This window comes from Monodon monoceros, unplaced genomic scaffold (assembly GCF_005190385.1).
Source record: "Monodon monoceros isolate NGI ecotype Baffin Bay Population unplaced genomic scaffold, NGI_Narwhal_1 Super_Scaffold_16, whole genome shotgun sequence".
NCBI lineage: Eukaryota > Metazoa > Chordata > Mammalia > Artiodactyla > Monodontidae > Monodon > Monodon monoceros.
The window spans coordinates 108,896,182-108,968,270 of record NW_021703772.1 but is presented as its reverse complement, the minus strand read 5'-3'; positions in this window follow the sequence as shown (position 1 = coordinate 108,968,270).

Below are 72,089 nucleotides of genomic sequence, written 5' to 3'. Positions count from 1 at the left end.
AAATGGATTAAATGTTCCAACCAAAAGACACAGACTGGCTGAATGGATACAAAAACCAGACCCGTATATATGCTGTCTACAAGAGACCCACTTCAGACCTAGGGACAGATACAGACTGAAAGTGAGGGGATGGAAAAAGATATTCCATGCAAATGGAAATCAAAAGAAAGCTGAAGTAGCAATTCTCATATCAGACAAAATGGACTTTAAAATAAAGACTACTACAAGAGACAAAGAAGGACACTACATAATGATCAAGGTATCGATCCAAGAAGAAGATATAACAATTGTAAATATTTACGCACCCAACATAGGAGCACCTCAATACATAAGGCAAATACTAACAGCCATAAAAGGGGAGACTGACAGTAACACAATCATAGTAGGGGACTTTAACACCCCACTTTCACCAATGGACAGATCATCCAAAATAAAAATAAATAAGGAAACACAAGCTTTAAATGACACATTAAACAAGATGGACTTAATTGATATTTATAGGACATTCCATCCAAAAACAACAGAATGCACTTTCTTCTCAAGTGCTCATAGAACATTGTCCAGTATAGACCATATCTTGGGTCACAAATCAAGCCTTGGTAAATTTTTAAAAAATTGAAATCATATAAAGTATCTTTTCCAACCACAACGCCATGAGACTACATATCAATTACAGGGAAAAAAACTGTAAAAAATACAAACACATGGAGGCTAAACAATACGCTACTAAATAACCAGGAGATAACTGAAGAAATCAAAGAGGAAATCAAAAAATACTTAGAAACAAATGACAATGAAAACATGATGACCCAAAACCTATGGGATGCAGCAAAAACGGTTCTAAGGGGGAAGTTTATAGCAACACAATCATACCTCAAGAAACAAGAAACATCTCAAATAAACAACCTAACCTTACACCTAAAGCAATTAGAGAAAGAAGAAAAACAACAAGAACAAAAAAAACCCCACCAAAGTTAGCAGAAGCGAAGAAATCATAAAGATCAGATCATGAATAAATGAAAAAGAAATGAAGGAAGTGATAGCAAAGATCAATAAAACTAAAAGCTGGTTCTTTGACAAGATAAACAAAATTGATAAACCATTAGCCAGACTCATCAAAAACAACAGGGAGAAGACTCAAATCAATAGAATTAGAAATGAAAAAGGAGAAGTAAAAACTGACACTGCAGAAATACAAAGGATCATGAGAGGTTACTACAAGCAACTATACACCAGTAAAATGGACAACCTGGAAGAAATGGACAAATTCTTAGAAAAGCACAACGTTCCGTGACTAAACCAGGAAGAAATAGAAAATATAAACAGACCAATCACAAGCACTGAAATTGAAACTGTGATTAAGAATCTTCCAACAAACTAAAGCCCAGGACCAGATGGCTTCACAGGAGAATTCTATCAAACATTTAGAGAAGAACTAACATCTATCCTTCTCAAACTCTTCCAAAATATAGCAGAGGGAGGAACAATCCCAAACTCATTCTACGAGGCCACCATCACCCTGATACTAAAACCAGACAAAGATGTCACAAAAAAACAAAACTACAGGCCAATATCACTGATGAACATAGATGAAAAAATCCTCAACAATACTAGCAAGAAGAATCCAACAGCACATTAAAATGATCATACACCATGATTAAATGGGATTTATCCCAGGAATGCAAGGATTCCTGAATATATGCAAATCAATCAATGTGATACACCATATTAACAAATTGAAGGATCAAAAACATATGATAACCTCAATAGATGCAGAAAAAGCTTTGGACAAAATTCAACACCCATTTATGATAAATACTCTCCAGAAGGTAGGCATAGAGGGAACCTACCTCAACATATTAAAGGCCATATATGAAAAACCCACAGCCAACATTGTTCTCAGTGGTGAAAAACTGAAACTATTTCCTCTAAGATCAGGAACAAGACAAGGTTGACCACTCTCACCACTATTATTTAACATAGTTTTGGAAGTTTTAGCCACAGCAATCCAGAAGAAAAAGAAATAAAAGGAATCCAAATCAGAAAAGAAGAAGTAAAGCTGTCACTTTTTGCAGATGACCTGATACTATACACAGAGAATCCTAAAGATGCTACCAGAAGCCTACTAGAGCTAATCAATGAATTTGGTAGAGTAATAGGATACAAAATTAATGCAGAGAAATCTCTTGCATTCCTGTAAAATAATGATAAAAATTCTGAAAGAGAAATTAAGGAAATACTCCCATTTACCATTGCAACAAAAAGAATAAAATACCTAGGAATAAACTTACCTAAGGAGACAAAAGACCTATATGCAGAAAACTATAAGACACTCATGAAAGAAATTAAAGATGATACAAACAGATGGAATGATATACCATGTTCTTGAATTGCAAAAATCAACATTGTGAAAATTGCTCTACTACCCAAAGCAATCTACAGATTCAACACAATCCCTATCAAACTACCACTGGCATTTTTCACAGAACTAGAACAAAAAATTTCACAATTTGTATGGAACCACAAAAGACCCTGAATAGCCAAAGCATTCTTGAGAAAGAAAAACTGAGCTGGAGGAATCAGGCTTCCAGACTTCAGACTATACTACAAAGCCACAGTAATCAAGACAATATGGTACATGCACAAAAACAGAAATATATATCAATAGAACAGGATAGAAAGCCCAGAGATAAACCCACGCACATATGGTCACCTTATTTTTGATAAAGGAGGCAAGAATAGACAATGGAGAAAAGACAGCCTCTTCAATAAGTGGTGCTCGGAAAATGAACAGCTACATGTAAAAGAATGAAACACTCACTAACACCATACACAAAAATAAACTTAAAATGGATTAAAGACCTAGATGTAAGGCCAGACACTATCAAACTCTTAGAGGAAAACACAGGAAGAACATTCTATGACATAAATCACAGCAAGATCCTTTTTGACCCACCTCCTAGAGAAATGGAAATAAAAACAAAAATTAAAAAGTGGGACCTAATGAAACTGAAAAGCTCTTGCACAGCAAAGGAAACCATAAACAAGAAGAAAAGACAACCCTCAAAATGGGAGAAAATATTTGCAAATGAAGAAACTGACAAAGGATTAACATCCAAAATTTACAAGCAGCTCATGCAACTCAATAGCAAAAACCCAAACAACCCAATCCAAAAATGCGCAGAAGACCTAAATAGACATTTCTCCAAAGAAGATATACAGACTGCCAACAAACACATGAAAGAATGCTCAACATCATTAATCATTAGAGAAATGCAAATCAAAACCTCAATGAGGTATCACCTCACACAAGTCAGAATGGCCATCATCAAAAAATCTACAAACAATAAATGCTGGAGAGGGTGTGGAGAAAGGGAACCCTCTTGCACTGTTGGTGGGAATGTAAATTGATACAACCACTATGGAGAACAGTATGGAGGTTCCTCAAAAACTAAAAATAGAACTACCATATGACCCAGCAATCCCACTACTGGGCATATACCCTGATAAAACCATAATTCAAAAAGAGACATGTACCACAATGTTTATTGCAGCACTATTTACAGTAGCCAGGACAAGGAAGCAACCTAAGTGTCTATCGACAGATGAATGGATAAAGAAGATGTGGCACATATATATACAATGGAATATTGCTCAGCCATAAAAAGAAACAAAATTGAGTTATTTACAGTGAGGTGGATGGACTTAGAGTCTGTCATACCGAGTGAAGTAAGTTAGAAAGAGAAATACAAATACCATATGCTAACACATATATATGGAATCTAAAAAAAAAAAAAAAAGGTTCTGATGGACCTAGCATCAGGACAGGAATAAAGACACAGACGTAGAGAATGGACTTGAGGACACGGGGAGGGGGAAGGGCAAGCTGGTTCAAAGTGACAGAGTAGCATTTACATATAGACTACCAAATAGTTAGTGGGAAGCAGCTGCATAGCACAGGGAGATCAGCTCGGTGCTTTGTGACCACATAGAGGGTGGGATAGGGAGGGTGGGAGGGAGACACAAGAGGGACGGGATATGGGGATATATATATACATAGAGCTGATTCACTTTGTTATACATCAGAAAGTAACACAACATTGTAAAGCAATTATACTCCAATAAAGGTGTTTTTTTTTTAAAAAAAGAGTGGGTATATATATATATATATATATATATATATATATATATATATATCTGACTCACTTTGCTGTACACCAGAAAGTAACACAACATTGTAAATTAACTGTCTGTCCTCCAATAAAAATTAAATAAACAACAAAAAATGACCATGAGACCTATCAGTAACTCACGACTACTGGTTAACTCATTTAAGAAACTAGAGTTAATTTACCAAAAAACAACCCAAAATGATGTTGATCATCTTTTCATCAATTGGTGATCATTGCCTAGGTTACGTTATTAAGTGTGAAAAAGTGATTTTCAAAATCTACCATTCCTTTTGCATGGGAGTTGGGTAAAGAACGATTCCTTTTTAATTATGAGGTTACTCTACAGCTCATACAAGAAAGGTTGTACAAATGATGGCTTCTTTCCTCGTATTTGTTTTCAAGATGATGGGTTGAAGACCATCACCATCAATGCCAAATACCAAAGGTGAGCAGTGAATGTTTTTCTAAGTGTGATTATGAACTCATAGATTTTATCTATGTGATATGATTCAATACTTTGCAATTATTATTTTTCAATGTTCTAATTGTCCTAGTTTTGATTAGGAAAAGCCCTTCAAGTTGCCTCCTGTGTCCTTTTGATGTGACCCCACATGAATCACATATGCTCCATGGAGCTCTAGGTTCTTTGAGTGGAATATGGTATTCAGAAGCCACAATCCAGGCATCAGGTATGCTCATCGCTACTTAATTGTCAATTCTTGTAAACCTGTTCAGTGGACAAAGCAAGGAAACATTTTTCAGAAAGAGAAATCATGAGTTTAAACTGGTATTTCCAATTTTTTTTTTTTTTTTTTTTTTTTTTGCGGTAGGCGGGCCCCTCACTGTTGTGGCCTCTCCCGTTGCAGAGCACAGGCTCTGGACGCGCAGGCTCAGCGGCCATGGCTCACAGGCCCAGCCGCTCCGCGGCATGTGGGATCTTCCTGGACCAGGGCACGAACCCGTGTCCCCTGCATCGGCAGGCGGACTGTCAACCACTGCACCACCAGGGAAGCCCAGGTATTTCCAATTTTAATTTAGGAATACAGGGTTTTGAGTTAACTACTTCGATTTCATATTTCTCTTATAGCTTGATTCTTAGCTACATTATCATATTTACCTATTTGCTTTTCATGCAATACACTTAATTGAATTGTTTCATGATCTGAACTGTGTCCCCCCATAAACAATACATTAAAGTCATACTCCCAATGTGGCTATATTTGGAGACAAGGACTTTAAAGAGGTAATTAATGTTAGATGAGATCATAAGGGTAGAGCATTAATCCAATCAGATTGCTGTCTTATAAGAGGGGGAAGAAACACCAGCGAGAAAAGGCCATGTGAAGTAGAATGAGCTAGGAAGCCAGTTAGGAAAAGAGTCCTCACCAGAAACCAACCCTGATGGCATCCTGATCTTGGGCTTCCAGGCTCCAGAATTGTGAGAAAATAAATTTCTGCTGTTTTAGCCACCAAGCCCATGGTATTCTGTTACAGCACCCCGAACAGACTAATACAAATGGTTTTGAAATAATAATACACTATTAACAATTAGTCTACTGAATTAGTGTTTAAAATTTCTTTGTTGTTTTATTATCCTTAAAATATATACCACTAAGGATGTAGAGTCAATATAGTGTGATTTAAAGTAAATTGAAGAAATTCTTGGGCTTCCCTGCTGGTGCAGTTGTTGAGAGTCTGCCTGCCCATGCAGGGAACACGGGTTCGTGCCCCGTTCCGGGAAGGTCCCACATGCCGCAGAGCAGCTGGGCCCGTGAGCCGTGGCCGCTGAGCCTGCGCGTCTGGAGCCTGTGCTCCGCAACGGGAGAGGCCACAACAGTGAGAGGCCTGTGTACCACAAAAAAAAAAAAAAAAGTCTCCTGTTCCTTCATGGATGCAACTCTCACCTCTCTAATAATATTGATATATTTTTTTCTCTCAACATAGTCTGTTTCTTTCAAGTTGAGTTTGTTTTGTTTTATTTTTTTTTCTTTCAGTTTGTTTATCTTGATTCTGCCTTTTACATTGCATGTTGTCTTCAGATACCTTGAGACACTGGATCAATAGTGAGGCAGAGAAAAGTGGATGGGCATTCTCTGTGTCAGAGTCTTGTTGACACTCTTCCCTATAAAGGATCTGACTTGAGCATATCCTATAGGAAACCTCATTATCAGTATCTTTAGGTTTTTATTTCTTCTGGGCTGGCCAGATTCTTCAGAGAATGCTCTTCTGCCTGAGGAGGGGAAGGCAGTTGTAGGAACACAGGGACAAATGCATGTAAACATTCTCTCATGTTCCCTGTTGTCTAGATCACACCTCTACTCTCAGCAGGACTTGCTGTCCAGCCCAGAGACCTTCTGTTTTATCCTCTCCAAATACTAAACCTCCATTTCCTTCCAGGGTCCGGGGAGCAGTTGCCCCATCGCAGAAACTCGGGGAGGAGATCTGGGGCTCCATTTGCTTCTTAAATTGATCTGCAACCATTTCTCCTGATTTTATAAATTTCCAGAGGTGCCTTGTCCTGCAAATTCTTTGATTTCTTGGGAATTCTACTATGTAAGCCAGGTTGCTTTTTGGTTTTTACTTATGCCAATGAAAAATTCCATTTTCTCAGCTGAGCTACATCACTTGCCACTCACCATCTGCTTTCCAGTTCCCCAAATTTTGTTACTTTTGTCCTTATGGGTTTATGCCTTTTTAAAGTGTTTCTTATTGAAGTGTAATATAAAAACAGAAAATTACATATATCCTAAGGGTCGATCTCAACCAATGTTCAAAAATGGAACACAATCATGTAACCAGTATCCACATCACAAAACAGAACATGACCAGGATCCCAGAAGACCCCTGTAGGCTCTCTTTCAGCCCCAATCTCCCTTCTCTCAATGGTATCCACTGTTCTGACTTCTAACAGCACAGATGAGTTTTTCCTGCTCTTTAACTTTATGTAAATGGAATTACACTGTATGTATTCTTTTGTGTCTGGCTCCTTTCACTCAGCATTTTGTTTTTGACATTAATCCATAATGTAAAATGTGAATGGTTCATTCTCACTGCTGTATTTATTGTTCATTTTTCCAATGTACCATAATTTATTTATCCACTTTTGATGGACACTTGGTAATTTCCAATTTGGGAGCTATTGTTGATACAAATATTCTTGCACATGTTTTTTGGTAAACACACATGTGCATTCCTGTTAGGTCTATGCCGAGTGGAACTGTTATGTCACAGGGTATGCATATATTCAGCTTTATCAGATACCATCATATTGTTTTCCAAGTTGTTTGTAACCATTTACACTCCAACCAGCTGTATATAAGAATCCTGGCTGTTCTATTTCATTATCAACATCTTTTTTCATTGTAAACTTTCTGGTGGGTATTTGTGTGTTTAAAAAATTATTTTACTGTTTTAATCGGGATAGAAAAGGAAGTAGACTTTAGTGTGTCTATTTATGCTGCCATATTTATTAGGAAGCTACCTAAGTCTCCCTAAAACACCAATTTGATCGTGTCTCTCACCTTTACTAAAATCTTTCAGTGGTTCTCAGGCTAAATTTCAAATTTCTTTCCTTAGTCCTCAAGGCCCACCTTGAGCTGTCCCTGGATAGATCCAGCACATCTTTTCCATCTATATGGCTATAACTATGTAGAACATCTTGTAATTAACCAACATGTAGTGCTCTCTTTTAGGCATCTATGCAATTGCACAAGCATTGTTTCTTAAATTGCTTTTTCCAGCCTCCTCTACCTAGCTATCTCCTCTGTCACCGTCAATAACCACTCCCGCAGAACACCTTCCTTGAGTGCCCACAAGGTGCCCACCTCTGTATTCCTCTACCACCCTTTGATTTCTTCTATCAGGTCCTTTATCATGGAATGATCACCTGTCTCTCTTCCCCAGTGCCTGGGGAGCTCACTGAGACGAAGACTTGTCTTATTTCATTCTGAAGCAGCAACGCCCATCACAGTGCCCAGGGCAGGACACTGAACAAACAGTCCTTTCATTCATTCATTCAGTTAATTATTCAGCAAATATTTAACAAGTAACTGTCACATACCAGACTCTGTTCTAAGCCGAGGGAATGTCATGGGAAGCAACCAGCAAAACCTCTGTTCTCAGAGGCTGACATTGTAGTGAGCAAGGCAGACAGTAAGCAAATAAACACAGAAATAGATAAACAGCATGATTAAGGGTATGCAGACAATGTCCTTCCCCAGCTCTCCACCTTCCTCTAAAGACAGTCTCCTCTGTCCGCCCTGCTCCAGTGACACGGTCTCCTCTGCCCTGCATCTCTTGGGGTCTCTGCTCTGGCTCCTCCTGGGCCTGGACTGCTCCCTTTACCCCCAAGATCTCTGTGTGGCTGGGTCCCTACCATCATTCCGATTTCAGCTTAAATGTCACCCCCTTGTAGGGACATTCCTCGACCACATAATCAGTCACTATCACACCATATTCTTTTAATTTTCTACATAAAATATACAAATATCTGGTAGCTTTATCGTTAATGTGGTTTTTTGTTTGTTTTCTATTTCCCCTAAAGCAACTCTATGAGGGAATTTTTTTTTCTGTTTTAACAGCTCAACTCCTTTTTCCAAAATAATAGTGCCTGTTGAATAGTAGGTGCTAATGTATTTGCTAAATGAGTGAATAAATGAGTTCATGGTAGGAAAATGAGAAATTGGAGAATTTTAAAAAAGGAAAAGGTAGCATTCACTTATACAATCCACAATTGCACTCCTCATGACTTACCCAACAGAAACGAAAACATGTCCACTAAAACACTTTTATGTGAATGGTCATAGCACATCTATCCATAACAGGCAAAAACTGGAAGCAGTCCAAATAGCCATCAATAAGAAAATGGTAAACAATGTGGTATATCCAACAACGAAATACCAACTAGTGAGAAAAAAGGAGGAAGCTACTGAGTAAAGCAAGCAGGGCACTAATTTGATTGCCTGCAAGGGGCACAGAATCTTAGAACGATGGGAGGGACTAAATCTTGACTGTGGTTATGAATACATGGTGTGTACATCTGTCAAAGTTATTGAACTATACTTTTAAAATGGGTACTTTTAAGTGACATAAAATATACCTCAAAAATTTAATTTAAAATTATATTGAAAGGAAAATTTGAGCATGAAAGCACTGCTCACCTCCACTCTGCCCCCCAGCCTTACCTAAGACGGTAGCCTTGATCTGTCCTTGTTGGCCTGAGAGGCCCACCCCATACCCCACACAGACCTGTGCTGCTGTCTTCCCAAGCAGCAGGAGTCTCAGGTTCACTGTTGGGCTGCTACCTCATCAGACTCCCAGGGTCCAATCTATCAGTGGATTAAGGGCCAGTACCTCAGTTAGGCACACCTGGGCCCCGCAGCTGACTCTGAGGGCCGTGCTGATACCAACAGCGACAGTCCTTTGGAGCTTTGTCTTGCAAGCAGCTGTGTGGACCAGGAAGATGATCTAAGTCCTTGCTCCTCGGAGCGTAATCCCCGGACCAGCAGCATCTGCACCACCTGGGCACTGGTCAGTAATGCAGTGTCCAGCCCTGGCCCAGAATCTGCCTCGTGTCGTGACCCTCAGGTGACTTGGATGGACACTGAAGTTCGAGAGACATTGAGCTCAACTTTCTGAGCTTCAGATCTCTCTGTAAATGGTAATAATCACGCCTGCCTTTCCAGTTTCCAGGAGGACTTTGTGAATCATGCCACGAAACCACCAGCTCAATGGCTGTCACTGACTAGCATTCGTGAACGGCCCCCACCTGCCTCCTGGCTCCATTCCCCAGTCATGCCTGGCCAGCCTCAGGCCTGGTTAGTCAAGAGATTTGCTGGCAAATCTGAACAGCCAACCCGACAGCTGGGTGGCCAACTTCACAGAGCTGGAAATGTCACTGGAACCTCCAGAGCACGCGGCCCAGCCAGGAGAGGGGGCTGGGCTCGCTGTCTGTCAACATCTCATGGCCCACTCCTCAGCCCACCCTGTGCTAATAATGGCAAACACATTTCCACGTTGATCAGATATGGCATTTCCAACTGGGTCATCATCCCCAATGTGTCACCTCTCAATGAGGATAAAAATTAGATCCTTGTCCCTGAAACTTACCATTATTCATCTGTCTGCCAACACAAAGACAGACACACCTCAGATGGGACCCAGAGATGCATCAGATAAAGAAAACATTCACACCTCCTCTTCCTCCTGTCTTCCCCAATTTTCCCTCCCCTTCTCCTGCCTCCCTTTTTACCCTTCTCCTCTCATTCCAGAGCCTCTCCTCTCTGGGGAGATGACTTTCCCTCCAGGCAGTTGCCATTAGCTCCCAGGCAGTGTCAGGATCAGCCCTGCTGCTGGCCTGGGAAGTGGCTGGTTCACAGGTGTGCCAGGGCCTCCCGGCTCCCACGGGCACCCCAAGCCTCCTCTCTGGACCTCACTGCCACTGCAGCCCAGGGGAAGCCTCGTGTGCTGACAGAGAACAGCAGTAATCCCCAGAATGCCTGCCACTGCACCCCACCACACACCCCCGTGCCACTTCCTCTGTGCCAGATAATGCTCTAGACACTCTATGCTGTCTCCACTTAATCCTCTAAACCGTTCTAGGGCGAGGAGAAAAGATCCTCCCTGTTCAGGTGAGACCCCAGGGAGGCGACTTAGTCCAAATGCACGGGTTGGCAAGAGGTGATCTGGTGTCTCACCCAGCTCTGAACCACTGCATCAGGCCTCCTACCAGGAGGTGAGGGCCAGGCTACGCCAAGCTGAGTGAGTCAGCCCTCCTCCTCTGCCCTCACTGCACACCTGCCTGTAGGAGCCTCTGTGGGGTTAGTGGGAAAGGATGGTGGATCTGAGGTCAGGGAGGGCATGGTGGGGATGCTGGTCCTGGAGAGCTGGGGCCGCGGCACGGGTGCTCGTGGCTCCAACATGTCCCTCCCTTCCCAAGGACCTTGGGGTCTGCCTGCCTGGGGTGTCAAAGCGATGATGTAGCATGACCCTGGCTCTCTGGACCTCCAAAGAGTCCTCCCCTGGCTAAGCCGCCCTGAAAGAGCACTGCTCCCTCGTGTGAGAAGGAGTAAGGGTTAACACCAGACAATGGCAGCACTTCCCAGGAAGACTGAGCCAGATGGAGCCCCGCTTAGAAATCCAGTGTCAAATGACAGTGTCGCCAGCACTCCGAGCAGTAATTGGCATTGAGAGACTTGGAACTGCAAAACCAGTGATTTTCAGCTGGTATTTAAAAAAAGTAATTGACATTAAGTGCTGTTTGGAGCTTCAAACTAGTGATTTGCAAATGACATTCAATAAGAAATCATTTACGTCTATTGACATTAAATAGGCGTGAGCTCACAGCGCGCCCGAGGGGCAGCGGAGCGGGGGCGGGGAGCAGCTGGGAGCCGCCTCGGATCGCAGAGGCTTCACCCCAAACGCCCCTTCCTGCGTAGATGCCCTGCGCGAGGAAGGGTGTATCCAGGCTCAGGCGGTGCTCCCCACCGTACAGCCCCTTCCCTCCCTGCCCGTCTCCTCCCAGCTGCATCCTGTGACTTCCCCGAAGGAGAAAATGCCCTCCCTCTCTGCTCCCAACCCGCTCTCGGCACCGCGACTCCCTCGGCCTGCGGGCTCCCACTTGTCACGTGGCGCCACCCGCCCTAGGAAGCCTCCCGCTCGTGGACCTCGCGCGCGCTCAGCCACATCACCCCGCTCTGGCTGCCTGGCGACCCTCCAGACGGTTTCCGGGAGGCCAGCGCACACTGCACTGCGATGAGCCAGCGCGTCTGCTATTCTGGTTGAGGAAGTTCTTAAAGAAAGGGAACAAGCACTCTGCAAATGGTCTGGGAACGGAAGGACATGCCCAGTGGTGGTCGGACGCAGCAGCCTATGGCCGTCCCTCCCACCCCCACCCCTGACCCTGACCCCTGCGTGCTGACGTCGTTGCCGACCTTCTGCACAGGCAGAGCAGGGGGCACCACAACTGTGATCTGCAGGCTGTGGACTACTGCCTTTCTGGTGAAGCTATTCCTGATCTATTCTGTCATGGACAAGAGTGAGTCTTATAGTTCCCAGAGCTTGATTCTCAGGACATCTGCCAGTGCTGGAGTGTACATACCTTTTGCAATGCCTACAATTACAAGGTGGATGCCTATTAATAGTTACATTACAGATGGGGACTTACATGGCTGGATGGAGTGCACCTTAAGTGAAAGAAGCACAGCAGGAATGAAGCCTGGCTCCCTCTAACCCTGCAAACCAGCACACCTAGCACCACAGCACAGCCCCTGTTAAACTTGAGACCTGGTGGACAGTCCTATGTAACTTAGTCCCCAGCCATTAGCCCCTTTCCGGGAACCTCTACCAGCCTTTCCCACCAGGAAGCCGCCTGGAGCACGTTCTGGAAAGGGGGAGCAGTAGACAGCTTGTTCTGACAGCACTACTGAGAAGAGCAAGGGGACAGTGCTGAGTTGGATTTTGTCCCCAGAATCAGGCAGTGTCCAAATAAAGCATGACCCTTTTCCAAGAAAAAGAAACGTGTCGCCAGGGAATGCTCATCTTCTTGGGAACTTGATTTTTCCAAATACTGCTCTTTTGGAATCTGTTGAATTACAGAAAAGGAAAATCAAAATCCCCTTGGCCCAGGGCAAAAGGGGAAAAGAAGCCTAGGTGGAGTAAGTTAAAACCTTCATCTCCTTTCCTTTCTTCCTAGGGGCACACATCAATTGGGCCCAGGGCAATGAGTGGCCCAGCACTGGCTCAGGTCCTGCCTGCAAGCTAGAGACCTGGAAATCAGCAGGAGGCTCTGGCAGTGACCAAGAAAGAGATGAAGGGCCTGGACCACAGTGAGGCCAAGTGGTGCAGAGCAGGGCTTGCATCAGGTGCATCTTCCTCAAGAAAAATATGACTTAAGGTCAGGAACAGCAGATTATTAAAAACCTCTTCCAAAAGTACAAAGTAATTCAACTGGAATAGTAATAAAGTAAGAGGCACAAGTGTTGGGGTGAAAAGAAGCAAAATGATCACTGCTGGCAAATGGGTTGCTTTTGTACATGGAAGATTAAAAAGAATTGACAGAAAACCACAGAAACAGTAAAAGACTTGAACTAAGTGGCTGGTTAAAAGATAAATATACAAAATTGCTTTTAAACCAAGTCTTCTTTTAAACGAAGAGTAAAGTTAGAAACAGAGGTAGAAAGTATGACAAACAGAAGCCATTCACAGCAGCAACCCAACCCGTAACATGTCTTAGAGACACCTTAAAAATAATGTGTCCGCCTGTCTGAAGAATGCCATAACACTCTGCTAAGGGCAGAGATGGTTTGAATAGGTGGCCAAACCCACCTTGTTCCAGGACTGGAAAACTGAATATTATAAACATCAATTTTCCTTAAATCAACAAGTTCAATAAAAACCAAATTAAAACCTCTATGGGTTTTTTTTTAATAGATTTTCTGGAGATAGACAAAGTAATTTACCTGGATAATCAACATTAAAGCAAATACTGAAGAAAATTTCAGCTAGAATAAAGACTTGCCTCGTCAGATATTAAAATGTTTTATAAAATTGTAATGATACAATTTTTATTATTTGGGAGAAAAATTGTATTATTGTTGGAGAAGAATAATACAATATGTATTATTAAGTTGGAGAAGAATTTTATAAACATATCACTATAACAAAATAAAGAGAACAAAAATATAGGGGAGTTTATTATATTATGACTGTATCATTTCATAATAGGAACTAAAGATAGACCATTTTAATACATGATGTTAGGGGCACCAAATAATCATTTTTTTAAAACATAAAGTTGGACCCTTCCCTCAGTTACTTGTTATACCAACACTTATTACAGATTTAAAATGAAAATAAAAATGGAGGGAGGCATGGTGAGGGAAGAGAGAGGGGGAAAAAAAGACACTAGAAATACTAAAACTATACGGGTTTCAGTTTAAAATGTTGGAGTTGGGAAGGTCATCTTTAAAATAACATCTAGGGGCTTCCCTGGTGGTGCAGTGGTTAAGAATCCACCTGCCAATGCAGGGGACACGGGTTCAAGCCCTGGTCTGGGAAGATCCCACATGCCGCAGAGCAGCTAAGCTGTGTGCCACAACTACTGAGTGTGCGCTCTAGAGCCAACGAGCCACAACTACTGAGCCCGTGTGCCACAACTACTGAAGCCCGTGCACCTAGAGCCCGTGCTCTGCATCAAGAGAAGCCACCACGATGATAAGCTTGCGCACCGCAATGAAAAGTAGCCTCTGCTGGCCGCAACTAGAGAAAGCCCGCATGCAAAAACGAAGACCCAATGCAGCCAAAAATAAAAATAAATAAAATAAATTTATTAAGTAATAATAAAATAAAATAACACCTAGGTATCACCTTGCACAAGACAAAGTCCCAGAAGATACTTGACAGAGAATGGACTCAACTCCAGCCCAGGAGCCCTTGCTTCCATGGGTGGGTCTCTGGAATGCCTCAATTTCAAATCAACAGGTTGTCTAGAGGCCTGGGCAATTTGGTAGGCCTCGAATGCTATTCTAGCGAGTCTTGCCTTTAGTTTGAGAGCCAGGGCCAGAGATCTGAGACTTTACAAGGGCATGGGCAGTCCAGATTCAGGTTACTCTGATGGCCATGGTCTGGGCTGGACCTTGGGCTGGGCCCTGCCACATACATCTCTAGGGACTCGTGTGTGTGTATGTGTGTGTGTGTGTGTGTGTGTGTGTGTGTGTGTGTATACAAGGATGAGAGTAGGTATAAAGAATAGATACATGTATATGTATAACCAAATCACTTTGTTGTACAACTGAAACTAACACAACACTGTTAATCAACTATGCTCCTATATAAAATAAAAAGTTTAAAAAAATGGAGAGGGATTGATTGATTGATTCCTCCAGGTTAGAGCTGGGGCAGAGAATGGCAGGTCCTGAAAATACTCAAACCTATGGATGTTACAGAGCCTCTGAGGCTAGTATCATATGATGCCCTAAAGCCCTCAACAAAAACTCCCTGTACTTTGCATGGCAGGAAAGCAGAGAACCACCATATTCAGGGGCCTCCTTAAGTGTGGCCAAAGGGCATATCACTGATAATCACATAGGTGGAGTAGTGGGGAGTTTTCCTGACTGCACTATATAACCTGGGTGTATGAAGCCCCAAGAAAGACTGAGGTTGAATTTCCTGCCTTCTTGGCAGGGACTGAGTAGATCTGGATTTGAGTTAAAGCAAATAAAGAATTGTGACATCTCTTATCTCATCTTCCCCACTGCAAGTTTTCTCCAGTCCTCGTATTGGTTCCAATATTTCTACCCTCCTCAGTACCTTTCATATGGACATACTCTTCCAGATGTGATTTGACACAAGTAGGACTATCGTATTTCTTGTTAATAATAATAACTAGTGTATTGAATGTTTATACTTAACCCAGTGCCAAGTGTCTTACATGGATTTTCTCACTTAATTCTTGCAAGAGCCCTGTGGGGAAGATATCATCATCATCATTATTATTTATTATTATTATTACCCTGATTTTACAGATCTAGACACTAGGCTTTTACTAGTGCCACCTAAGATTCTATTCACTTTTTTGTTTTGTTTCATTTTGTTGTATAAGTTGGTTCAAACGATGCTTGTGATCAATAAAATTCTTTATCTTTTTCCCCATGAAAAAAGAAAAAAGAATTGTAACATCTCGCATCCTAGAGGCTGGGAGTAAGATCCTTAGCTGCTATAGATGTATCACAATCTATTTCACCACTTTACCATTGATATGTTTAGTCTGTCTCATTTTTCTCCATCAGGAATAATTATTTTACAATTTTATTCATAAAGCTTTTCATTTCCGATTAATTCTTTAATCTAAGTTCCTAGAAGTATAATTACTAAATCAAAGGCATAAAGTTCTGAGGTCATAAGTGTGGGGCCCTGAAAACTATAGAATTAATGTGCTTCTAAGAGGAGACAGAAGAGAGCTCATCCCTTCCCCCACCCCACCCAACAAGGTCTCATCAAAAGGCATATGAGGACATAGTGATAAGTTGGCCAACTTTAAAACTTACTACAGAGCTAATCAGACTGTGGTATTGGCCTAAGAATAGACATATAAATCAGTGGAAAAGGATTGAGAGTCCAGAAATAAACACTTACATTTACAGTCAATTGATTTTGACAATGATGCCAGGACAATTCAATGGGGAACAAATAATCTTTTCAACAAATGATGCTGGGTCCACTGCATACCCATGTGCAAAAGAATGAAGTTGGACCTCCTTCTCACAGCGTACACAAAAACTAACTCAAATGGGTCATGGACTGAAAGATAAAAGCTAAAACTGTAAAACTCTTAGAAGAAAACATAGGAGTAAACCTTTGTGACCTTAAGTTAAGCAAAGCATTCTTAGATGACACCAAAAGCACAAGTAACAAAAGAAGAAAAGTAGATAAATTGGACTTCATCAAAATTTTAAACTTTTGTGCTTTAAAAGATATCATCAAGAAAGTGAAAAGACAATTCCTCCACAAAATAAGAGGAAAATTTTGCAAATAACGTATCTGATGAGGGGCCTGTATCTAAAATATATAGAGAACTCTTACTATTCAATAATAGAAGATAAATGACCAAATTAAAATATGAAAAAGGACCACATTTTAATATATAATATATAAAAGGACAATTCTCCAAAGATGTGCAAATGATCAACAGCACACAAAAACATGCTCCAAATCATCAACTATCAAGGAAATGCAAATCAAAACTAAAATGAGTGAATAAACTAGTTTATTCACACCAGGATGGCTATAATGATAATTTTTAAAAAAGAAAAAATAACAACTGTTGAAAAGGATATGGAGAAATTGGAGTGCTCATATATCACTGGTAAGAATGTAAAATGTTTCAGCCACCATGGAAAACAGTGTGGTGGTTCCTAAAAATGTAGAACATAGAAGTTGCACTCCTGTGTATATACCCAAATCTAAATAGGTCCATGCAAAAATTTATACACCAGCGTTCACAGCAGCATTACTCATAATTGGCAAAATGTGGAAACAACCCAAATGCCCATACTGATGAATGGATAAATAAAATGTGGTATATCCATACAGTGGAATATTATTTGATAATAAAAAAGGAGTGAAATACTGATACATGCTACAACATGAACCTTGAAGTGACAGAAACCAGTGAAAGAAGTGAAAGAAAACTTTAAGTGAAAGAACCTTGAAGTGAAATAAACCAGGCATAGGAACAACTTATTATATGATTCCATTTATATGAAATGTCCTAAAAAGATAAGTCTATAGAGACAAAAAGTAGGTTATTGGTTGCCTGGGACAGGGGGTGGAAGGAAATGGAGAATAACTCCTAATGGGTATGGAATTTCTCTTGGAGCTGATAAAAATGTCCTAATATCTTTTTGATGATAGCTACACAACTGTGTGAATGTGCCAAAATTATTGAATTGTACATTTAAGTGAACAAATTGTGTGGTGTGTGAATTATATATCAATAAGGCTATCTTTTTTTTAATGAGATAGGCATGCAGAGGCCAGCTAGTCAATTCTTGACCCATCCACAGGTAGGATAATTTTTTTAACTATCGTGCAATATCTCTCTGTTTACGTTACGTCAATGAATTAATTTATCTTGATATGTTTGTAATTATTCAGATATAACGTATATAAAGGCAACAGTTAAGCTGTAAAAGCAAGGACTCTACAGTCTATATAATTTAAAACAAAACAAACAACAACAATAAAACTTACTGCCCTCATTGTATTTCACCAGCACTGAGTAATTTTTTTGTTGTGGTTTTCTAAAGATTTGTCATCTTAATATGTAAAAAATAAATACTTCTTTTTAAAAATTTTTATGTTATTTGTTAGTAGTGAGCTAGAACATTTTCCCCAATTGTCTATTAATAGGTTATTTGAATGTCTTTTTTCCAATTTGAAATGCTACCATCATAGATGTTTTTTAGTTTCTTTGTAGCTACACTTATCTTTTTTTTTTCTTTTTTTTGCGGTACGCGGGCCTCTCACTTCCATGGCCTCTCCCGTCGCGGAGCACAGGCTCCGGACGCGCAGGCTCAGCGGCCATGGCTTACGGGTGCAGCCGCTCTGCGGCATGTGAGATCTTCCCGGACCGGGGCACGAACCCGTGTCCCCTGCATCAGCAGGAGGACTCTCAACCACTGCGCCACCAGGGAAACCTCACTTATCACATTTTTAATTTTGCTTCTTGCTTTTAAAATCTTAATAGTTTATCATAAAGACTATTTTTTATGTAACTTCAAATACACTTAATTTCAATAGCTACATGATAGCATTTTAGTGGCTATAAAGGGGTTTACCTAGTGATCTCCTTGATGCTGAATATTTAGACTATTTCTTTGTTGCCTTTTCATACACTCACTCACATACATGCACACACAACAGCAATACCAATAAAACCCTTGGTGTGAAATCATGTCCAAATTTAATTTATTTATGTGGAAAGATGATCAGAAATAGAAATGCTGTTGCTAAAATGTGAGCCATCTCTTGCTGCCTGACACAACTTTACAAAGTCTTTCCAAAAGACTTGTATTAATTTACATTCCATTTCTCTAAAATTTTGAGTGTTTTTGTGTATTATCTGCTAAAAGGAAAAACCTATGTCTATTCTTAATGCTCAAGAAAATCAGCTACTTTAGGAACCCTTCTGTAAAAGATGCTGCACCACCCTGCTCAGCATAACCACTGGATGAGTTTGTGTTCTCACACCATGTCCTTGGTTGGTGCAGAATCCACACATGTGCTGCTCACACTGCATTGCACTGACCCCAAGTTTAACAGCATGGTGTCCGGAACTGCCAGTCCCAGGACACGATGTGCCTTCTTGTGGGGTGCTGGTTCTGGACCCCTGTTCCCACAGGGGATATTCTAAACAGGAGCATATTTTCCCAGTGGTACCTTGGGGCGGGGTGCAGAACACATCCTGGTATTGCCAGCTCCCGGACCTGCATGTACAAACTGAAAGTTAGAGACAAGGGATCTTCTTCCAGATTATTCTTAAATCTTCACTTGGTGTTTCCTGCCATGTCCCCCACAGTGAACTCCACGTATCAAAGAACAGGAAGAGAAAGAAAAATTCAACCACACATTTCACTGCAGGGCACCCTTACAGGGGGCCCTGGAGACTGGGTCAAAGTAATGTCAATCAAAGGGAAACAGCCTTTTCCCCAGAGACAGTGTCCTGGGAGAGAGCTGTTCGCCCAATTTTCTGCAAATTAGAGTGATGTTGCCTACAAATGTGCTGGAGAGCATCTTCAGATGAAAGAGCAGCATGGCTGAGTACCACACACAGCTTAATTGAAAGAGTATTTCTGGAGGAGAGCACCATATGCTTTACATTTGCGTCCAGACTATAAATATCCCAGTAACAACTTGAGTCCATAAATACTATATTCAGAACGCTTGGCTGGAAACATCTTTCAGTACTCGCAGTCATCTGTTTACCAGCGTGATTGTTCATTGTCTCCTCCTTGTGGAGAATTATCCCCACCCTCAGGGTCATGCTGGGAAATGAGCGAGTGCCCACGGATCCAGGAATGGCCAGGCAGCCTATCCTCAGTGCCATGTGCTCTGAGCCCCTTCCGCCTGGCTCTGAGGCCACCTCAAGACTGAAAGTGACAGATGGCACTACTTTAGCTAAAGCTTGGGAAAGGAGACACTGAATCTTTAACAAAATTTTACAGAGACTGCAATAAAAGGAGAGTTCTGTGCATTTGCAAAGCTAACCTTTATTCAGAGTGTTCCATGTGACAAGAACAGTAGTGAGAACTTTTTATTCCTCACCCTCACCACAAATCTCTGCTGCTGGTATTATCTGTATTCCACCAATGGGAAAGCCAAGGCTTGACAAGATTAAGAGGCTCACCCTGTGATTAGTGATTAGCCAGCATTCTAACCTGGAGTTTACCAACACCAAACCCCACTGCAACAAGGGCAAGACAGACAATCCCAAAGCACTGCCATCTATGTGCCAAGGGATTAGAAACACCCACCATTTGCTTTCTGAATGCTGAGCAGTCACATTTACAGTGATTTAACATGCACACTCTTATTTTCTCCCTAGCATTCTCCTAAAAGATATTTAGAGAAGGTGTTAGTGTCTCCAGTTGCCAGACAAGAAAAGTGATGCTCAGAGAGGGTAAGTGACTTGCCCAAAGTCACACAGCTCATAGAGAGCAGATCTAGGAGCAGAATTTCGATTTGCCAGTTTCTATTTCAGTGTCTTTTCCACACACGTAGGATGTGCATGTAACTAGGAGTCAAGAATTGAGGCATGGTCAGCCAGAAGCACCTCTGAAAGCACCCAGGCCCTATCCAGGTCTGGGCTGCTTGGGAGGGAGGCAGATGCGGCACCAAGTTCCATCAGGAGCAGGCAGGCCTGGGAGAAGCCCTGCAGAGCAAACTCAAGAAGAACTTTGTAGATCCCTGGGGAGGGGTCCAAGGGGAAGAAAAAAGGAGGCTCAAGGAATTATTTGTCTAGTTAACCCTGTAGTATTTTCCTCTCTCCACAGACTGTAAGCCCCAGGAGGGCAGCACCCAGCATGCCTTCCTGACAGCCCCCAGGCACCGAGTCCCACAGAACTGCACAGGGTAGGGGGTCAGGCACCAGGATGAAGCAGAGGCAGCGACACAGGGCAGCAGCATCCCCCAGGGATGCCGAAGGTCCACACACTCTGGGTCACAAAAAGTCTGCATTGTTTTTGCAAAAGTAAACAGCATGGCCAACAGAACCTATCTGCACCACCATTCCAAACTCTACTCGACAGTGACCAAGAGGGGCAGCCCTGGCTCCCTGGGCCTGACATGCTTGTGGCAAGTGACAAGAAACAAGAAACTAGTACATCTATTTCACATGGGCTTAGTGCCACGGTGTTAGAAAGTGACTGGTGGGGCACTCGTGTTAGTTGTGTTGACGATGCTCTCTCTGCAGGGGGCATTTACAGACAGTGGGATCAGCCTGCTGTGTTAGAAGCACAAGGAAGCCCCACGAGGCCAGAGGAGAGTGAGGGGGGCCCAGAAAGAAGGAGAGTCTGGACTGGCACCTTGGTGACCTTATCCCCACAGGGCAGAGCTAGAATATTATCCTGAATGTGATGGGATGTGTGGCAGGTCTGTGTATTTGGGGGGTCAGGGGGAGGGAGGTCGCATGACCTGAATTTTGCTTCCCTATGATCATGCTGTCCTGTCCTGGGACACAGACCCAAGTGAGGCCCAGGGGGATGGAACAGTTGATAGCCCTCACCCATGACTGAGCATCTTAGGACCAGGCCCACTGTCCTCCACAGTCTCTTCCTGCCCTGCCTGACTGCTCTCTAATACTCTTAGCAGAGAGTTACTCTGATAGAGCACCTCCTTCTTCTCATGCCCCAACCCAACCACACCTCAGAGTCCAAAATGTTCCAGGTTCAGTTAAAAGGGCAAACCTGGGAAGCCAACATCAAGAGGCATGCAAGATGCTACTCGACAGCAGCCAAAATCAAGGGGAAATGGATGGACGTCGATTTGGGTGATGGAGCAAAGCGTGAAAGCACAATCCCGGCCATGTGGAGTTTGTTCTTATGCGTCCCTCACCCGAATTCTGGAACCAGTGCCGGCACCAGCGGCTGGGAGCACAATATGTGTTAGCTCAGTGGGTCACTGGAACTTTGGCTCAGGGAAGGTTCGCACAAAATGAGGCTGAGAAAACAGAGGGGTCCTTAGGAGATTTTAGGAGATAGAAATGTTGGGGTGGTTGATAACATGTGCCATCGAGAACGAAAGTCCGCCATGGGCCTGGCAACCCTGCAATCTTGCCAAGAGTGCCAGGCTGCATGATGGATCATCTCCAGACGCTGAGCAATTTCTGAGGCACCTAAGCACGCCAAGGTGACCATGGCATGACCACCTACCATGCAACTACTCTTTGTTTGCTGCTTGCTCAGAAAGCCATGGGTCTTTGGCCTGGGTTGCTCGGCTGCAACACAAACCCACGACATGCGTGACGTGGATCTGGGCCCACTGCACCCTCCATGTGCTTGGGGGCAAAGAACACAATGTAACTATGCTTACACTGTGGCTACCGCTGTTACTGTAATACAATCTTTCATCTCTGGTCCAAGAGTCTGGTTTTTCTGTTAGTGTCCATGGAACTGACCTGTTAGCTTGTGGGGTAGAACCTCAGACCTTCACAGAGAGCAACCCTGCCAGTGACACTGTAACTGCATCTTTTGAAAGAGCCCGGAGGACAGTCCTATCACCAAGGTGAATTGGAGGGGGAAGAGTTAGAATCCTTGGAAAGCACTTTCATGGCTCTTCTCTGCAGGACAAGGGCAGGTGAGAGGAGGGGCCAGGGGGTGGGTCCCTAATTTAAATGGAGGTGCCAAATGCAAGCATGGCAGAGCCATGTGGGAGCATGGATCTGTCAGAAGCAAGGAAGGCATGAGACTGTGACAAGCAACAGAATTTGTGGAGACATCCGGAAGTTCTGTCTCTGGCTAATTAATCTCAGGGATTCAAGGATCAAAACAGATCAATTGGCCAATAAGTTTGTACTTATATAAAACAAACAAACAGGGCTTCCCTGGTGGCACAGTGGTTAAGATTCCGCCTGCCAGTGCAGGGGACACGGGTTCGAGCCCTGGTCTGGGAAGATCCCACATGCTGCAGAGCAACTAAGCCTGTGCGCCACAACTACTGAGCCTGCGCTCAAGAGCCCGTGAGCCACAACTACTGAGCCGTGCACCACAACTGAAGCCCGCACGCCTACAGCCTGTGCTTCGCAACAAGAGAAGCCACTGCAATGAGAACCCCGCGCACCGCAACGAAGAGTAGCCCCCACTCACTGCAAGTAGAGAAAGCCCGCATGCAGCAATGAAGACCCAACGCAACCAAAAATAAATAAATATAATAAACTTATTTAAAAAACAAACAAACGAGAACAGATAATGCCCTCCAGGTCCAGTTAAAAGGAATCTCAGCTGAGCCCTGAACCAGAGAGTCATGGCTCCTAACTCAAATCCCAGACCTGGATCCACTGTTCACCCACCCCCAGACCTGAGTCTGCTCACCCACCCGAGATCTGAGTCTGTCACCTACTCCAGACCTGAGTCTGCTCACCCACATGCCACAATCAGTTTGCTGCTTCATCCCTGTCCCAGAACTGAGTTTTCTAAGTGGACATTTAGAAAACAGTGTAGTGATCACCAGGAACCAAGGTCAGTATGAACTCTTCTCTTATTCCTCTTTATGGCATCATCACGCTGGTGCATGTTCATTCATTCACTCTGTCTCTATGTGCTGGACGCTATTCCAGTTCCTGGAAATACAGAGGTGAACAAACCAATCCTCTGCCCTATGGGACTTGTAATTCTAGTGGGAAATTAAACATTTTGAATCATTTGCCATGGACTTTGTCCTGGTATTTCAGAATTTTGGCTAAAGCTTCCAGCTGAGAGCAGTGGGTGGTACGTATTCCTATATCCCATGGATAAGCATTAGATAATCCTGATTCTGGTCCCTTCAACCCATCACTCACCTCTAACCCGTGAGAGAGTCCATGTGGGCAGACTTCTTTGAAGATTATATAAAGAGAGGATTTTGTGGCCTCCTCCTACCTCAAGCCAGGTCAAATGAGAGCCTCCACCACCACCAAAGAATTGTTTTTAGAGTCTGGGATTGTCAGATACAGGAACACTGCAGCCTGGATGAGGGCTGAGTTCAAATCTTGTGTGTCCCGTACTGTCTTAGGAGAAGAGCACCCAGTAGTCCTTGGGAGATTACGGCAGTGTCCCCTGGATTGTGGGAGAGGGCATGGCTGGAACTACCTAAAGGCAGGAGGGAAGGGCTGGGCACTTCTGCTGGGATCAAATGGGATAAGAATTCAGGAGTTTTCCTGGTGGGGACATCCTTGGTGAGGTTGGTGGAGCTCTGAGTGGTCTGGGTTCCACTTATGTTGACCACCCCCCCAAGAGGGTTGCAGCCTAAGGTGAGAAGACTCCTGGATGAGCATTCTGCTTTAGGGGATGGGAAGTGCAGACAGCCCCGACAGCCCAGAAGTTTCCAAAGAACCCATTCATGAGCCCCATGAAGAACCAAGGATGCTTCCTGTGACCAAGGGTTTTGACAAGAAAGAACTACACAGAGAGCCAGCCAGGTCAAAAAGCCCTTCATTTCTTTCCTTCTGATCCCTCTCAGCTGCCCCCTAACCCTAAAGGAGCTAGAATGGGGTGGGGGAAAGGAGGAGGTAGAGCCAAAGAATTAGACAGATGGCACATCAACTGTGCACTGCTGAACCCCACCCGTCAGGTCAGCCTGGAGGAATGGGGGAGTGAGGCTTTAACTTTGTTGTATGATCACAGTTTCAACCTAAACTGGACCAAACGTCTTCCTTCTTAAAAGTCATCAGAAGGTTATAGAATGTGAGATGCCAATGAGTGATAAGGAAGGGAGAAGTGATGCATTTTGAGGGCCAGTAGGAGTGAATGAAACTCTTTCTTAGTTGCCATCTAGCAAATGTAGTCCATTGAGTAAACCAGTGTTGCAGAAAATATAAAGTCATGTGATATGAAATGATTGAGATGACATAATGCCAGGTAGTGTCTAGTGCTATGAACCAATCAAAAGCAGGATAAGGGGGAGTGGAGCATGGTGGGGAAGAGGCGGAGGCAGCACAAGGCAGAGGCTCTCTGCAGACCTGAATGAGGGAGTAGCCATCAGGAGGACCTAGGGAAGAGTTCTCCATGCTAAGCATCTCTTGAATCCACACCCTCTCCACCCACCCCCAGCACCACTCTCATTTAAGTCACCTTCATCACCAACCTGGACGACAGCCATCTCCTGACCGGCCTCCCTGGTTCCCGCCTTGCAATCCATCCCCTACCCTAATGTGAGCCTTCAGAAACACAGCCTGCACATGCACACCTCTAGTTAAACCCTTCAGAACCCTCCATTCAACCTTAGAATAAAATCTCTAAAGCACTAGGGAGATGTAAGTGGTCCTCACGTATTCCGGTCTGGACTGACCTCCCCTGACCTCCTTCTTATTTCTTCTCCTCACTACATGCCCTGGTCTGGCCAAATATCTTTCAGCTTCTTGAAAGGCCCAAGCTCTCTCTTATTTTCAAGTCTTTGCATATCCTTCATCTATGGATAGGACATTTTTTCCACCCTCTTCACAAAGTTGACTCCTTCTCACCCTCCAGAACTTATCTGAAGACATCAATACATCAAAGAAGTCTTCCTGGGCCACCGGGCAAAGGTATTTGTTCCTAAGGCATTGTGCAAAGCTTTCTCATTCTTCACTGCAATTGTGTCTCTAGTACCTGAGGCCCCAGCATCATTGGTTCCGCTAGGCTAGGAGCAGTGTCTGTATGGTCATCTGTTCATCTCCTGGTGGCCAACATATAGCAGCACTTAGAGAATATTTGTTGAACAAATGACTGAGTGAATAGAAGGATGTAAACCATAAGAAGGAGGAACTCAGCCAGGTGAAAGCACCAGGTGAGAAGACCCATGGGCTGAGGAGAGAGTCTTTACCTGGTGGTCAGGAAGAAAGCTGCCCCTCTTCTTGTGGGTAACACAGTCAGTGGAATGGGGGTCAGGGCCTCTGCATTGTCACATGACCTCTTTGAGCTCTGCATCACCACAAAGTGGAGGGTGAATATTGGCCCCCACCTATCCTCAGAAAGGCCCAGAGCAGAGCCTTAGTGATAGAGACAGGCACCCTCGGAGCTCTGCCTGGGCCAAGATGAGGGGCGGTGGGAGGGCCTGGACTTCAAGGTGGAGGCGCACAGACTGAGACTTGGATTGGGCCTCTTTCACAATTCTTGAGATTCCTTGAACATTAGTTTTGATGATTAAAGGGCCTAGATACCTTTAGTCATGTAATGAATGCATAAGAAATTAAAGCCAGACAGTCAAGTGTCAAAAGTAAACTCATAACCTGGCATAAAGTTGAGCAGACCCTGTCCTTGGTCTCGTAATGCTGGCTCCCTGGCTCCCAGCTGTGACTCCTAACTTGGGCCTCAGTTTTGCCAAGGAAAAGACACCAAGTTCTACAAGACCCCAAGAAGTTCAAGAAGGACGAGGGACTTTTGGTTTCTGCTCCAACATGTAGAGCTTGGAAATCATCACTCTTGTCCTTACAGCAAACGAAAGCTAGACAATTTAAAAATCAACAACTTTTCTAAGAACCATCACAGAGCCAAGGTTGCAGGGCTAACAGTCACCCCAAAATGTAGAAGGACTGGTGCATCCAGAGACACAGAGCTGAGGTCAGCTTAACCAAATGGAGCAAAAGCTGCTGGAGGGGCTTCCCTGGTGGCGCAGTGGCTGAGAGTCCGCCTGCCGATGCAGGGGACATGGGTTCGTGTCCCGGTCCGGGAGGATCCCGCATGCCGCGGAGCGGCTGGGCCCTTGAGCCATGGCCACTGAGCCTGCGCGTCCGGAGCCTGTGCTCCGCAACGGGAGAGGCCACAACAGTGAGAGGCCCGCGTACCGCCAAAAAAAAAAAAAAAAAAAAAAGCTGCTGGAGTCATAAAGTGGTAGGAACACTAAAAGGGTAATTTTGATGAATTACTGGAGGCTGAGTGTGAACTAGCATGAGAAGGAGAAATTCCTGGGGCCACAGTCTTAAGGATGACCCTACTCATTTGTGGCCTTTATATCTGGGGACCCCACCAGGTTCTCATGGTGAAGATCCTAGAAAGATTCACCTCCTAACTCTGGCAGGGGGAAGGGAAGAGTAACTATCATGAAATATGCCCAAATCCTTCTTCATTACAAAGGTCTACTATCTAAGAGACCACATTAGATAAGACCAGAGCCTTAGCTGGGAGAAGGGAATTCCTACCACTCAACCCTCTCCAGCCTTCTTGTATCATCTAAGGGGGTTGGGGAACACAGCCTGCAGGACTAAGGATTTCAAGAATATAAACTGTAAATGTTGCATCCAATGAAAGGAGTAGGGTGCAGGGGAGAAAAAGCTAAAGTGTGTACCAAAGCAATACTCTAATTCCTTCAAAGGCACAGGCTCACTTGAGAATAGATGACCTGAATAACCCTATATCTATTATGATTTGAATCAACTATTTAAAACCTTCAAAAAAAAAAAGCAGCAAGTCCAGATGTTTTCACTGGTTAATTCTGCCAACATTTAGGCAGTAATAATAATTCCAGGTATAGAAGCAATGGAAACACTTCCTTGGTCATCCATGAGGCCAGCACTACCCTAATAACAAAATCAGATGACTACAAGAAAAGAAAACTACAAACTACATCTCTCATTTATTTGAAAATAAACTTAAATATCCTCCACAAAATATTAGCAAATCAATGCAATCATGTATAAAGTTTGTATGCCATAACCAAGTGAGATTTATTTCAGCTTTGCAAGGCTGGTTGAACATTCAAAAGTCAATTAACGTAATCTAGCACATCACTGTCTAAAGAAGAAAAATAATATGATCATATCAAATGACACAGCAATAGACAAAAGCCAACACTCATGAATGATATAAAAAAATAACTATAAGAAAACTAGAAATAGAAGGAACTTCCTTAACATGATAAAGAACATCCACAAAAACAGAACTACAGCCAACATCATAGGTAATGGTGAGGAACTAGATGCTTTCTTAAGATTAAGAACAGGGACTTCCCTGGTGGTCCAGTGGTTAAGAATCCACTTTCCAATGCAGGGGACGCAGGTTCGATCCCTGGTCAGGGAACTAAGATCCCACATGCGGCAGGGCAACTAAGTCTGCACACTCTGGAGCCCGTGCGCCGCAAATGGAGAGCCCGCACTCTGCAACAAAGATCCTGCATGCTGCCACTAAGACCTGATGCAGCCAAATACATAAATAAATAAATATTTTTAAAAATCTCACCAATCCTATTCAACTTCACACTAAAAATCCTAGCTAGTGCAATAAGACTAAGGAAGAGAAGGAGGAGGAGGAGAAAGAGAAGGAAAGAAAAGAAAGAAGGGAGGGAAGGAAGGAGGGAGGAAGGAGAGGCATACAGATTGAAAAGGAAGAGGTAAAAACATCTTTATTCACAAATGACATCACTATCAACATAGAAATCCCCAAAGAATCTACAAAAATATTACTGGAACTAGTAAGTCAGTATAGCGAGGTCACAAAATATAAGGTCAATATACAAAAAATCCATTGTTTTCCTATGAACCAGCAATGAACAAATGAAATTTGAAAAAAAAGTTTAAATACCATTTAAAACAGCACCAAGAAATAAAATACTTAGATATAAATATGCACAGACTCTGTATAGGGAAAACTATAAACACTGATGAAAGAAGTATAAAAAGATATAAATAAATGGATATTCCATGTTTAATGATTGGAAGGCTCAATGCTGATAAGATGTCAGTTCTTCCCAACTTTATATATAGATTCCATATAATACCAGTAACTATTTGTAGATATCTACAAACTAATTCTAAAACTTATATAGAAAACCAAAAGACCTGGAATATACAACACAATACTGAAGAAGATCAAATTGGAGGACTCACACTACCTGATGTCAAGATACACAATAAAGCTAAGGTAATCAAGACGGTGCAGTATTGGTAAAAGAAATACATAGATCAATGGAACAGAATAAAGAGCCCAAAAAAGACCCACACAAATATAGTCAACTTATTTTTAACAAAGGCACAAAGGCAATGCCATAGACAGAAGATAGTCTTTTAAAAAGTATTGCTAAAAAATTAGATGTCCATATACAAAAAAATGAACCTAGACAAAGACCTTACACTTACACAAAGAGAAATTAAAAATGGATCACAGACATAATTGTAAATGAAAACATATAAAACTTCTAGAAAAAAATACAAGAGAGAGTCAACATGACATTGGGCTTAGTGAGAAGTTTTTGATATAACATCTTACATGATCCATGAAAGAAAAAAAATGATAAGCTGGACTTCATTAAAATTAAAAACTTTGCTTTGTGAAAACACTTAAGAGAATGAAAACACAAGCCAAAGACTGGGAGAAAATTTTGCAAGGCACATATAATAAAGGACTTGTATCACAATGTACATGAACTCTTAAAACTTAACAATAAGAAAGCAAACAACCCAATTAATAGACAAAATATCTGAGCAGACATCTCATAAAAAGGTGTACAGATGATAAGTATGTAAAAAGGTGCTCAAAGTCATTTATCATAAGGGAAATGCACATCAAAACAACAATGAGGTATCACTGCATACCTGCTAGAATGGCCAAAATCAAAAAACCAAGAATACCAATTGCTGGTGAAGATGTAGAGCAATAGGAACTCTCATTTCATTGCTGCTGGGGATGCAAAATGGCCCAGCTACTTTGGAAGACAGTTTGTCACTTTCTTACAAAACTAAACATAATCTTACCATAGGATCCAGCAATCTCATTCCTAGATATTTACCCAACTGATTTGAAAACTTATGTCCACACAAAAACCTGCATGTGGATATTTATAAGAGCTTTTCACAATCTCCAAAAACTCGAAGAAACCAAAATGTCCTTCAATAAATGAATGGGTGAAAAAGAGTGGGTACATCATTACTGAGCACTGAAAAAGAATAAACTGTCAAGTCACATAAAGACATGAGTGACTTTATTCCTATCTTGCCCCTAGGTTCTTCATGACCATTTTTTTTTTTTAAGATTCCATATATATGTGTTAGCATATGGGAATAAAGACACAGACCTACTAGAGAAGGGACTTGAGGACACAGGGAGGGGGAAGGGTAAGCCGGGACGAAGTGAGAGAGTGGCATGGACATATATACACTACCAAATGTAAAACCGATAGCTAGTGGGAAGAGCCACATAGCACAGGGAGATCAGCTCGGTGCTTTGTGACCACCTAGAGGGGTGGGATAGGGAGGGTGGGAGGGAGGGAGATGTAAGAGGGAAGAGATATGGGGACATATGTATATGTATAACTGATTCACTTTGTTATAAAGCAGAAACTAACACACCATTGTAAAGCAATTATACTCCAATAAAGATGTTAAAAAAAATGAGTGAATCTTAAATGCATATTGCTAAGTAAAAACAGCCAATCTGAAAATGGCACATTCTGTATGTTTACATTTATATAACATTCTGGAAAAGGCAAAACTATATAGACAAGGCTATAAACAGATAAGTGTTTGCTAGGAGTTCAGCAGGGGTAAGGAACAAGAGATTTTTGGAGTGGTGAAACTATTCTGTATAATGTGATGGTGAATACATGACACTATGCATTCGTCAAAACCCATGGAATTTTTCAATATGAAAAGTAAACTTTAATGATTGCAAGTTAAAAAAAAATTACTTAGGAAGTCAGGGCACATGACAGAATGCATTATGTGATGAAAGAATCCAATTGTATGAAACTACCTCATGAAAGTGGTTTCCTCCTGCTGAAGGTAAAAAAGGTGTTGACCTAAGTAACTTTGGAAATGAGTACAGTCGCTCACAGTAAGATCAAAGGCAAAAGCAACTGTTCAGAAGCATTGTACTCTAGCTAATGAAATTGTTTCATTGAAATTAAATAAGTGGATGGTGAACGGTTGGAGCCAGGTTTCTCACTTTTGGAGTCAGAGATTATGGAGGAGCGAGGGGAGAGGACTACAATGATTCATATGATAATGTGTTTAAGTTGGAGACATTAATAATATGAACTCATAACTATCTTAACATATAGCTAGATACGTATAGAAAACATATAGATAAGTATATATATAAGAGTTAGCATACACACAGGTATTTTCTTGCTCTGTCAGCTGAGAAGCCCTAAATATAATAACAGCTCAGGAGCAATGAGCACACCTAGCACCAGATCTTGGTTTCTAATACCATTCTCCAAGAAAAGGAACCAGAGCTCCTTGAAGAAGTGAATAATCCTAGACCTAGGGAAGAAAATTTACAATATGAACCTAGAGAACCATATAGTGCCAGAAAGTAATACGGTGCTAAGACACACAATACACAAGCACACACAAACAATGATGGGGTCTATCACAGGAGCCAACTGAAAGAGCTCCTAATGGTCAAAGCTGGAACAATTTGAGCAAAAAACATTTAAAAAGAAGTATTGGATTATAACCCAAAGTGTCAAATAAATATCCATGAGTCCATACTCATATAAATAAATGCTTAAATAAATAAATGGGGGAGAATAGACAAATTTCCTTGCAGAATTCCAAATGATCCATGGGGATACTCCACCCTCAAGGACATGGGGCATAACCCCACTCTGTAAATGTGGGCTGTGCATAGTGACTTCCTTGCGAAAATACAGGAAAAAGGAGGGGAGAGAAAAGAGTGACTTTACCCTGGAGAAACCTGACAAACATGATCTCAGCCAGGTGATCGAGGTCAACATCCACAGTGATACATTATGTTGACAGTATCTATTCTTTTTTTTTTTTTTTTTTGCGGTACGCGGTCCTCTTACTGTTGTGGCCTCTCCCGTTGCGGAGCACAGGCTCCGGACACGCAGGCTCAGCGGCCATGGCTCACGGGCCCAGCCGCTCCGCGGGCATGTGGGATCTTCCCGGACCGGGGCACGAACCCGTGTCCCCTGCATCAGCAGGCGGACTCTCAACCACTGCGCCACCAGGGAAGCCCGACAGTATCTATTCTTGATATGATGTGATGAGAATGCGATCTTCCTCTCTCTCTGTGATCTTCCTCCCAGAAACCCGCAACTCCAATCTAATCATGAGAAAAGGCTCAGACAAGTACCAACTGAGGGACTTTCTACAAAATATCTGACTGTTGTGCCTCAACAGTGCCGAAGTCATCAAAGCCAGGGCAAGTCTGAGAAACTGTCATAGCCAAGATGAGCCTAAAGAGACATAATGACTAAACGGAGCTTGAGATCCTGGATGGGATCCTGGAACAGAAAAAGGACTTTAGGTAAAAACCAAAAAGATTAAAATGTGGGCTTCATTTAATATTAATATATTGATATTGGTGAAAAAGATACCACACTAAAGTAAGATCTTAGTAGTAGGCGAAACTGGGTGTGGTGCATATGGGAACTCCATGTGCTACCTTTGTGACTTATCTGTAAATCTAAAACTATTATAAAAGTAATTTATTGAGAGAAAAAAGGACCAAAATCCCCACCCCTGCAAGAAAAAAGCAAAGTCTCCCCTTCCCTCTCAGTTATTTTCCAGTATTAAACAAAGTTTCCCAGTATTAGCACATCAGCAGGATAGAACTGCTAACACATATAAGTTCAGGGGTGCTTATCTAGGAAATAAGATTTCCCGGAGCCAAGAACCTGGTGTTCAGACTCTCCCCATCACCCAGCCCTGCTCCTTCCCACCATAAAAGGCTTACCTTTCCTTTGACTTAAAGCTGAGTCTGCTATTACAATGCTCCTAACACAAAGGCCTCGAGCCACCAGCAAAGATCATGGAAGTCAGAGTGAGGCAAGAAGACTCTTGGCCTGAGTCCCTCTTATCCCATAGGATGGTTGTGCAGTCTTTGAGAAGCTGCCTCACTTCTTTGAGGATCAGTTTGCTCATCTGAGAAACAATGAAAAAGAGACAAACTGCAGGGTAGTTGTGATGATGAAATGAAAGAACAAGCATAAAAGTAACCCATATATCATAGATACTGAATATTGTCATTATCAGCCAGAAACTCATCATAACTCATGCCAAGGGGCCAGGACACACACGGAGGGGGCCACACAGGGCAGCTGTAAGATAGAGGTTATCATGAGTGGTCTGCGTGCTCCATGGCCAATGTCCTAGTGAAGAGGGATCCTCCCCCTGTGCTGTCCTCTATCCTTGTGGGGTCCAGTGGGTGGGAATTGGCTATGGGACAATGTAAGAGGGAGAAATGGGGCTTCCCTGGTGGTGCAGTTGTGGCATTGTGGAGGCTGGCAAGTCCAAACTCTGCTGGGGTAGGCAGGCAGGCTGGAGACCAGCTGAAGGGTCGATGTTGCAGTTTGAGTCTGAAGGCGGTGCACCGAAAGAACACCTTCTTACTCAAGGAAGGTCTGTCTTTTTGCCGTTAAGGGCTTCAACTGATTGGATGAGGCCCACCCACACTACGTACAGAGAGCCATCTGTTTCACTCAAAGTCCACCAATTTAAATGTTAATATCATCTAAAAAACACCCTCACAGCCACATCTAGACATGTTAAACCAAACATCTGGCTATATGGCACAGCCAAGCTGACACAAAGTTAACCACGACACAGCTGTTGGGTCAGCTCCCTGCTGAGCATTCAGAAGGAAAAAGGATGAGCCTCTAGGTCTATAGACGTGTCCTCTTCTGGGGGGTTTATTTTATTTTCTCAGAATGCATAAAAATAAGTTAAAAATAAGAGTTGTGAAATAAGAGTTTCCATTATTATTAGAGATGTCACCACTGGACTCCCAAGAAAGTCACTAGGGATGGGATGGGGTGGGTACCAAGCCCCTGGGGATCGTGTCACAGGCTGTGAAGAGTCTGGGTCTCCAGATGCCTGCCCAGAGCAAGCACCCTGCCTGCTGTAGTAGACAGATCTGGGCAGAAGTAAGGGTCCTCGGGATTTCCCGTCTCAGACTTCAGGGCATATCTGTTTAATAATATGAAAATGTTCCCGCAGGCAGTAAGAAAGTGCCAGATGCCTGGAAGGAGAAAGGTGCAGAAAAGTGAACTAAAAGGTGGTCCTGGAGATTCCCGGTAAAACGGGGATTGAAGCTGAAATTCACTCTCCACGACTGTACACCCATCACTTCCTCCAAACACATAAGAAATGATGAACAAAAATGAACACACATAGACAAGCTTAAACATGGGTCAGAAATGGGCTTGGAGCCCAGCAGCAATGCTGAACCTGAGTGAAGATGACCTGCGCACAGGAACACAAGGCCGCCTCTTAGAGAGCAGTGTTCTAATACCCTTGCAGGGAAAGGGGCCACACACCTGCATGGAGCAGGGCCTGAGTTCCTGGGATGCATCTGGCCACAGGAAAAGGGGAACTGGAGCTGTGGGGCTCCAGGGCACGTGTACATTCCAAGAGGTAAATGATGCCTTACCCGATAACCTGTGTGCCCCTCTCTTGGGGGTCGGGGGGAGGGAAGGAGGTAGGACGTGACAGAGGATTCATTCTAAGAATCAGAGGACACATTCTATAGTCTTCAACCTTCTAAAGAGGGTAAAACAAGTTCCTGGCAGCAGAAGAAACCTGGAGGGGCAAACGCCTGGAAGGGTCAGAGGGAACAGATATTCCAAGGCAGGGATATGCAAGGCGGGAATATGCAAACAGAATCCACTCTCTGAGGAGGCAGCCTGGGCAGGGCATGGATCCGAGGTGTGAGATGAGGACGCTACCAACACCCTTGGTGGAGCCTAAATTCCTTCTGCTGGAGACAAATAGGGCTTTCTCATTGCTATTAAGAGAATATTGTTCATTGTTACATCCTCAGAGCCTAGGATGGTGCCTGTCTGGAATATAGTAGGCATTCAATATTTGTGAAATGGAAGGAAAGAAATAAAGAAGAAAATAAGGAAGGAAGGAAGGGAGGAAGGAAGGAACTGATGAATGAAGGGAGAGAGAGAGAAAGAAAGAAAGAAACAATGGAGAAGGGAGGGAAGGAAGGAAGGAAGGAGGGAGGGAGGAGGGAGGGAGGCGGAAGATTCAACTTCCAGTGGACCTTGAGCCTCACTCTACACTTATTATAATACATTAGCTAAATGACACACCCACAGGAGCCATGACAGTTCTGATGCCCACCATAAAAGGCCAAAAAGTGGGTGGTGGTCCAGCTCCTGAAAATCTCCACCCCTTCTCCAAAATAGTTGGAATACTCCTCCCACTCATTAGCCTATGAAATTACCCAGCCCATAAAAACTAACCACCCCATATTTCAGGGCCTCTCGCCTTCTGAGGTGGCCCACCGTCTATCTGTGGAATGTGTTTCTCCCAAGGTCACTCTCGCCATTTGAGATGGCCCACATTCTCTCTATGGAACGTGTATCTCTCTAAATAAATCCACTTCTTACATATCGCTTTGTCTCTCACTGAATTCTTTCTAAGATGAGACATCAAGAACCTGAGCTTCATTAAGTCCTGAGACCAAGTGTGAGGTCTCAATTAAAAGACAATGGAGAGGGGGAAGGGTAAGCTGTGACAAAGCGAGAGAGAGGCATGGACATCTATACACTACCAAACGTAAGGTAGATAGCTACTGGGAAGCAGCCGCATAGCACAGGGAGATCAGCTCGGTGCTTTGTGACCACCTAGAGGGGTGGGATAGGGAGGGAGGGAGACGCAAGAGGGAAGAGATATGGGAACATATGTATATGTATAACTGATTCGCTTTGTTATAAAGCAGAAACTGACACACCATTGTAAAGCAATTATACTCCAATAAAGATGTTAAAAAAAAAAAAAAAAAAAAAGACAGTGGGTGTAAGTCCCAAACTGAGTTGTGCAGTTTCAGCCCGAGTCCTGTATTGGGTTTAAACGCATTCATTCTCTCCATTAAGCACCATGACAGCCCTTAGCCAGTGGGACTGAGGGGCCTGCCTCTGTCTGTCACAGTCAGGATTTGCCACTTGTGTCATCCAATTCCCATGGGTCCAAGATGTGCCTGCTCAGCCTGGGCTGGTCTGAGGTCCTTTTGCAGAAACCCTCAGCCTCTGCTGATGCACTTGCCCAAGCTTCCCTCTGCACACTGTTCTCTCCGTGAAAGGACTGCACCTCCCACACCTGCTGCATCGCAGCAGCTTCCTGCTGCCCCAGCAAGGCAGCGGCCCAGGGAGGACGGCTCATTGCCTCTCTTTTTGCAAAGAAGAAGCATCAAGAAATTTTCTGGGCTGAGAAACACTCTCTGCAAAGGATGGAAAAAGAGGTTCCTTGACACTTGGTATATAATCACAGTCATATTAACAGTCCCCATGATTTGAGCACCTATAAACTGTGCACTGACGCCATTCACTCTCCCATTGGTCCTCACAGCATCCCTGCAAGACCGGGATTCAAAGCTCCACTATACAGATGAGCAGAGTGAGATTCGGAGGGGTTAAGTGCATGTCCAAGGTCACACAGCTAAAAAGCAGGGGAGACAAGCTCTGACTCATTTCCATCCTGCCCAGGCCACTTTCCACAGCTCCATACCACATCCCATAACCGCCACCCAGCATCTTCACCAGCTGCCTCTGGTGCCCAGGGCTGACAGCTCATCCCAGCAGGGTCCTAACATCACAGACCCTGGACACAAGTGGGTCAGGTTTAATGTGTCCATGAAAGAGCCTAGCAGTGAAGGCATTAATTTTCAGCAATGCCCAGGCAAGGAGACCACAGAAGGGGGTGACAGATTCCCTTGATACCTGATGTCCCCAGGAAGCCCCCTGCCCTGTTATGGCCGGGCTCTAACCTAGTGGCTAGACTCGAGAGTCCCCAGGGCAGTGGCAGCAGCTTTAGGACCAGAACTATCGGGGCCACTAGACCCCATCATGCCCACTCAGTCGCACCCAGCCCGCTTGAAGGAGCAGATCTGCCTGGGGGCCAGATAGAGATGACTGCTGCAGGGAGGGAGGTGGAGAGGGAAGCTTCTGCTCACACAGAACAGCATCAGGCAGCTATATTCAGTGTCAAGGAAGCTGAGTCCATGTCTGTGGGCAGTGGTTACAACATTCTATTGCCGTTTAATACTAATTCTAACCACTTGCTTTTTTTCTTTTCTTTTTCCTCCCCTGTATGTAGACATTTGTTTTTATACAGTCACTAAACTTTTCTAATTATAGCAAATGGGAAACAAACCACATCCCACAGCTGGAGATGCATTTTGTTCATAATTAATTAGAACTAATTGATTAGATACCTTTCCTAATGTGCAGTTTTATGGTCAGACTGAAATATAACCCCAATCCACCCTAGCACGACTCCCTCGGTCCAGAGGAGATACTGCTCACAGCGAACCATGAACAAGGGCATCGGGCACCCTCACCAGAGCAGCCAGGCCTGAGGTGGTGACCCTCGCCTCTCCTGGCCTGACCCCTCCTGCCTGCCCCGTGCACTAGGGAAGGGACCCGGGGCTGCAGTGCCCACTTCTACTCCTTCATTCTACTCCTTCTACCTCCTGTCTGCCCCTGGCATTGGCATTCTGCAGCAAACAACATCCCCTCTGCGGGGTCAGGGTCTGATCGAGAAGATGACAAAGTCAGCAAATAAGCATAAAAGTCTACTGAGTGAGGTGGGACTCCAGCCAAACCATGAACCTCCAAGGGCGATCCCCTCCAGCACTGCCCAGATTTTTCCAGCCTCTCCAGTGGCTGATTTTGCTGTCCTCTCTTCATAGGTAGCACAGAGCTGGACAGGCATCTAACCATTCCCCTTAAGTTGGTTTTGCAAGAGCAAAAACCACCCCCGCGGGCTTCCCTGGTGGCGCAGTGGTTGAGAGTCCGCCTGCCGATGCAGGGGACACAGGTTAGTGCCCCGGTCCGGGAAGATCCCACATGCCGCGGAGCGGCTGGGCCCGTGAGCCATGGCTGCTGAGCCTGCACGTCTGGAGCCTGTGTTCTGCAATGGGAGAGGCCGCAACAGTGAGAGGCCCGCGTACTGCAAAAAAACAAACAAACAAACAAACAAACAAAAAAACCACTCCCGCCAGAGGTGGGTTTGGCCTTTGAAGATGAAGCCAGAGGAAGTCCTCTGACCTGTCTGCTGCACATGGTCTGGTCCGTACAGCTTTGGCTTCCAAACTCCGGCTAGGTTGGTTTGGTTTGTTATTCACCAAACAAAACGGCGTTCTTTCACATCATATTTGGCTTATGCTCTTTTTTCAACTTCTTCATCTTAGAAATGAGGAAATGGAGGCAGAGACAGGATTCGGCCCTTGCTGCTGACCCCAGAACCAGCTGTGTCACGTCCCGGACCCGTGGGTGCTGACTCCAGTCCATTGCTCACTCCAATCCTGGCTGGGCTGCCTTTCCCAATGGGCCCCTTGTAGGCAGCTGGAGACCATCCTGGAGAAGTCAGACCCCACCCTTCCCTTCTTCCACAGTGCCCATAAAGTCTCAAGGCCAGCAAAGGTTTCCCTCTTCTCACTTTTTTTTTTTTAATTCTTTTCCTTTTTTTTTTTTTTTTCTAAACCCCACATTTGTTTATTTATTTATTCTTTTGGCTGTGTTGGGTCTTCGTTTCTGTGCGAGGGCTTTCTCTAGTTGTGGCAAGCGGGGGCCACTCTTCATCGCGGTGTGTGGGCCTCTCACTATCGCAGCCTCTCTTGTTGAGGAGCACAGGCTCCAGACGCACAGGCTCAGTAGTTGTGGCTCACGGGTCTAGTTGCTCTGCGGCATGTGGGATCTTCCCAGACCAGGGCTCGAACCCGTGTCCCCTGAATTAGCAGGCAGATTCTCAACCACTGCGCCACCAGGGAAGCCCCCACTTCTCGCTTTAAATGTCAGGCCAGGAACTTCCTTGGTGACCCCTGGTCAGGGAACTAGCTCCTGCATTACACCACTAAGAGTCCACATACTGCAACTAAGACCCGGCACAATCTAATTAATTAATTAGTATTTAATAAATAAATAAATGTCGGGCCAATCTCGTACTCACATACAGTAGAGATGATTGCAGACCCAAAATAAATGAGTATTTGTATCAGTTTCAGTTAAGAGAAAATGTAATTCAAACTGGTGGAAACAAAGGATTCATAGTCTCTTGTAGTGGAAAGGTCTATGGGAGGAAGGGGTTTCCGCAGTTAAAGCAGGGCCCCTCATCTTTACTTCTCTGCTCTCTCCCCCTCCCCCCCGACCCCTCCCTGGGCCGGCTGTGACCTCGGGCTGGCTTCCTTCCTGGTCCTAAGAGGGCCACCGGCATGCAGGGCCTCAGTATAGCCCCTCCTGCAGCCACCAAACTCAAGTCCTGATGCTGACAGCGACTGCACAGGCCACTGGGCAAGGGAACACCGTGTGAGGCTAGACCCTGGCCTGGGAGAGCAGGATACGGGGCCCCCCAGGTGGAGAGGGGCAGAGTTATAGGAAGACAGCCACCAGGTCCACCACACCACTACCTTTGCTGATTTTCTGTGATTTTTAAAAAGTTTATTTATTTTTCTGATTATACTGAAAAATATAAAACAAAAGTCAACCAAGCTCACATCAAGAGGTTACTGCCATAAATACCTGTGTATTTTCTTCCTTTCTTTTCAGGTTGAAATTCGATCCCCAGAATTCTTTCTTTCTCCCACAGTAGTCCTAATTTTTAGTAGGAGGTGTCCGCCTTCTCACGGGGTCCATGGGTAGGTGGGGCTCCCTAAGGCTAGAGGTAGAACCAAAGGCCCAGCCCGGCGGGAGGAGGACCACTTCTCCCGAGTGGTCATGTGACTTGGCCCATCCAATCAGAGAGAGCCTCCGAGGGGCCTTTTCTCTTAGAACGCAGGCTTATGGATTTGCCCTCTTTGCTTGCTACCTTTGAACCCTCGGAACTGCTCTCAACCAGAGAAATCCTGCCTTGGATCAGAATCAAAACACGAGAAGTGACACTGAGGGTTGTAAACATAGAAGCAGATCCTGATCACTCCGTAGGGGCCCTGCACTGGGCCGGTGCTGAGCACAGCCCAGTCTCCTTGCTAATTGGACTGGGTTTTCCACCAGGTGTATGAATTCTAACAGATTCCTTTTCAACACGTAGATATTGGATCATATATTATTAATGTAAGTCTGTCCTCATCCCTAATTATTTCGTTAGGCTATATTCCCAGGCATGAAACCATTAAGTCAAGCACTGTATTTTCAAGGCTTTTGGATACATATTGCCAAACTGCCCTCCAGAAATGTTAGACCAGTTCTTTGCTCTCACAGTGCAGGAGCGCTTTTCTAACCACTTAGTCAATAGATAACTATGGTGTTTTGAAAGCCTTTTTAATTTGAAAAGTAAGCTAATTTTGCATTCAAATATATGCATTGTGGGCACATAACCGCAGAGCTCATTCCCACCAAGGTTTCCCATAGGGCACCAGAAAGAATGTGGACCTGGAGCCACGCCCATCTGGCGCCCGCCTCTGCCAGCTGTGGACTTACCTGGAGTGGAAAGGTGCTGTTTGGAGATGCCCAGTAGCAGCTAAACCCCATTTCTGAGGCCGGTTGAGTGGCCGAGTGCCCTCCAGATGCAGAATTGGAGATCTGGAGATCACTGCCTCCGCCAATCAGCACCCTAAGCGCTCCCTTGGGATTTGAGCTGGCGATCACAGGCCAGTTCTCGTGGAGGATGACTCAGCTTCTGGAGAGAGCAGGACGCTGCGTAGGACCCAGTGCCCATGTGGGCACGCTGCGGCATCCAGGTTCAGGGACAGCAGCAGCAGCAGCGGATCTGCTGCTCCACGGTGTGCCCTACTGTGGTCCTGGTGCCCGGCCTCCCTCATCCCAGCCCCTCTGCTAAACCCGGTTCTCTGGTCCTCCTGATGATTCTGTGAGTTCCCCATATCTTTGAAATAAATCCCTTTCCTGCCTAAAACAGCCAGCCTGTTTCTTTTGCCTGCAATCAAGAGCCCTGGCTAGGATAGTTACAAAATCTCTCTGAATGTGGGTTTCTGCATCTTGAAGCAGGCACACCACAACCCGTTTGAAGACAAGCCAGATGGCAGGCACTGGTATACAGACAGAGCCTTGGGAAGGGAGGAGGGAGGGAGGGAGGGAAGAAGGGCTGTGACCAGGGTGGTGAGGGTCCCCTCCCTCCAGCTTCTACATCAGTTTCACTCCCTCATGGAAGCCTTCCCGGCTCCAAATGATCCAAACCCCAGTTTTTTCCGTTCTTAACAAATTCAAAATTTGAATTTAATTACAGATTTCTCAACTATCCGAAAGTAGAGTGTTCCTATGAAACCTTTCATAAGCTGGAATGGCATAAAGCGAAGAAGCAATTACCTTAGGACACATCTTGCTAACAAAATAAATCGAGATAAACACAGATGCTCACACAGCTCAAGGCTGTGGCGGCTTGATGCTGAGAGGCTGAGTGCGGTTCCACAGAAGGAGTTTGGTGGAGTCACTCTTGCCTCTCTTCAGGGTGCAAGCTGCCTCTGTGACAGCTGCTTGCAAAGCCAGCGCTGTTTTTCACTTTTGCCTTTTTTTTTTTTGTAAAAGCAAACATCCCCTTGGGATTTCTTTTGGGTAGCAAAATCAGGTACTAATATGGATCTTTCACAAAAGTGAAGTGGTATAAATCGACCTTTTGGAAAGCGGGGATACCTGTATTTACTTGTCAAAATATTTGCTCTGTGTCTGGTCCCACCAGAGTGACATGTCGGGGACTGCAGAAATCAGTTTCATCCGTTCACTCTCGTGTTGCAGTACCTGGCGTGGTGCTCAGTGACAGTGTGTGAATAAATCCTGTGCTGCAGATTCCTTCGAAAAGAGTTTGTTGTCACTTTGAGTCTCCCCGTCACCACCTGCCATTTGTTACCTGAAAGGTAGATTTTGTTATGTTTCCCCCAGATCTGTTACCTTGAATTTCATCATATGAGATGCCCCTTCTCTGAGCAATCTTGTTCTCCCATCGTCCCTGCCACTCCCGTAATTACCATGGTTAAATGATAGATCATGTCCCAATGCTTTAGCAAAATAGCTTATGTTCGCTCTTTTCACTGCTTGCGGGTGACTCACTGCCACTGCATAGTGTCTGAAACGTGCCAGAGCTCCAGTGCACACTCGCAGAGTCTTGGGAGTGCATCCGTTGCTGCATAACGAACCACCCGAAAACTTGGCTGATTAAAACAATAATGACATTTCATTTGCCCACAGGGTCTCTGTACCACCTAGCATCAGCCGGGGGCTCAGAGGCCGAGCTAGAACCCCTGAAGTCCTGCTGTGTCCCATGTGTGGTAGTCAGAGCAGCCCGAATGGGGCTGAGGCCGGAGCACGTGGCTGCTTAACTTCCTCGCAGTGTGGTGACCGGGTCCTTGCTGAGCTCCCCAAGGCAAAGGCTGTGTCCTGTATCACCTCGTAGGACCCAGCCAAGGAAATCCAATAGCATCACTGTAGCCACAGGCCCTCCAGATCCAAGGGGAAGGGACTCTGTGTCATTGTAGGGAGCACATATGGGGACAGGGCAAATACATCAAGGATCCATAGGATACACATACCACCAGCCACATAGGTTGTCACCCTAGGATGGGAAGGACTGGGAGAAAGCAGTGGGTGCACAGGTGGAACTGGACGGACATGATTCTGTTATATAGATTGCACTTGGCCACTTGACCTTAGATGTACTTTTCAGTTGTATTACATAAAAGTCTTAAGATCTGTGTTGGTTGTCCATTGCTGCGTGGTGAATTATTCCAAAACTTAGTGAATTGAAACAGCACAGTTATGATCTCATGGCTCCTGTGGGTGGGGAATCTGGGCACAGCTCAGCTGGGTGCCTCAGGGTCTGTCACAGGCTGCAGTCAAGGGCCGCAGTCATCTCAAGGCTGGGCTGGGCAGGCTGCTTCCCACTCACCTGGCTTGGTCCTCACTGGCTATAGAGCCCAGGGCCTTGCTCTCTTGCTGGCTGCTGGACAGAGGCCACCCTCAGCTCCTTCCCACATGGACCTCAGCAACAGGGCAACTTGCTTCATAAAGTATAAAGGCTTAGAAGGCACTAGAGAGAGAATACCATCCCAGTCAGAGATATAACATGCCATCTCTTCTCCATATTCTAGGGGTTGGAATTGAGTCACTGGATCCAGTCCACCCACCAGGGGGAAGTGACTACTGGGAATCTTGTCAGACACTGCCCACAGGGTTCCAGAAGCTTTTCCCTCCTCCGGCCAGGGATCCTCAGCCCCTGCTTCTCTTGATGATGAAATAGATGTGAATAAATGGTAGGAACACTTCAAACGCTCTTTGGATTGAATTTTGATGGTGACCAAGAGTCAGGATGAATGAAACAGTGTGACATTTTACACAATTTAGTTTGTGGAGCTCCTCAAAAAACTGATAAATCTCATTACCCTTATTTCAGTTGTATTTTAACCCTAATCTCTTCCTATTCAATATTTTTAAATTTACCAAGCATGGGACTTCCCTGGTGGCGCAGTGGTTAAGGATCCGCCTGCCAATGCAGGAGACACGGGTTCGCGCCCTGGTCCGGGAAGATCCCACATGCAGCAGAGCAACTAAGCCCACGTACCCCAACTACTGAGCCCGCCCTCTAGAGCCCATGAGCCACAACTACTGAGCCCATGTGCCACAACTACTGAAGCCCGCGCACCTAGAGCCCAAGATCCACAACAAGAGACGCCACCGCAATGAGAAGCAGTGCACTGCAACGAAGAGTAGCCCCCACTCGCCGCAACTAGAGAAAGCCCACACGCAGCAATGAAGACCCAACGCAGTCAAAAATAAATAAATAAATGTATTAAAAAAATAAAAATAATAAATTTACCAAGCATATTAGGACATACACAGGATAGAAATGGGACTACTGAACCTGTTCATGACTGTAAGTCTTTTTTTAAAACTTGAGGAATCTCTATTTACATGATTATATTAGATGTATTTCTTAGAAACCATTACACCTTTCTATGAAATTATTTCTACTCCTTACACATGCATTACCCCTCCCCTCCCTTGTTTGGTGATTCTTTACTATGTTATCTTCTTCTACAAGTGTGATAGTTTCACATTTTACATTCACTTCTCAGATCCATTTAGAACTAATTTTGGCATAAAGTTCCTTTTTTTTTTTTTTTTGCCTATAATACTCAATTTCTCCAGCAGGTGACAAAGCGAGAGAGAGGCATAGACATATATATATACACTACCAAACGTAAGGTAGATAGCTGGTGGGAAGCAGCCGCATAGCACAGGGAGATCAGCTCGGTGCTTTGTGACCACTTGGAGGGGTGGGATGGGGAGGGTGGGAGGGAGGGAGACACAAGAGGGAGGAGATATGGGAACATATGTATATGTATAACTGATTCACTTTGTTAAAAAGCAGAAACTAACACACCACTGTAAAGCAATTATACCCCAATAAAGATGTTAAAAAAAAAATTTCTCCAGCAGTATTTATTGAAAAGATTATCCTCATTTCATTGAGTATTTTGTGTGCCTATGTGGAAATCAATTTGCTATACTTGTGTGGAGCTATTTCTGGGTTATATTGATCTGTGTGTTTATCCCTGCACCAATAACATGTTGTCTTAATTACTGTAGTATAAAAATCTTAAAATCAGATTGACTGACTCCTCCTACTTTCTTCTTCTTTCTTAGTTATCTTACCTAGTTTAGTTCCTTTCCTTTCGATATAAATAAATTTAAGAATAATTTTGTCTATATTTACAAAAAAATCTCCCTGACATTTTGATATGAATTGTGTTAAATCTATGTCATTTTGCATTGAATTGACATCTTAACCATGTTGAATTTTTCTAGTCCATGAAAGTAGTATGTCTCTCCATTTACTTACATCTTCTTTGATTTCTTTCTTCATTGTTTTATAGTTTTCAGTATACAAATCCTGTACAAGTTTTGTTATACCTCAGTATTTCATTTTCTTAAGCAATTATAAAAGATGGGAGAGGCAGTTTTTTCTGTGCTGTTTTTTCTCCCTGCAACCTTCCTGCACTCACTTATTAGTTCTAGGAGTTTTTTGGTAAATTCCTGACGGGTTTTTCTACATAGAGCACCATGTCATCTGCACATAGTAACAATTTTATTTCTTCCTTTCTTATCTGTAGCCTTTTATTTCCTTTTCTTGCTATTTTGCAATGACAAAGAAGTCCAGCATTATGTCAAATAAGAAGAATGAGAGTGAATATCCTTGCCAAAGATCCCAATCTTAGGAGGAAAACATTGTCTTTCACTATTAAGTAAGAAGTTAGATGTAGATTTTTTGTAGATGTTCTTTATCAAGTTTAGGATGTCTCACTTTATTTCTGGTTTTCTAACAGTTTTTATCATTAGTGTGTGCTGAATTTTGTCAAATATCTTTCATGTATTAATTGATATGATCCTGTGATTTTTTGTCTTTAGTCTGTTAATATGATGGATCATATTTTCAAATATTGAACTAGGCTTGCATCCTTGGAAAATACTTCGCTTTGTTACGATGCATAATTCCTTTTACATATAGCTGAATTTTACTTGCTAATGTTTTGTTGACATTTTTGCCTCCTAAACGTGCATCTCCCAAATCAGCCTCTCCCTGTTGACCACAAGCCACACCACAGCCATCTCTCCCAGGATTGCCCTACCCACACCTGCAATCCATTCTCTACACTGCAGCCAGAGTAATCCGCAAGACTGAACACCTGCCCTTGCTCATCCCCTGCTCAGGGCAGGTCGGTGGCTCCTGGGGCCCTCAGAGAATGTCCAGCCTCTTGATGTGGCAAAGCAGCCTCCCATGGGCAGCACAGAGAGTGCATAAAGCCTTCACTAGGGAACCAGCTACCCAGATACAAGTCTGTGTGAACTGGTGAAACCATGTAACTCAGATTAGGACTTGAGCCCAAGGTCTTTTAACTGAGATCACACGCCTGGTGTCAGGACTTAATGAAGCTCAGGTTCTTGATGTCTTGTCACAGAAAGAATTCAGTGAGAGACAAAGTGATAGGTAAGAAGTGGGTTTATTTAGAGAGAAACACACTCCACAGAGTGTGGGCCATCTCAGAAGGCGAGAGGCCTTGGGAGAAACACGCTCCACAGACGGAATATGGACCATCTCTGAAGGTGAGAGACCCCGAAATATGGTGTTTTCAATGGGCTGGGCGATTTCATAGGCTATTGAGTGGAGGATTATTCCAACTGTTTTGTGGAAAGGGTGGGGATTTCCAGGAATTCGGCCACTGCCCACTTTTTGGCCTTTTATGATTAGCTCTGAACTGTCATGGTGCTGGTGGGTGTGTTGTTTAGCTAATGTATTACAATAAGCATATAATGAGGCTCAAGGTCCACTGGAAGTCGAACCTTCTACCACCTTGGATCTAGTTAGCTCTAACCAGTTTTTGTCATGTCCTGTGGCTATGTCATTCTTTTAAAGGTTGTGCCCTGCCCCCTTCCGTCCTGTTTCACTGGGACAAGTTCTTTGGCCCCATTGTCCCTCAGACCCCTCAACTGTAAACTGGGCATACCAGCAGTACCCATCTCATGGGTTTTTATGGGGATTGAGTGAGATGATAGAGATACAGATAAGTACAGATTGCCCAGCACCGGGCACATAGCACTCATCGTTTTCAGCTATGAATAAGTGACTGCCGAGCGGCCCCATCGCCCCTCTAGGACACAGTCCGCCCTCCGGCCATGCTGGTCTCCTCCAATTTCTTGAGGGTCCTGGGCACCTCCAGCCTTTGTGTGGTTGCCCTTCTGCACCTCTCCCCCCACCTTTGTACCAGCCAACAGCACTCCTCCTGCACTGATGCCCAGAGCCTCCTGTGCCCCTTGGGCTCCCATGACTCTTTCCCCCAGATCCACCAGAGAACGGTCATGTCTAGTCTCACGTCTATTCAAGCGTCTGCGTCCCTGCCGGATGGAGAGTTCCTTGAAGGCAGGGCTTGTGTCTGATCCATCTTGGCCCCAGCCCTTAGCACAGGGGGGAGCTGGCACTTGGGGAGCAGCTGCTGAATGAGTGAATGGAAGAATGAATGAATGAATGAATAGATGAATGAATGCATGTCCTATTCTTCAAGAGAGCCCTCCTTTTTCTTCAGCAAAGATGGCTCACCCTTCCAGGGAAATTTGCCCTGCTTCTGTGGAATTCCCCCAGCCCCCAGGACACAGGGACCTCTCTCCTTCATTCGAGCCAATTTGGGGATTTTCTGTCTGGCAGCCAAAAGCATCTTAAATACCGGCACTGGCAGCATCTCGCTGCTCAGAGGTGGGGAAGGATTGCATGTCCCATGCTTGTGTTTCCTCTGCAACAACTTGTGCCTATTCAGTAAAGACGTATGGGGGACATCTTCTGGCCAGAGCCTGGGCTCATGTGGGGAGAGAGAGCCTGGCAACTGTGGTCCTGCCCTCAAGAGGCTACATCCTGCCAGAGAGATGAGAGAGGGAGCATCAGGCAAAGGACAGAGACTTCCAGGTATGGGGAAAGCTGAGGGAAGGAAGGGGAGGTAACTTCTAGCCAGAGTGACCTGGGGAGGTTCTACGGAAGAAGTGGCATTTTAGCCAACTCTGAAGGGTGAAGAGGGTTTGAATGAGTGGACTTGAAGGGCAAGGCAGTTCTGGACCGGCTGTGGGGTACCAGCATGAGCTACAGCTGGAGTGTAGAGCTTCACAGCCTGCTAGGGAGGCAGAGCAATGTAGCTGCTCATTGCTACATTGAAACCGAGCAGGACCCTGTGGGGCTTCTGGGCACGGAAGCCTTTCTGTCCCCAATTTCTTACAGGAAACAGACTCCAGCCTCCATGACCTTCCCTGGGTTCCCAGGGGCAGATTGTAATGGTTGCTAAAGTTGCTAATAGGAAAGGAGGGGATGCAGGGATGGGAGAGGTGCAGCCAGGAAACAATAGTGAAGCCTTGGGGCAGGGTCCTGGTTCCACCTCAAGGGATACACAGAACAACGTCTTTAAGCTCTTTAAGAAGTCAGCCTTCTTCATACTAGAGAAAGACCACCTGAAGCTACATTAAAAGAACCAGAGGGCTTCCCTGGTGGCGCGGTGGTTGAGAGTCCGCCTGCCGATGCGGGGGACGCGGGTTCATGCCCCGGTCCGGGAAGATCCCACATGCCGCAGAGCGGCTGGGCGCATGAGCCATGGCCACTGAGCCTGCGTGTCCGGAGCCTGTGCTCCGCAACGGGAGGGGCCACAACAGTGAGAGGCCCACGTACCGCAAAAAAATAAAAATAATAAAAAATAAAAGAACCAGAGAAACTCGACAAGAAGATTACCTGAGATAAGAATAGGGGAATGCAGGCCCTGCACACACCCTAATCTTATCAGCAACCTCACCCTTGAATCCTTGCTACAAATCTCCTCATCAAATCCTCCAGGGTTGGGACACACAGTTTTCAGGGCACTAGCCTGCTGTGGCCCCCTTTGCCTGGCAAAGCAATAAAGCTATTCTTTTCTACTTCACGCAGAACTCTGTCCCGAGATTCAATTCAGCACTGTTGCACAGAGTCAGTTTCAGCATCAGTCCCAGCACTTCCCCTTCCTGCTGTGCAGTGTTGAGCAAGTCACCTAACCTCTCTGAGTCCCAGAGAGATCCTTTCTCTCAAATACGAACAACTTTAATAAAAATATCTTTCTTATTGTATTTTGGGAAGAACACCATGATATTTTGAATGTACAAGTATTTAGTGCAGCTTCTGAAAGGCTTCCCAGAAGAGATGCCTAAGTAAGATTTTGAAGAATGAATAGGAGTTTTTCAGATGGACAAAGGATAGGAAGACATCTCAGAACATAGGGGAAAGCAAGAACAAAGCACAGAGGCATGAAGCAGCCCTGGGTGGATGCTCGCTCACCGGAACATGGAGTTACACCATCAGGAGGAAGCTCACCAAGATGTACTTCCATCACACAGAGACCCAGGGCTGTGTGGGCTAGAAAGAGTTTTGTTGAAGACGATGGTGGTGGTGCTGATGACAGCAGAAGGGAGGAGGAAAGCTCAAGAAGCAGAAAGAGCAGGAGAAGCAATGGAAAGAGAAGCAGAGGAAAAGGAAATACCAGTTCCTCTGCCAGGCCTACTCCCACCTCAGAAACTTTACACATGCTGTTCCCTCTGCCAGGTGTGCTGTTCCCCCAGATAACCACGTGAATTCCTCCCACAGCTCCCCAGGCCTCTATTCAGTGCCTTCTGACCAGAGTCTTTCTTGCCCAGCAGATGCAGAATAGCATCATCCCCATGTCTGTAGCTTCCCTCTCTGGTTTTGTTTGTTTGTTTGTTTTCCTACAGCACCCATCCCCACCTGACATATTTCACATTTATTCACGTATTTGTTTGTGTCAATCTCACTCCGCCAGAATATAAGCTCCATGGGGTCAGCATCTGTACTGTTTTATTCACAGCCCCATCCCCAGGGCCTTAATCAGTGTCTGCCACAAAGAACGTTCTTAATAAGTTGCTCCATAAATGCAAGAAGATAGAGGAGACAGGATGGGGGAGGAGAGAGAGGAAAAGGAGAAGGAGGAAGAACACACCATCACTGTCACCCAGCAGCCGAGCCGTGAAGATGTGGTAGCCATCCACACCAGACATGAGCGATGCAAAAACAAACTGCACGTGGGTTAATGCAGGAGCTAAACCTCTGGGGGTGGCTCTCAATTCCAGATGAACACTAGAATCTCCAGGAGTGTCTATAAAAACACCAGTGTCTGGACCCCACCCTGACCAGCTACGCCTGCAGCTAGTGGGGAGGTGGGGAGGGGCAGGGGGGGAATACATCCATTTTGCCAAGCTCCCCGGGGATCTTGGTGGGCAGCCAAGATTCAAAACCTGGACCCAGGAAGGGAAAGGACAGCGGAGAGAGAAAAGGGCAGGAGGTCAGTTGGGCTGGGTCTTCTGTTAGCAGGGCTGCCCCAGGGAATAGGAGGTGCACTCTTGCCTCCCTGCCCTCCAGCCGCTCTTTCCCTTCCCCACAGGATGGAGGCCTCCACTGTCCAGACGCTTTTCCATTAGGGAGGAAAGAAGTTTGTCCAGGGACTGGTGAAATTATTAGGGAACAGTTGACCGAAATCACCCGCCTTGATAACCGCTTGCCTGAGCTGTCGCACAACTGGAGGTCCCAATAAGGAACATGATGCTGCTGCCGAAAACTAAGCAAGAGAATCCGGGAGAGGCCAAAAGAGGGAGGAGGCAACCAACCTCCCAGAGTCCTTCTCACTAGAATCCATCTTGGCTGAGAGATGTGCACACCACCAGGAATGACCCTGAGTTAGACTATGGGTCAAGGAAGATGACTGGCCAGAGACAACCCTCACCATAAAACCTGAAACTGTGAGCCACGTGGCAGAGCAGTTCTCCTGGGTTCCCTTACCCTGCTGCTCTCCGCCCGGGGCCCCTTCCCAATAAGGTCGCTTGCTTTGTCAGCACGTGTGTCTCCCCGGACAATTCATTCCCGAGTCTTAGACAAGAGCCCACTCTCAGGCCCTGGAAGGGGTCCCCCTTCCTGCAACAAAACTGGGTGCCCTCGCCCTTCTATCAGCACCCCAGGACCACCATCTGTGTCGTGGTTAATTTTATGTGTCAACTTGATTGGGCTGAGGGGTGCCCAGATGCCAGTAAAACATTACCTCCGTTTGTATCTGGGAAGGTTTAGCATTTGAATTGGTGAAATTCTTAAAGCAGATGGCCCTCCCGGGTGTGAGTGGGCATCACCCAATCCAGCCTGAATGGAACAAAAAGGTGGGAGGGAGGGGGAATTTGCCTCCACTTTCTCCTGCCCTGAGGACAGCCGCGCTCCAGCCTCTCAGGCTTTTGGAGTCAGATTACAGCTTATGCCATCAGCCTCCTCCAAATTCTCAGCCTGGGACTCAGACTGAATTACTTCCAGCCTCCAGAAACACATGTACTAATTCGTATAGTAAATCTCCTCTCTATGTCTAAATCAAAATAGATCTAGACAGACTATTGCTTCTGCTTCTCCAGAGAACCCTGAGGAAAGTCAGAGACCCGGGAAGAAGAAGGAAGCACCACCCCTTGGGAGTATTCACCTGAGGCCCTCAGGCAAGGCGGGCTGGGGTTAAGCTTGTAGGTGAAACAGGGCCACCGTTGCCTGTGGGGCTCCTGGGCACAGGAGCCATTCTGTCCACACTCTAGGACCTTCCCTGAGTCCCAAAGGGCAGGTTCCAACAGTTGCTATTCAGGGAAGGGAGGGGATACAGAGACAAGGCAGGAGCAGCTAAGAAACAATAGTGCAGCCTTGAGGCAGGGTCCTGGATCCCCCTCAAGGGTTACACATGCAATATCTTTTGAGCTCTTTATAGACCTAAAACCCAACAAATAGAAGATGTCTTCATTCTTCATACCAGAGAAAGACCACCTGAGGCCAGATTAAAGGAACCAGAGAAGCCCATCAAGAGGTTACCTGAGACCAGATTAAAGGAGGGCAGGCCCTGCACACACCCTAGTCTTGTCAGCAAACCCGTCCTTGAACTATTGCTATAAAACTGTTAGGGGAAACACTGAAACCACCCACCATGGCCAAGCAAGATAGTAGTCACTTGCATGAGTTATCTTAACAACAGGAGGTCCCAGTAAGGAAGGCAGAACTAACAAGCTACTACCAACTGGAAGAATTCGGGAAAGGTCAAAAGGAGAGAGGAGGAGCTTCAAGATGGCGGAAGAGTAAGACACGGAGATCACCTTCCTCCCCACAGATACATCAGAAATACATCTACACGTGGAACAACTCCTACAGAACACCTACTGAACGCTGGCAGAAGACCTCAGACCTCCCAAAAGGCAAGAAACTCCCCACGTACGTGGGTAGGGCAAAGAAAAAAGAATAAACAGAGACAAAAGGATAGGGATGGGACCTGCACCAGGGGGAGGGAGCTGTGAAGGAGGAAAGTTTTCCACACACTAGGAAGCCCCTTCTCGGGCGGAGACTGCGGGTGGCGGAGGGGAGAAGCTTCGGGGCCGCGGAGGAGAGCGCAGCAACAGGGGTGCGGAAGGCAAAGCGGAGAGATTCCCGCACAGAGGATCGGTGCCGACCGGCACTCACCAGCCCGAGAGGCTTGTCTGCTCCCGCGCCGGGGTGGGCGGGGCTGCGAGCTGAGGCTTGGGCTTCGGTCGGAGCGCAGGGAGAGGACTGGGATGGGCGGCGTGAACACAGCCTGCAGGGGGTTAGTGTGCCACGGCTAGCCGGGAGGGAGTCTGGGAAAAAGTCTGGACCTGCCGAAGAGACAAGAGACTATTTCTTCCCTCTTTGTTTCCTGGTGCGCGAGGAGAGGGGATTAAGAGCGCTGCTTGAAGGAGCTCCAGAGACGGGCGCGAACCTCGGCTAACAGCGTGGACCCCAGAGACGGGAATGAGGCTCTAAGGCTGCTGCTGCCGCCACCAAGAAGCCTGTGTGCAAGCACAGGTCACTCTCCACACCCCGCTTCCGGGGAGCCTGTGCAGCCCGCCACTGCCAGGGTCCCGGGATCCAGGGACACTTGCCTAGGAGAACGCACGGGGCACCTCAGGCTGGTGCAACGTCATGCCGGCCTCTGCCGCCGCACGCTCGCCCCTCATCCGTGCCCCTCCCTCCCCCCAGCCTGAGGGAGCCAGAGCCCCCGAATCAACGGCTCCTTTAACCCCGTCCTGTCTGAGCGAAGAACAGACGCCCTCCAGCGACCTACAAGCAGAGGCGGGGCCAAATCCAAAGCTGAGCCCTGGGAGCCGTGAGAACAAAGAAGAGAAAGGGAAATCTCTCCCAGCAGCCTCAGAAGCAGCGGATTAAATCCCCACAGTCAACTTGATGTACCCTGCAACTGTGGAATACTTGAATAGACAACGAATCATTCCAAAGTGAGGAGGTGGACTTTGGGAGCAAAGATATATATATATTTTCCCCTTTTTCTCTTTTTGTGAGTGTGTATGTGTATGCTTCTGTGTGTGATTTTGTCTGTATAGCTTTGCTTTTACCATTGGTCTTAGGGTTCTGTCTGTCCATTTTTGTTTTGTTCTTTGTATAGTTTTTAGCACTTGTTATCATTGGTGGGTTTCTTTTTGGTTTGGTTGCTCTCTTTCTTTCTTTCTTTATTACTTTAAAAAAATTTTTTAATAATTATTTTTTTATTTTAATAACTTTTTATTTATTTACTTTATTTTATCTTCTTCTTTCTTTCTTTTCTCCCTTTTATTCCGAGCCATGTGGATGACAGGCTCTTGGTGCTGCAGCCAGGAATCAGTGCTGTGCCTCTGAGGTGGGAGAGCCAAGTTCAGGACATTGGTCCAAAAGAGACCTCCCAGCTCCGTGTAATATCAAATGGTGAAAATCTCCCAGAGATCTTCATCTCACCACCAAGGCCCAGCTCCACTCAATGACCAGCAAGCTACAGTGCTGGACACACTATGCCAAGCAACTAGCAAGACAGGAACACAACCCCACCCATTAGCAGAGAGGCTGCCTAAAATCATAATAAGGCCACAGACACCCCAAAACACACCACCAGACGTGGACCTACCCACCGGAAAGAAAAGATCCAGCCTGATCCACCAGAACACAGGCACTAGTCCCCTCCACCAGGAAGCATACACAACCCACTGAACCAACCTTAGCCACTGGGGGCAGACACCAAAAACAACGAAACTATGAACCTGCAGCCTGTGAAAAAGAGACCCCAATCACAGTAAGTTAAGCAAAATGAGAAGACAGAGAAACACACAGCAGATGAAGGAGCAAGGTAAAAACCCACCAGACCTAACAAATGAAGAGGAAATAGGCAGTCTACCTGAAAAAGAATTCAGAATAATGATAGTAAGGGTGATCCAAAATCTTGGAAATAGAATGGAGAAAATACAAGAAACATTTAACAAAGACCTAGAAGAACTAAAGAGCAAACAAACAGTGATGAACAACACAATAAATGAAATTTAAAATTCTCTAGAAAATTTCCCTAGAAATTAAAAATTCTCTCTCATCAATAGCAGAATAACAGAGGCAGAAGAATGGATAAGTGACCTGTAAGAGAAAATAGTGGAAGTAACTACTGCAGAGTAGAATAAAGAAAAAAGAATGAAAAGAATTGAGGACAGTCTCAGAGATCTCTGAGACAACATTAAACACACCAACATTCGAATTGTAGGAGTCCCGTAAGAAGAAGAGAAAACGAAATGGATTGAGAAAATATTTGAAGAGATTATAGTTGAAAACTTCCCTAATACAGGAGAGGAAATAGTTAATCAAGTCCAGGAAGCACAGAGAGTTCCATACAGGATAAATCAGAGGAGAAACACACCAAGACACATATTCATCAAACTGTCAAAAATTGAATGCAAAGAAAAAAGAGTAAAAGCAGAAAGGGAAAAAGAGCAAATAACATACAAGGGAATCCCCATAAGGTTAACAGCTGATCTTTCAGCAGAAACTCTGCATGCCAGAAGGGAGTGACAGGACACATTAAAAGTGATGACGGGGGAAAAACCTACAACCAAGATTACTCTACCCAGCAAGAATCTCATTCAGATTTGACAGAGAAATTAAAACCTTTACAGACAAGCAACAGTTAAGAGAATTCAGCACCACCAAACCAGCTTTAAAACAAATGCTAAAGGAACTTCTCTAGGCAGGAAACACAAAAGAAGGAAAAGACCTACAATACCAAACCCAAAACAATTAAGAAAATGGTAATAGGTACATACATATCAATAATTACCTTAAATGTAAATGGATTAAATGCTCCAACCAAAAGACAAAGACTGGCTGAAGGGATGCAAAAACAAGACCCTTATATATGTTGTCTACAAGAGACCCACTTCAGACCTAGGGACACATACAGACTGAAAGTGAGGGGATGGAAAAAGGTATTCCTTGCAAATGGAAATCAGAAGAAAGTTGGAGTAGCAATTCTCATATCAGACAAAATAGACTTTAAAATAAGACTATTACAAGAGACAAAAAAGGACACTACATAATGATCAAAAGGTCAATCCAAGAAGAAGATATAACAATTGTAAGTATTTATGCACCCAACATAGGAGCACCTCAATACATAAGGCAAATACTAACAGCCATAAAAGGGGAAATTGACAGTAACACAATCATAGTAGGGGACTTTAACACCCCACTTCCACCAATGGACACATCATCCAAAATGAAATAAATAAGGAAACACAAGCTTTAAATGATATATTAAACAAGATGGACTTAATTGATATTTATAGGACATTCCATCCAAAAACAACAGAATACACATTTTTCTCAAGTGTTCATGGAACATTCACCAGGATAGATCATATCTTGGGTCACAAATCTAGCCTTGGTAAATTTAAGAAAATTGAAATCTTATCAAGTATCTTTTCCAACCACAACACTATGAGACTAGATATGAAATACAGGAAAAAATCTGTAAAAAATACAAACACATGGAGGCTAAACAATACACTACTTAATAACCAAGAGATCACTGAAGACATCAAAGAGGAAATCAAATAGTACCTAGAAACAAGTGACAATGAAAACACGATGACCCAAAACCTATGGGATGCAGCAAAAGCAGTTCTAAGAGGGAAGTTTATAGCAATACAATCCTACCTTAAGAAACAAGAAACATCTCACATAAACAACCTAACCTTACACCTAAAGCAATTAGAGAAAGAAGAAGAAAAAAAAAACCCAAAGTTAGCAGAAGGAAAGAAACGATAAAGATCAGATCAGAAATAAAAGAAAAAGAAATGAAGGAAATGGTAACAAAGATCCATAAAACTAAAAGCTGGTTCTTTGAGAAGATAAATAAAATTGATAAACCATTAGGCAGACTCATCAAGAAAAAAAGGGAGAAGACTAAAATCAGTAGAATTAGAAATGTAAAAGGAGAACTAACAACTGACACTGCAGAAATACAAAGGATCGTGAGAGATTACTACAAGCAACTATATGCCAATAAAATGGAAAACCTGGAAGAAATGGACAAATTCTTAGAAATGCACAACCTGCCAAGACTGAATCAGGAAGAAATAGAAAATAAGAACAGACCAATCAAAAGCACTGAAATTGAAACTGTGATTAAAAATCTTCCAACAAACAAAAGCCCAGGACCAGATGGCTTCACAAGCAAATTCTATCAAATATTTAAAGAAGAGCTAACACCTATCCTTCTCACACTATTCCAAAATATAGCAGAGGGAGGAACACTCCCAAACTCATCCTACAAGGCCACCATCACCCTGATACCAAAACCAGACAAAGATGTCTCAAAGAAAGGAAACTACAGGCCAATAACACGGGTGAACATAGATGCAAAAATCCCCAACAAAATACTAGCAAACAGAATCCAACAGAACATTAAAAGGATCATACACCATGATCAAGTGGGGTTTATCCCAGGAATGCAAGGATTCTTCAATATACGCAAATCAATCAATGTGATACACCATATTAACAAACTGAAGTAGAAAAACCATATGATCATCTCAGTAGATGCAGAGAAAGCTTTTGTCAAAAGTCAACACCCATTTATGATAAAAAACCCTCCAGAAAGTAGGTATAGAGGGAACTTACCTCAACATACTACAGGCCATATATGACAAACCAACAGCCAACATCATCCTCAATGGTGAAAAACTGAAAGCATTTCCACTAAGATCAGGAACAAGACAATGTTGCCCATTCTCACCACCATTATTCAACATAGCTTTAGCCACAGCAGTCAGAGAAGAAAAAGAAATAAAAGGAATCCGAATCAGAAAAGAAGAAGAAAAACAGTCACTGTTTTCAGATGACATGATAATATACATAGAGAATCCTAAAGATGCTACCAGAAAACTACTAGAGCTAATCAATGAATTTGGTAAAGTAGCAGGATACAAAATTGATGCACAGAAATCTCTTGCATTCCTATACACTCATGATGAAGAATCTGAAAGTGAAATCAAGAAAACACTCCGATTTACCATTGCAACAAAAAGAATAAAATATCTAGGAATAAACCTACCTAAGGAGACAAAAGACCTGTATGCAGAAAATTATAAGACACTGATGAAAGAAATTAAAGATGATACAAATAGATGGAGAGATATACCATGTTCTTGGATTGGAAGAATCAGCATTGTGAAAATGACTGTACTACCCAAAGCAATCTACAGATTCAATGCACTCCCTATCAAATTACCAATGACGCTTTTCACAGAAGTAGAACAAAAAATTTAACAATTTGTATGGAAACACTAATGACCCCGATTAGCCAAAGCAATCTTGAGAAAGAAAAATGGAGCTGGAGGAATCAGCCTCCCTGATTTCATGTTATACTACAAAGCTACAGTAATCAATACAGTATGGTACTGGCACAAAAACATAAAGATAGATCAATGGAACAGGATAGAAAGGCCAGAGATAAACCCACGCACATATGGACACCTTACCTTTGATAAAGGTGGCAAGAATGTACAGTGGAGAAAGGACAGCCTCTTCAATAAGTGGTGCTGGGAAAACTGCACAGGTACATGTCAAAGTATGAGATTAGATCACTCCCTAACAGCATACACAAAAATAAGCTCAAAATGGATTAAAGACCTAAATGTAAGGGCAGACACTATCAAACTCTTAGAGGAAAACATAGGCAGAACACTCTATGACATAAATCACAGCAAGATCCTTTCTGACCCACCTCCTAGAGTAATGGAAATAAAAACGAAGATAAACAAATGGGACCTAATGAAACTTCAAAGCTTTAGCACAGCAAAGGAAACCATAAACAAGACCAAAAGACAACCCTCAGAATGGGAGAAAATATTTGCAAATGAAGCAACTGACAAAGGATTAATCTCCAAAATTTACAAGCAGCTCATGCAGCTCAATAACAAAAAAACAAACAACCCAATCCAGAAATGGCCAGAAGACCTAAATAGACATTTCTCCAAAGAAGATATACAGACTGCCAACAAACACATGAAAGAATGCTCAACATCATTAATCATTAGAGAAATGCAAATCAAAACTACAATGAGACATCATCTCACACCGGTCAGAATGGCCCTCATCAAAAAATCTAGAAACAATAAATGCTGGAGAGGGTGTGGAGAAAAGGGAACACTCTTGCACTGCTGGTGGGAATGTGAATTGGTTCAGCCACTATGGAGAACAGTATGGAGGTTCCTTAAAAAACTGCAAATAGAACTACCATATGACCCAGCAATCCCACTACTGGGCATATACCCTGAGAAACCAAAATTCAAAAAGAGTCATGTACCAAAATGTTCATTGCAGCTCTATTTACAATAGCCTGGAGATGGAAACAACCTAAGTGCCCATCATCGGATGAATGGATAAAGAAGATGTGGCACATATATACAATGGAATATTACTCAGCCATAAAAAGAAACGAAATTGAGCTATTTGTAATAAGGTGGATAGACCTAGAGTCTGTCATACAGAGTGAAGTAAGTCAGAAAGATAAAGACAAATACCGTATGCTAACACATATATATGGAATTTAAGAAGAAAAAAAAATGTCATGAAGAACCTTAAGGGTATGACAGGAATAAAGACACAGACCTACTGGAGAATGGACTTGAGGATATGGGGAGGGGGAAGGGTGAGCTGTGACAGGGCGAGAGAGTCATGGACATATACATACTAACAAACGTAAGGTAGATAGCTAGTGGGAAGCAGCCGCATGGCACAGGGATGTCGGCCGGGTGCTTTGTGACTGCCTGGAGGGGTGGGATAGGGAGGGTGGGAGGGAGGGAGACGCAAGAGGGAAGAGATATGGGAACATATGTATATGTATAACTGATTCACTTTGTTATAAAGCAGAAACTAACACACCATTGTAAAGCAATTATACCCCAATAATGATGTTTAAAAATAAATAAATAAAAATCATTTATGGTTTAAAAAAAACAAAAAAACAAAAATAAACAAATGAAACTTAAAAGCTTTTGCACAGCAAGGGAACCATAAACAAGATGAAAAGACAGCCCTCAGAATGGGAGAAAATATTTGCAACTGAAGCAACTGACAAAGGATTAATGTCCAAAATTTATGGGCAGCTCATGCAGCTCAATATCAAAAAACCAAACAAACCAATCCAAAAATGGGCAGAAGACCTAAATAGACATTTCTTCAAAGAAGATATACAGATTGCCAACAAGCACATGAAAGAATCCTCAACATCATTAATCATTAGAGAAATGCAAATCAAAAGTACAATGAGACATCATCTCACACTGGTCAGAATGGCCCTCATCAAAAAATCTAGAAACAGGGCTTCGCTGGTGGCGCAGTCGTTGAGAGTCCGCCTGCCGATGCAGGGGACATGGGTTCGTGCCTCGGTCCGGGAAGATCCCACATGCTGCGGAGCAGCTGGGCACGTGAGCCATGGCCGCTGAGCCTGCGCGTCCGGAGCCTGTGCTCCGCAAAGGGAGAGGCCGCGACAGTGAGAGGCCAGCGTACCAAAAAATAATAAAATCTAGAAACAATAAATGCTGGAGAGGGTGTGGAGAAAAGGTAACCCTCTTGCACTGTTAGTGGGAATGTAAATTGATACAGCCACTATGGAGAACAGTAAGGAGGTTTCTTAAAAAACTAAAAATAGAACTACCATACAGCCCAGCAATCCCATTACTGGGCATATACCCTGAGAAAACCATAATTCAAAAAGAGTCATGTACCCCAATGTTCATTGCAGCTCTGTTTACAATAGCCAGGACATGGAAGCAACTTAAGTGTCCATTGACAGATGAATGGATAAAGAAGATGTGGCACATATATACAATGGAATATTACTCAGCCATAAAAAGAAATGAAATTGAGTTATTTGTAGTGAGGTAGATGGACCTAGAGTCTGTCATACAGAGTGAAGTAAGTCAGAAGGAGAAACACAGATACCGTATGCTAACACATATATATTGAATCTAATAAATAAAAAGAAAAATTTGTCTTGAAGAACATAGGGGCAAGATGGGAATAAAGATGCAGACCTACTAGAGAATGCACTTGAGGACACGGGGAGGGGGAAGGGTAAGCTGGGACAAAGTGAGAGAGTGGCATGGACATATATACACTACCCAATGTAAAATAGATAGCTAGTGGGAAGCAGCCGCATAGCACAGGGAGATCAGCTCGGCGCTTTGTGACCACCTGGAGAGGTGGGATAGGGAGGGTGGGAGGGAGGGAGACGCAAGAGGGAAGAGATATGGGAACATATGTATATGTATAACTGATTCACTTTGTTATAAAGCAGAAACTAACACACCATTGTAAAGCAATTATACTCCAATAATGATGTTAAAAAAAAAAAAAAAAAAAAGGAGAGCGGAGTCGCCAATCCGTATGTCCTACCAACCTCCCAGAATCGTCCTCTCTGGAATCCATAGTGGCTGAGTGATGTGTGCACCACCAGGAAGGATCCTGAGTCAGACCAAATATGGACCAAGAAATATGATCAGCCAGAGAACCCGGAAACTAACCCCATTACTTTAAATCCCGAGACTGTGAAGCATGTGACAGAGCAGTTCTCCTGGAGTCCCTTACACTGCTGCTGTCCACCAGGGCACCCCTTCCCAATAAAGTCTCTTGCTTTGTCAGCATGTGCGTCTCCTCGGACAATTCATTTCCAAGTATTAAACAGGAGCCCGCTCTCAGGCCCTGGAAGGGGTCTGCCTTCCTGCAACAAAACTCCTCACCAAGTCCTCCCAGGTTGGGACGCACAGGTTTTGAGCAGCAGCAGCCTGCTGTGTCCCGCTTTGCCTGGCACAGCAATGAAGCTGTCCTTTTCTACTTCATCCAAAACTCTGTCTCTGAGACTCAATTCAGCACTGGTGCACGGAGGCCTAGTTTTCAGTATTATAGGCACATCTGCTGGCGTTCAGAGCAGAAGCGGCGCCTCTCCCTCAGCCTGCCGGCACCTTCCCAGCTTCCTCCCCTGAGAAAAGGAGAAGCAGGGGCTGTTTCTCTTGGCCTTTTCAGTCTCATTAAAGTAGAGCCACTCACCCAAAGGAATGAGCCTGGCTCTGTCTGGGTGGGGCACAGAGAGAGGCTCAGGAAATGGTTGGAGAAAAAGAACAGTGTGGGCCCCAGCCGTCAAGGAGGGCTTCCCGAGGGGGGGGGCATCCACTGTGATAAGAAGGGACAGAGAGGGTACTTCCGGGGTGACTCCCTGCCTGTACTGCATCCTTGAATTAAGCCTGGCTTGTGTCCTCATGCAAGCTGTCCCTTTATTTCCCTCGCATGGGTGAGTGAGGAAAGAGGAGGGGCCTCCTCTGTGGGTGAGCAGCCCCCTTTCCTCACTGCCCACCTTCAGTGTGCACCCCTGTCTAGCTCTGACCTTGCTGCTTCCCTGGCCCCGCCCCTGTGAAGTGCAGGCAGGTTCCAGCTGGTGGAGGGCTCACCCAGGCCAGACTCAACTTCGCCAGAGATGAATGGCCCACCTGCCAACAGCCATGATCCGCTTTTTGCCTGACATAATTCGGTCGGGTTTGTTTGATGTGTTTTTTTTTTAAGTAGATGAAAAGGCTTCTTATCTTTTTGAGTAAAAAAGCTTTAACTTGAACCCCTCAGGTACATGAGTGGCCCAGAATTCCTGTGCAGCAAAGAGAAAGAAGATGAGAAGTCTCGGGACTGCCCTGCTCATTGGAATCATGTGACAGTGCCGAGACCTCCCCTTCAGGTGGGCCCAGCCTGGAGACAGATTCTGAGGACAGGCTCTGAGGCCCCTCTCTTAAAGCCCACCTAGAGCTCTAACTGTGAGGTCCCCTGTTTATTCTCAGTTTATATCCACCAGGTCAGACACTTCCTTCTAGAACAAAAACATTTCTAGTTAGAGGTAGTGATGTCCTCAACTGAAAATAACATCCCAGCCTATGGGGTTGGTGCAGTCTCAACAGCCAGTAAGAAGTAGGCAAAAGTCCTAGGGTAGGCAGCCTTCCTCAATTAAACAACAACAACAACACTATAACCTTCCTTTAAAAAAGCCATTTGCCCTTCTTCCTCCCCTCTCTTCCTTCCTGGAACTCAGAGGCAAGGCCTAGAGGAGAAGCAGCCATCTTGTGATCATGAGACAACATGCATGAGGTCAGAAGCGACATGCAGAGGACAAACGGCAAAAGGAAAGGAGGAAAGGGAGAGCCTGCCTCCCTAGTTGCATGGCTAAGCTCTCAACCTAGCCGAGGACTCCCTGCTGTCGCACCTCTTGCTGCCTGAGACAAGTAACCCCTTCCCTAGTACTCCCACTCTCCTCACTTCCCTGAGACTTGCAGTCCTGTGTGCGACCACCGGCATGCTTCTCTTGACTTCCTGCTACACTGGTGATCCTTAAGGCTCCTTTCCTCCCTGGGGCTCTTCCCTTCTAGCACCTTCACTGCTCTGCATCCTCCCCCAGCCACTCCTCGCCCTGATTTACCCTTTAAATCATTGCTCCTTCAAAAGTGTCATGTTCTTTCCTGCCTCAGGGCCTTTGAACAAGCTGTTCTCTCTGCCTGGACTTTCTCCTTCCCCTTCCTCAGTAGCTCTGACTCGTTCTTCGGATTTTAGAGAAGCTTCAAGAGGCCCTTGATTAGGTCAGACCCCGTCACATAACCCCATGACGAGCGCATCTTTCCTCTGGGGCCTCGCCATGCTCACAGCTGTCTGCTCAGTGCTGCTTCCCAAGGGATCAGAGGCTCCTTGGAAGTGGGGACCAGGCCTCTGTGTCCTGTGCTATGTCCCAGCAACCAGCACAGCTCCCGGCACATAGCAGGTGCTCAATAAACCACTGCTGAATGAATCAACAACAGTGCCCTCATACACTGTGATGAAAACACGTCACACTATGAGATCCCCTAACACACAGGGACCCTCACCTGCAGGGGAGGCTCAGCCTGGAGGGAAGGTGGGCACGGAAAGGCAACGGGATGGGAGGGTGGGAAAAACCTGTCCGGCCAAGAGAAGGGCACAGCACGCCCAAAGGCCTTGTGAGGAGGGCGGTTTTGTTGACAATAGCAGGTGAGTAGAAGGCCATCTGGAAGAAGGGGTCAGGCCAGGCCACACAGGCCTTGTGGGACCTGGCCAGCTAGCTAGTCATTCTGGAGATAGTGGAAAGCAGCTTACAGCATGTTATGCTGATACAGTGACCTCAGCAGGTTTGCGTTCTGAAAGCCCCCCTCTGCCCGCAGTGTGGGAATGTTGGAGAATGGAGACACAGGGACCCCCAGACTGTCCCCTACAGTACCCAAGGGCGAGCACCCAAGCCTGAGGCGGGCCATGGGAGACACTCACCTCTGCTCTGTTCCAAGATTTTTATGTGTGTCAGGGCATTTAACCCCCAGTAAACCTGGGGTGGGGAAACTGAGGTACGGGCAGTTTAGAACCCGTCCAGGTCACAGAGCTGGTTAGTGGTTGGGTCTGGCTTGAACTGTGCCTCGGGGTGGCCGTGCCACGGGGTGGTGGTCTCTATGGCGGGGCAACGGTGGGAAAGAGAAGATTGCAGAGGAAACGGATTAGATGGGATTGAGAGAGGGGAGGGTCTTAAAAGAAAATCTGAATCAAACACGTAACAATGGTCAGATTTGCTAAAACTGGATGTCACAGCCACTCATGTTTTCCATGCTTGAAACAGTGTGTATGTGTGTGTGTGTGTGTGTGTGTGCGTGTGTGTACAGACACATGACATTGTTGCTCCCCGAAGGTCATCAGGGATCTTGGAAACAGCTGTTTCCGTGTCTCGCTGGGACCAGACACCAGAAGAGAGCAGACTGAGGAATGTGTGAGACTTGAGAACACGGAGACAGAAAGTCTAGACTATTCTTTGGAGAAATTCTACTTTAAAGGAGAGGAGAGACAAAGGTTCAGTAGCTAGTGATTGTATAGAGTGGAGATTTTCTTTTAATTTTAAAGAATTATACATTACAGACTTGAGTCTCCTATGAACCTCTCCCCAACCTCATTCCTCTTCCACGTCCCCAAAGGTAATCGCTGTCAGGAACATACTGTCTGTCATTGTCACGCACGGTTTTTATATTTTTACTACAAACTTATTTATCCAAAAACATTTTAAAGGATCATTTTCTTGGGCTTTCATATTTATAGAAATGGTATCATACTGTCTAGATCTTTCTGGAACATGATCCTTTTTTCCTCATCATGATTATAAGAATTATCAAGGCTGGTAAGGGTGGAACTATTTTAACTTCTCCATGGCATCCTACTGTACACACTCCCCTCATTTATCTGTCTACTGATTGCTGATGTGCAGGGTTCCCCTTGAGCAAGAATGACGCAGAGAATAGTCCTGGACTGCCTGCAGGCTGCTATGTCTCCAGGGCAGAGACCTCTGGGTGGGATGCCTGGGCCACGAGTGGCATCACAAGAGAGCAGGACTTACACTCCACCAGCGGTGGGAAGTCCCTCCACCTCCATCTCCTTCCGCACTTGGCATTGCTAGACTGCCCGTGAGCTAGATTTGAGACTGCTGAGCCACCAACTGGAAAGCTCTGTTGAGAGAGAGATTAAATACGAAGGAGTGGGAAATGTGTATTGGGTGGGAGGTGGGGAGAGACAGGCTGGAGAAGGGGCTTCAGGGGAGACACAGATCCCTGGAGAATAGTCTACAAGTCAATGTAAAGATCCATTTGGAACATTCCTCTTTCTATTTGGCACCATGATGCCATCTTAGACTTGCCAACTGTGCATGGCAGCCTTCCTGACCCCTCCCAGCTGAACCTCTCCTGTTCCTCCCGTGCTGCACCCACACCCCTGTCGAGGCACTGACCACATTGCATAATTGCTGGGTGTCTGCTAGCCTGTTGCCCCAAGAAGGAGCCCGAGCTTCTTGAAGCAGGGACTGTATTAGTCATCTCCTCAATCCCCAGAACTTTGCCAGGGCCTGGCACATAGTTGGTGCTCAATAAATAATTTGCGAATTGCTTTAAAGTGCACTATTGTAGCTTCTACCTGCTCATGCTCCCTAAATGAACATGTAGTTTTAGACACATGTACAATTTAAGGGGAAGGAGCCACATGAGAGCCAGGAAGAAGGGACCCAGCAGAGTGGCACTGAATATCAGCGCAAGACTTCTTTTCCCCTAACCTCCCCTGTCCAACTCTCTCTGGGCCTCAGCTACCTCCGAATCCCCCTTCTTCCCTCTCGCCTCTCCTAGTTGTAAAATAAATTAATACTCTTTAGCCTTTTCTATAAGAAACCAATCTCAGTTCTCTCTCCCTCTTTAGAAAATTCCTACATTAATTTATACTGCTTCCAATTGTGTTCTATCTTGCTGAGAACCAACGAATGGCCCTGATATCAGAAAAAGGAAAAAGAGAAACCCAAGGTAGGCAGACATAAAACAAGTTGAAAAGTCTAAGCTCTAAGGGTAGATATAGGGGAAGAAGTAACATTCACAGCAAGTTCAAAAACGTCAAAACTGAAGTCGGGGTCTGATGACAGGAAACCAGTGAATGAAATGAGGAAAGCAGAATTCTCCAGTTCTTATTTTACCTTTGTCTTGTCATTCCAGGAAAATGGTCTCAGGAGTAAAGGGTGGAAGGAAAGGCAAACCAAGTCAGGAGACATAGGACAGCTGAGACTGGCCAAATCTTTTTTAATGGATAACTCGAGAAGAAGGCCTGGAGGAGTTTTCCCGTGACTGCCTCCAGGCTCTACACTTTACCCTGTCCTAGTAGCCCCTGAATCATCGATGACTTGTGTGAAGTCACATGAAAACTGCTTTCAAGAAATGTGTAAGGTATGAGGTGGGACATGGACTGGGGCTGGAGTCTGAGTAGATAAGCAGGCAGGGAGGATGTGTTACAGGACTAGAACTTGGGCCTTGGAGGATGGATGAACTTGAAAGGACTGAAAGTCAGCTGGACTGGCCCAGGGCTCCATGAAAACAACTGGAGGAAGTCTTAGTGGCAAGTCCCCTTGGCAAATTCCCTGCACCACTGTGGAAGTTGTTGACCCGAAGAGAAAACCAGAAGAGGATATAGTAGGAGTTGCTCGGGAGATGCTGACACTGGTGGCAAAACCCCAGGGAGACTTGCTGAGGGATATGACGTGAGTAACTTGTCGGTAGTGTGAACTAAAGATGCTGGCCTTGTCATGAGCATGGCCTGCCAGCCAAGAGCTGGGGTTAGGTCAGGCTTCCACAGACACTGAAGTCTTGAGATGGGCAGTACAGGGAGTGATTGAAGGAACCCAAGCTGCTTTTCCAGGTCCTCTAATCTGACCTTTGCTAGAGGGTCAACAGAGGTCGTCAGACCCACAGACATACAGAAGGGAGGAGAGCATATGGTAGAGGACAAAATCAAGTTGCAAAATGACTGATGTGCTGGAGAAATGGGCTAAACCCAGTAAGCAGAGCAGATCATAAGGATAAATATCAGGGGTCTTTGGGGCTAAAATCCAACTATCTGAGTAAAAGATGGGGAAGATGCTGTTTAACAATAGCACGTTTGACACTTTGGGCTTTTATTCATGTAGTCAGCAAAAATATTGACTCTGCAAAGGTTAACCCAAACCTGGGCTATACTCTGGAAGGTTAGTATCTGGCACAACTAGGTCTTTGTAGACTCAGTACAGGTCAGACCACACCTGAGGCTCAGTTCGTGGAGTCCCACCTGTAGAGGGGTTTGAGCAGTGAGACCTGGTGGCATATGATGTGGGCCAGGACAACCTATCACAGGAAGAAAAGTCCAAAAACTGGGGAGGTTTCATCTGGAGGCAAGAAGACTCAGAGGGGATGTAAGAGCTATCTTCACATAAATGAAGAGTACAATGGCAACAAGGATTCAGACTCGCAAGTTGTACCCCAAGAACTAGCATTAGGACCAAAGGGTGGAAACCAGAGGAGACAGTCTTCAGTTCTAAGGAAGAAATCCCTAGGACCCCTCAGAGCTGCTTGAAAGGGAAGCACTGCCTCAGTAGACAGTGTGTTCTCTGGCAAAGGGCAATCTTGCAGGAGATGCTGCAGAGGAAATCAGATGGCGCTAAGCCAGAGAAACGACCATTTCACCTCCAACTCCAAAGGCAGATTTCAGTCTTCTGAAAAATTCTCTCCAAACATTTAAAGATGATATTCATTCCTTGATGACAAAAGACAAAGGAGGCTACATTGTTTATACTGATGGGTTGACACAAATGTCATTAAAGATGATTTTCATTTGTAAAACATCCTTAATCCATTTAATTAGGTGTCAGAAAGCATAGAATTAAAATATGCTGTTTCATGGCAGGTGCTGTGGCTGTGCATATTTTTTATCTTTAAGTTAATCCTAAACAACAACCCTATGAAATAAATACTTTTTTTGCCTTTAATAGATCAGAAAACTGTGGCTCATAGAGGCTACGTAATTTGAAATGAGACTGGGCAGACCATAAATGAGAAATCGAAAACTCAAAATGAACTTCATGAGATTTCAAGCTTCTGATTAGGATATTAAGAAACTGGAAAAAGCATTACTCTCACCTTCCAACCAAAAAATTCTGGATAATTTGCAAAAACACAACTTTTCTTGAATAAGTAAGAGATCTGAGATTGTGGGACAAAACAACTAACCCAGAATCTAAGGAAAAGCAAGCACGTCCAGTGAGAGATGGGACACAGCACTTGTTTATTTGAAGCAGACAATGGACACAATGTAAAATGGTAAGAAGAATTCATCTAAAAATTTTAACGAATTGCTAAATGGTAAAAATTTTAACGAATTGCTAAATGTGGGCTAATGTAACAATCCTACCCTAAAAACAAGATAACGCTAAGAAGAATTTGAAGCCCGTATTGCACTGAGAGTGACCACAGCAATAACAAAACCCAAACACAGATCAGCTTATGACTGAATTGACTCAAATGCTGACACTAAAAACCTAGAAAAGAAGTGGGTGGGGGAGATATTCATTTACGGGAATCCAGGCATTAACACAAGTTATATTAGTCTCCATTACTGTATAAAAGATGTCATTTTGAAAGAAAAGGTCCAAGACACACAATTAAGTGTGGTGGGGGAAGGAAAAGAAAAAAAAATGATGAGCAAGACCAGATTTCAATACGACACAGATGTTGAAACTATCAGACAGGAAATTTAAAACAATGATAATTAATACGTTAAAATTTCAAGTGGAAAAGGTAGACAGCATGCATGATCTTCAACAGAGACATGAAAATTATAACAAAAAGACAAATGGGAATGCAAAAATAAAATTGAAAGCATGATAACAGAGTTTAAAAATGCTTCAGTGTGTTTAACAATAGATCAATACAGTTTAGGAAATAATCAATAAACTTGAAGTTAGGTCAATATAAGTTATACAAACTAAAACACAAAAAGAAAAATAGTGAAAAAGATATCCAAAAGCTGTAGGATAAAACAAACATACTAGATAATATCTAGCATACATGTATGTATTTGGAATCCCAGAAGGAGAGGAGAGAGAAACAGGGAAGAAAGCATATTTAAAGAGATAGTGGCCAAGAATTCTCCAAAATTAATGATAAGACACAAAGACATAGATTCAAACTCTCAAAACACATGAAATTAATAAATAAATCCACCCACACCCTAGAAAATCTAGACATAGATAAACATAAAAGATAAAGATAAAATCTTGAAGGCAACTGAATGGGTAAGGAAAACACTACATACACTACACTACACTTATATTTGTTTAGAGGAACAAATATAAGAATTACAGAAGACTTTTCACCAGAAACTATATGAGCCAGAAGACAATATAGTGACATACTTAAAGGGCTGAAAGAAAAAAAAATCTATTATACATCCAATAAAATATCTTTTTAAAATGAAGGAGAAATAAAAACATATTCATCAAACAAAACAAAACAAAAAAGGTATTGCCAGTACTATTGCCCTAAAAGAAATATAAAAGGAATTTCCTTAGATAGAAGAAATATGATACAAAAACCTAGATCTACACAAAGAAGTGAAAGTGCTGAGAATGTCGTAAATAAAATGTTATATAAATTATACTGCTCTAAAAGTTAACTTATTTATAAATCAGAGTCAATAAAATTTTTCTGTAAAGAGCTAAGTAGTAAATATTTTAGACTTTGTGAATCACACATGGTCTCTATCATTTATTCTTTGTTTTTTTGTTGTTATTTTTGTTTATTAGGTTTTGTTTTGTATTTTCTAGAGCATTTTAATATGTAAAAACTACTGTCAGCTTGCAGACCAGACAAAAACAGCCTTCAGGGAAGATGAAATAAACAAATGCTTCTCTATTCTCCAACTGTTTTTCTCTCCTAAGTTAAAACCCTGGGTATTATGTATAAAACAAATAGTAGAAGACTCTAAAAGTTGGGGAGAAGAAAAAAGATGGGCTAGTGTCCAAGGGACCCAAGAAAAGACAGAGTGCTATCTCTGCTTTTCTTTTTGCCTCATATATCCCAGGCTTGCAGTAGAAGAAGCTGGAAACCAAAAATAAACAAGCACAGATTTTTAAAACTTCCAAAAAAGTCTGCCTTCCCTAGCCAAAGAGCAGCAAAGGGGCTGCTCAGCAAAACAGAAAACTTTTAGACAATAATCTCTCAACTCCAGCTAATCACCATGTAAAACTGTGACAATGCCCCCCTGACACTAGCAAGGGCAAAGGGATAGTATGTACTTTAGCCCAAGCTATAATGAGATGCCCCAATCCGCTGTCAGAGTGGTTTCAGAAAAGACTGAGTCTGACGCTGGGACTTCCATCATCCTGAGCAGTAAGGTCTCCCCACAGTGCCAGTGAAGGAAACATGGGAGCCTGGACTTCCACATCTACTGACTAAAACTACAGTTTCCCCCTCCTCTACAGTGGTATCAGAGGTGGCCTGGTGCAGAGTCATAACTTTTACCACTGCCCAACAGTAATGAGACCCACACCCATGGTTTCAGTGCAGGCTTTTTGGGGGGCAGTAACAAGTCACTCCTACCCCTCCCAGCCAGGGTGGTATCAAAAAAGGGCTAGTGAAGAGCTGAAATATCACCCCCACTCAGTGATAATGAGGAGCCTCTTCCCTTCTTGGGTGTCAAAGAGGCAAGTTGAAAACCTGTACTTCCACCCTCATTTGGTAGGTAACGAGACAGAACCCCTCTTCAGTCTCCTGATGGAGTAGTGTCACAATAAGGCAACAGAAACAAAAGGGTTAAATAAGATCCAGAGCTTCACAACACAATTCCAAAAATGTCCAGGTTTCAACATTTCACTGGTTCTTATAACAAGAACCAGCGAAATGTCAGCTTGAATGCAAAGAGACAAGCAATAGATTAAAAAAACTGAGATATTTTTGAATTATATTACAAAGATTTTAAAGCAGACATCAAAAAAATGCTTCGATGAGTAATTATAAATGTGCTTGAAACAAGTCTCAGCAGAGAAATAAAAGATATAAAGAAGAACCAAAAATAAATTATTAAGCTGAAAAATACTATACCTCAAATAATAAAGTTGATGGATGGACTCTACAGCAGAATGGGGTGACAGAAGGTAATCGGTGAACTTGAAGGTTAGGCAATAAAAATTGTCCAATCAGACCAACAGAGAAATAACAGACTGAAAAAAAAAATGAAAAGAGCCTCAGAGATATATAACATTGTAGCAAATAACCTAACATTCATATCATTGGAGACTGCAAGAAGAAGAGAATGAGATTGAAAAAGTATTTGAGGGACTAATGTCTGAAATTTTCCCAAATTTAGCAAAGTAAAAAAAGATTTAAGAAGCTAGGAGAATCCCAAACAAGACAAATCTAAAGAAATTCACTCCAAAACATATCATAGTCAAATTTCTGAAAAGTGAAGGCAAAGAAAAACGTCTTGAAAGCAGCAAGAGGGTGACTACACCTTACCTAGAAGAGAAATTTTCAAATGACAGCATATTTCTCATAAGAAACTAGGGAGGAAGTAGCACAACATTTTTCAAGTGCTGAAATTAAAAAACCAGAATTATACATCCAAAGAAAACATCCTTCAGCAATGAAGGGGAAAACAGGGTATTCTCAGATGAAGGAAAACTAAGAGAATTTGTCACCAACAGCCCTACCTGAAGAAAAAAAAAAAAAAACGGCTAAAGGGAGTTCTCTAAACAGAATGAAAATGCTAAAAGAAGGACTCTTGGAACATTAGGGTGGAAAAAAGAGCAAAGGAAAGAATCAAAACATGGATAAGTACAATATATTTTCCTTCTCCTTTTGAGTATTCTAAATTATGCTTCACAGTTGAAGCCAAAATTATAACATGATCTTATGTGGTCTTAAATGTGTGTAGAGGAGATATGTAAGACAATTATCTTACAAACTTAGAAGGTAAAAGGACCTAAAGGGAGAAGTTTTCTGTACTTTATTCAAACTTGTAAAGTGTGGACAACAGTAGGTTGTGATAAGTTATGTATATATAATTTAATACATAAATACAACTAATGTATCTACACAAAGATACTCAAAAGTACTATAGATAAATTAAATGAAAATTCTAAAATATGCTTAATTAGTCCACAAAAAAAAGGAAATTTAAAAAAAACACATGCAAAACAGAAAGAACAAATAGAAAACAAAAATTTTAATGGCAGATTTAAACCCTAACATATCAATAATTAAATGTAATGTATATATGCTAAATTCAACAATGAAAAGGCAGAGATTAACAGAGGGGATAAAACAATAACCCAACTTTATGCTGTCAACAAATAATTCACTTCAATTTTAATGTTACAGGGAAGTTGATGTTAAAAGGAGAGAAAAAGACATATCATGCAAAAATTAAAAGAAAGCATGAGTGACTATATTAATCAGGTAACATAAACTGCAGAGCAAAGAAAATCAGTAGAGACAGAGAGGGACATTACATAATGATAAATGGTTAAATCCACCAAGAAGGCATAAGAATCCCAAATGCATCCTCATCAAACAATAGAGCTGAAAATATGTGAGGCAAATATTGATAGAACTGAAAAGAAAAACAGACAAATGATTAGTTTTGAAGTCGGAGACTTCAACACCAATCTCTCAACAATTGTTAGAATAGTGAGACACAAAATCAGCAAGTAAGAAAACTGAACAAGCCATCAACAGAGAGGATCTAATCAAAATGTCTAGAAACCTCCACCCAACAATGCAGGATTACACATTCTTTTCAAGCATCCATGGAACATAACCAGGCTAGACCACATCCTCGGTCATAAAACAAAGCTCAACAAGTTTCAAAGATTAAAATCCTACATTACATGTTCTCTGGCTACAACAGAATCAAAATAACAGAAATAAAATGACAAAGATACAAGGAAAATCTCCAAGTATTTGGAAACTAAGCAATACCTAAGTAAGTCATGGGTTATAAAATAAAGCCTAAGAAGAACCAAAAAACACATTGAACTGAATGAAAATGAAAATACACCATATCAAAATTCACGTGAT